Source organism: Hemitrygon akajei, chromosome 3 (assembly GCF_048418815.1).
Source record: "Hemitrygon akajei chromosome 3, sHemAka1.3, whole genome shotgun sequence".
Classification (NCBI taxonomy): domain Eukaryota; kingdom Metazoa; phylum Chordata; class Chondrichthyes; order Myliobatiformes; family Dasyatidae; genus Hemitrygon; species Hemitrygon akajei.
The window spans coordinates 110410729-110482817 of record NC_133126.1 but is presented as its reverse complement, the minus strand read 5'-3'; the positions used below and the strand labels follow the sequence as shown (position 1 = coordinate 110482817).

Genomic DNA, 72089 nt, shown 5'->3' with positions numbered 1-72089 from the left:
AGGTGCTGGGCAGGAAAGCAGATAAGGTGACAGAGAGAAATGAGAATGGGGGAACTGTCAAGGGGGTGGGGTAATTACCAGAAATTCAAGAAATTGATGTTCACACCACCAGGTTGGAGGCTACCCAGACAGAATATAAGGTGTTGCTCCTCCAACCTGAGTGTGGCCTCATCATGGCTGTAGAGGAGGCCATGGATTGATATGTCGGAATGGGAATGGGATATAGAGTTGAAATGGATGGGCACCAGGAGATCCTGCTTTTTCTGGTGGACCCTAGTCCTAACCCTAATACTGGAGGCCACACTGGGAACACCAGACACAGTACAGGACCCCAACAGACTCACAGGTGAAGTGTCAACTCACTTGGAAGGACTGTTTGGGGCCCTGAATGGTAGTGAGGAAGGAGATGTAGCAGCAAGTGTAGCACTTGTTCCCCTTGCAAGGATATGTGCCAGGACAGAAGGACAAATGGACAAGGGAGTCACAAAGGGAGCAACCCCTGTGGAAAGCAAAAAGTGGGGTGGTGGAACCCCACTGAAGATGGCAGTAGTTGCAGAGAATTATGTGCTGGAAGTGGAGGCTAGTGGGTTGTTAAGTGAGGACAAGAGGAACCCTATCCCTGGTGGGGTGGCAGGAAGATGGGGTGAGGACAAACGGGCATGAAATAGAAGAGATGTGGGTGAAGGCAGCATTGATGGTGGAGGACTTTCTGTGTTCTGCAGGGATCGCTCCCTATGTGACTCCCTTGTCACTACATATCAGGGCCCCAAACAGTCCTTCCAGGTGAGGCTTCACCTGTGAGTCTGTAGGGTCATCTACGGTACCCTGTGCTCTCAGTGTGGCTTCCTGTATATCAGTCAGACCCAACATACATTGTCAGACCACTTCGCCGAGTACCTAACTCTGTCCACTGGAAAAAGCAGGATCTCTCAGCAGCCACCCATTTCAATTCTACTTCCCATTCCCATTCTAACATGTCAGTTCATGGCCTTGTCTACTGTCACGATGAGGCCACACTCAGATTGGAGCAACAACAGCTTATATTCTGTCGGGGTAGCTTCCAACTTGATAGCATGAACATCAATTTCTTGAACGTCTGGTAATTGCTCCCTCCACCATTCCCGTGTCCCTCACTCACCTTATCTCCTTACCTGCCCATGACCTCAACTCCTTACCTGTGCATCAGCTCCTTCTGGTGCTCCTCCCCCTCCTCTTTCTTCCATGGTCTTCTGCCCACTCTATCAGATTCCCCCTCCTTCTTTATGTGTTTCACCAATCAACTTCCCAGCTCTTTACTTCAACTGTCCTCACCCAGTCTCACCTATCATCTACCACCTTGTACCTCTTCCTCCCCTCTCCCCCACCTTCTTACTCTGACTTACATCTTTTTCTCCAGTCCTGATGAAGGGTCTCAGCCCAAAACGTCGACTGTTTACCCTTTTCCATACCCATAGATGCTGCCTGACCTGCTGAGTTCCTCCAGCATTTTGTGTGTGTTACTTTGATTACCAGCAGGTGCAGATTTTATCGTGTTTGTGTCTAAGGTAGATAGGGTCATAAAGAAAGCTTTTGGCACATTGGCCTTCATAGATCAAAGTACTGAGTACAGGAGTTAGGATGTTATGTTGAAGTTGTATAAGACATTGGTAAGGCCTAATTTGGAGTATTGTGTGCAGTTTTGGTCACCTCCTACAGGAAAGATGTAAATAAGATTGAAAGAGTACAAAAAATTTCCAAGTTTGTTGCCAAGTCTTGAGGACCTGAGTTATAAGGAAAGATTGAATAGGTTAGAACTTTATTCCCTAAAACATAGAAGACTGAGTGGAGATTTGATAGAGGTATACAAAATTACAAATTGTATAGATGGGGCAAATGCAAGCACTAAGGTTAGATGAGACTACAGCTGGAGGTCATGGGTTAAAGATGAAAAGTGAAATATTTCAGGGGAACATGAGGGGAAACCTCATTAGGCTTTACAATTCAACTGCCAGGACTTAAGAACTTTTTTTTTTTTTTTTTTTTAAAGCTATTATTAATGCTTTTTGAGTTAGTGATTTAGATGCATATCATATTATTACTGAGTTAAGTATTGTATGTAAGGAGTTTTTGCTACAACAAGTGTATGGGACATTGGAAAAAATGTTGAATTTCCCCATGGGGATGAATAAAGTATCTATCTATCTATCTATCTATCTATCATTCAGAGGATGGAACGAGGTGCCAGCAAAAATTGTGGATGTGATTTTGATTTCAACATTTAAGAGAAGTTTGAATAGATACATAGATGGTAGGGGAATGGAAGGCTATGGTCCTTGTGTAGGTTGATGGGAATAGGTTTATCATGGACTAGATGGACCAAAGGGTCTGTTTCTGTACTGTTCTATGACTCTTTGACTGTATGACGTTATAACTCTATATTTAATGGGTCTTGGAGATAAGTTAATATTATCATTCGGAGGCTGTTTGACAAAGCTGTACACATGAAATCCTTCCCTGCGCAAATAATTCCAGAGCAGATTAAAGTGAACACCAAATTCTTGAAAGCATGATGGCAATATGGAGAAGGAATGTGAAACAGACACAGACACAAACACATACCCTATGCACATATTGACACTGGGCCTCTTATATGCTAACAATAGATCTGTCAAATTTAGTCCCTAAAACTATAAGATACAGGAGTAGAGTTAGACTGTTCAGCTCAGCAAGCCTGCTTCAGCATTCATCATGTCCGATTCACTTTCCCACTCAACCCCATTCTCCTGCCTTCTCCATGTGATTCTTAATGCCCTCACTAATCAAGAACCTATCAACCTCTGCTTTAAATATACGCAATAACCTGGCCTTCACGGTCATCAGTGACAATGAATTACACAAATTCACCATTCTCTGACTAAAATTCAAGCAACCTCCTATTGAGCCACTTCCACACCCTGTCCAAAACCTCCACACTCATCGACTCAAAATATGGCTTAACCGGAGTTTTCTGGAGTTGCAGCATCATTTTCAGATGGTTATAACCCTGCTGATGAAGGCAAGTATACCACGTGGCCCCTTTACCATCCTACCTACTCGTACATCACACTCGGCAAGCCCTGGACTTGGAGCCAAAGATCCAGTTGTAGATCAGTGCCCCTAAGGCTCATGACCTCTTCAACTGCAACACCTCGCTGGGATGGGAGCTCCCAACAGGGATGTGAAAGATGCTTTGCAATGCATGTTGGGCTTTACTGTTGAATCTGCTATCAGTGTTCTTTCATCTTCTGGATCTCTCTCTGCCAATTAATGTGCTCTGGTTACTGACCGTCCTGCTGCTCAAAGCACAGACTGTAGGTTACTGTAGTGGCATTGGGTCACACAGCATGGAAACAACCCCTCCAGCCTGACCTGTTGCTGCTGACTGCGTTGCCCAGCGAGTAGTCGCACCTTTCAAATTTTGACCCATAACTCTCTAAACTTCTCCTATCCAACTACTAACCTAGAAATCTTTTAAATGTTGCTAATGTGTCTACCTCAACTACTATTTCAGGCAGATCATTCCACGTATGCACCACTCTGCATGAAGGAGCTACCACTGATATCCCTTTTAAATCTCTCGCCTTTGATCTTAAACTTATGTTTTCTTGTATTTAGCACCTTCTCCTGAGGAAAAAGACTCTGATTTCACTGTGTCTATGTCCTTCATATTCTTCAATACCTCTATCAGATCATCCCTCGATCTCTAATTTTCCAAGGATCCACATCCTCTCCTTGTAACTCATGCCCACAAGTCCAGGTAATGTCCTGGTAAATCTTTTCTATGCATATCCTGGTTTAATAATATCTTTTCTACAGCAGTGACAAAAACTGTGTATAATGCAACTGGTGTAGCCTCACCAATATCATATATAACCACAATGTAACTTCCCAACTCCTGTACTCAGTGGCTGACTGATGAAAGCCAGCCTACCAATCCCCTTCACTACCCTACCTGTCATGCTGCCTTCAGGGAACTATGCATTTGTACTTGTAAATCCCTCGGTCATATAACATTTCCCAAGGACTCACCATTCACTATGCAAATATGACCCTACTCAAAATGCAATACCTCACATTTATTTGGTCTATTTAACTTGCTCTGCAGTTTGGGTCCGTGACTCGTAAACCAACTGTACCCTTCTCCATAGCTGTTTCAAAACTTAACAGAATAACAGTCACTGGTTTATTATTGTCCTGTGTATCAAGGTATAGTGTACACATTTTTGCTTGTGTGCCATCCAGGTCAATCATAGCATACCCCAAGGCAATAGAAGGAAAACACAAAGCCGAATACAGTGTAGCAGCCACAGAGAGAATGCAGTGCAGGTAAACGAGACACGAGGGGCATGCCTAGAAGACTGGGGGATCAGAAGTTCATCTTCAGCAAACAAGAGATCTGTTCAAGAGTGTGATAACAGTACAACAGAAACTGTCCTCGAGCCCGGTGATATGAAGAGGGTCTGGAGGAAGTTTATGAGAATAATATTGGGAATGAAAGGTTTAATGTCTGAGTGCTTAATGGCTCTGGGCTTGTACTCACTGGAGTTTAGAAGAATGAGGGGGGATCTCACTTAAACTTACTGAATATTGATTGAGATAGAGTGGGCATGGAGAGGATAGCTCCAATAGTAGAAGAGTTGAGAATCGGAGGCTACAGTCTCAGAATAGAACATTACAGCACGGTACTGTCATATTTCTGGTTAACTAGGAACAGATTTATGTTTCTTTAATATGCTCAACCTTATTAAAGTTAAAAGCAAAGGCATTATCACAGGAACAGCCTGAAAATAGAATACTGCAGATATTAAATGGCTGAAACAAAATACTGCTGGCATTCAGCAGATCAGTCACCATCAGATAATGCTTCAGGTCAATAATGTTTCATTCCAACTTGCTCTCTCACGGTAAGCCATCTATTGATTTCTCTTTAATAAGAAGCATAACAACATTAATTTCAATGAGAAATCATCTTTTATTTAGGTGAAAGAAAATAACCACAATCTCAGGGAAGAACAATTTCATAGTCTGTTTTGTTTGATGCTCACATACCAGGTGCTCCAGCTCCCTTCCACATCCCAAAAGCATGCAAGTTGGCAGGTTAGTTGGTCACTATAAATTGTCCCAACGAGAGTGACTGAATATTGGGATTAGTTGACAACAATATGGGGAGAAGACAATGGGATTAGTGCAGGACTGGTGTCAGTGGAAAGATGATGGTTGGCAGGAACTTAGAAGACCAAAGTGTATGCTTTCACACCACATGACTCTCTAATGGTCTGGTAGGTAGGTTGACTGTCCGCTGTAGATTATTCCCAGTGTAAATGCATGATGCAGAGTCAAGAGGGTATTCATAAGTATATGGGAGAGAGGTCAGGTTACAAAAAATATTGGGAGAATGGAAATGATTTTTGAAAGCCAGCACAAATGCATTGGGCCGAATGTCCTCCTTTTTATGTTGACAGGGAAGAAGAATAATATGAAAAGTTTAATAAGGCTCAGTAACTGAACTGGCCTGAACAGTATCCCATCATGTTACATTCAAACACAGATGAACGTAATTGCCAATGTACCCAACCCGATGCAAAGGCTGCACCTGATGGGAGGATAAGCACAGTTCTTCCTAATAACCTAGCTGTTGTTCCTACAAGTCCAAAGAAAGACCAGGCCCAACTTGATCTATTTCAATCGCATTTAAATGTTAATCTCCATCAGTTAATCTGCAACAAGCTCAAATGTAAGGTAAGGAAACTGCCAGTGGTAGACTCATAGGTCAGGAGTTACCTGATACGACCAAGGTTGCTACACTTAGCATTTCATGTCGTCTGGTCTGTTTCTAAACTGATGCAGAACTTTACTATAAAATGGCTGTTTGAATTCTTAGCAGGAACTGCTACTGCAATAAACATCAGGAACTAAGTTCTTCAGTTGAAATGAAAATAAGCAGTAGATAATAAATTTTATGTAAAATAACTATAACTACTTTCTAAATCTAACTTCAGTCTATTTTACAAACCATTAAATACAGATACAGTTTACAGTAAATAGTTCTGACTGAAAACAGTCAGTATAGACAGAAGGAGAAGCTAGGCAAGAGGTGAATCTATTTGAGGAGGGGTTGACTGGCAGATGGGAGTCCTTACAAGATACAAAGTAGAGGGAGCTGTCCAGATAACTGTGGGTTTGTAGTAAATGTCAGTAAGTAGCTCATCTCTGGAAATGATGATAGAGAGATTGAGAAAGGGGAGAGAATAGTCCAAATGTAGTTGACGGCAGTGACTCAATTGCATTGTTTGATAGATCTATCATTCGAACCTGTAACTCTCAATGCTACTTTCCAGGCAAACACTCGCTAAAATGCACAGTCAATCACTGGGTTCTTGGTCAAAGAGGTCACTTTTGTGGAGCTTCCTTAGGGACCAGAAAGTGGAAAAGCATCAGGACTTCCAAGGAGCAATCTAGACATTGGAGCTAAGTGTACAATCATTAAAACAGCCCAATGATTGTGCATGTTCCATAACATTGTTAATAGATGGTGGCCACACTCCAAAAGATAAAAAATACCCTGTGTCATCCCTTCATGTGACAGCCCCTCACACTCAGACTGGCACTGTCATCTCCTCATCCTCTCCTGATTTCTTAAGACCATAAGACAAAGGAGCAGAAGTCGGCCATTCCACCCATCGAGTCTGCTCCGCCATTTCATCATGAGCTGATCCAATCTTCCCTTTAGTCCCATTCCCCGGCCTTCTCACCATAACCTTTGATGCCCTGACTACCTATCAATCTCTGCCTTAAATACACGCAATGACTTAGCCTCCACTGCCGCCCGTGGCAACAAATTCCATAGATTCACCACCCTCTGACTAAATTTTTTTTTTCGCATCTCTGGTCTGAATGGGCGCCCTGCAATCCTCAAGTCATGCCCTCTCGTACTAGACTCCCCCACCATGTGAAACAACTTGCCACATCCACTCTGCCCATGCCTTCCAACATTCGAAATGTTTCTATCAGGTCCCCCCTCATTCTTCTAAACTCCAAGGAGTACAGTCCAAGAGCGGTCAAACGTTCCTCATATGTTAACCCTCTCATTCCCGGAATCATTCTAGTGAATCTTCTCTGAACCCTCTCCAATGTCAGCACATCCCTTCTTAAAAAAGTAGCCCAAAACTGCACACAGTAATTTGGTCCACTGCTTCTGTTCGAGCCAATGTAGATAGTCATTGAGAGACAGAGTACCACAGTGGAGACAGTCGTTGAGACATAGAGTACCACAGTGTAGACAGTCATTGAGAGACAGAGTACCACAGTGGAGACAGTCGTTGAGACATAGAGTACCACAGTGGAGACAGTCATTGAGACAGAGTACCACAGTGGAGACAGTCATTGAGGGATAGAGTACCACAGTGTAGATAGTCATTGAGACAGAGTACCACAGTGGAGACAGTCATTGAGAGACAGAGTACCACAGTGGAGACAGTCGTTGAGACATAGAGTACCACAGTGGAGACAGTCATTGAGACATAGAGTACCACAGTGGAGACAGTCATTGAGACAAATTACCACAGTGGAGACAGTCATTGAGAGACAGAGTACCACAGTGGAGACAGTCATTGAGACAGATTACCACAGTGGAGACAGTCGTTGAGACAGAGTACCACAGTGTAGACAGTCGTTGAGACAGAGTACCACAGTGTAGACAGTCATTGAGACATAGAGTACCACAGTGTAGACAGTCATTGAGACAGAGTACCACAGTGGAGACAGTCATTGAGACATAGAGTACCACAGTGGAGATAGTCATTGAGACATAGAGTACCACAGTGTAGACAGTCATTGAGACAGAGTACCACAGTGGAGACAGTCATTGAGGGATAGAGTACCACAGTGGAGACAGTCGTTGAGACATAGAGTACCACAGTGGAGACAGTCATTGAGACATAGAGTACCACAGTGTAGACAGTCATTGAGAGACAGAGTACCACAGTGTAGATAGTCATTGAGACATAGAGTACCACAGTGGAGACAGTCATTGAGACAGATTACCACAGTGGAGACAGTCATTGAGACATAGGGTACCACAGTGGAGACAGTCATTGAGACATATTACCACAGTGGAGACAGTCATTGAGAGACAGAGTACCACAGTGGAGACAGTCGTTGAGACATAGAGTACCACAGTGGAGACAGTCATTGAGACAGAGTACCACAGTGGAGACAGTCATTGAGACATAGAGTACCACAGTGGAGACAGTCATTGAGACAGAGTACCACAGTGGAGACAGTCATTGAGACATAGAGTACCACAGTGGAGACAGTCATTGAGACATAGAGTACCACAGTGTAGACAGTCATTCAGACAGATTTACACAGCACAGACACAGGCCATTCAGTCAGCCTGATTTTCTGTCTAGTCCATCTACACTCACCCAGACTATAACCCTCCAAATCCCTCTCTTTAATGTACCTATCCAAACTTCTCTTAAATGTTGGAATTGAAGCTTTCCTTCAGGTTACCTTTAAATTTGTCACCCTTCATCCTAAACATATGATCTCGAGCTTTAAGACACAAACCCGAGGGGAAAAGCCAGCATGTATTTAACCTATCTATAGCTATCGTAATTTTATATACCTCTATGAGATCTCCTCTCATTCTCCTACACTCCAAGGAATAAACTCCTAACCTATTTAACCTTTCCTGATAACTCAGGTCCTCAAGTCCCAGCTATATCCTTGTAAATTTTCTCTGCATCCTTTCAAGGTTAATTCCTGCAGGTCGGTAACCAAAAATACTACAAATCTGGTCTCACCAATGTCTTATACAATTACAACATAGCATCCAAAGTTCTGTACTCAGTGCTATGATTTATGCAGGCCACTGTGTCAAAAGCTCTCCTTATGATCCTGTCGACATGTGGCATCACTTTTAAGGAATTATCGATCTGTATTCCCCGTTTGTTCTACCACACACCTCAGTGACCTGCCGTTCACTGGTTTACCCTGCCAAAGAGCCACTCCTCACCTTGTCTGCATTAAATTCTATCTGCAATTTTTAGCCTATTTTCTCAGCTGGTCCAGATCATGCTGGAACCTTTGATAGCCTCCCTCGATGTCCACTATACCCTTAATCTTGGGCATAGAGGACAGCATGGCTTGTACACCTGCTGATCCGGTTTACCACATCATCATCTAAATCAGTGGTTCCCAAACCTTTTGAGTGACTGCCACCATGGCTCCCAGACCACATCCCCAGCACCCCCATGTCCCTTTCTGGCCATTACATAAAACAATAAAGAGTTTTGATTGACTATGATTTACTAAGCTCAGTGAAGGGAAATAGGAGCTGCAAATTCAAATCAGCGACAAATAACTGAAAAATCTATTCAAATCTATTTAATGTTACAAATACAATTATTTTTTTAATTACAGTAAAACAAATTACAGTGAAAACAATTTTAGAGTGTCCATTAGTAGTCCAACTATTCACTACTTCATTGCTTTTTTGCCTTTCAATGAGCTGGATGGGCTTGGTGTAGCTTCTCAATGTCAGGATGAATGTCAGAGAAGGATTCTCAGATCCCTACATTCATAATTTTGCACTCTGTTTCACTGCTTTGAAAGAAGTTGAGCCACTGCAGTGAAACCACACGCCATAAATATGAAACTTTAAACCGTAAGACATGGGAGCAAAATTAGTTCATTCGGCCCATTGAGTCTGCTCCATCATTTCATCTTGGCTGATATACTTTCCCTAGCAACCCCATTCTCCTACTTTCTCCTTATAACCTTTGACTCTCTGATTAATCAACAACCTATCAACCTCTACCTTAAATATACCCAATGTCTTGGCCTACACAGCTATCTGTAGAAATAAACTCCACAGATTCATCACACTCTGGCTAAAGAATTTTTTCCTTTATCTCTGTTCTAAATGGATGTTACTCTATTCTGAGGTTGTGCCCTCTGGTCTTAGACTTCCCCATTATAGGAAACATCCTCTCCACTATAGGAAACATCCTCTCCACACCCACTAACTAGGCTTTTCAAAGCTCGAAATGTTTCAGTGTGATTCCCCATCATTCTTTTAAATTCCAGTGAGTACAGGCTCAGAGCTATCAAGTGCTCTTTATATATTAACCCTTTCATCTTTCATTCTAGGGATCATTCCTATGAACCTCCTCTGGACCCTCTCCAATACCTGCACATCCTTTCTTAGATAAGGAGCCCAAAACTGCTCACAATACTCCAAAAGTAGTCTGACAAATGACTTGTGAAGCCTCTGTATTACATCTTTGCTTTAGTATTCTAGTTCCTTAAGAAAACTATCCTGACTTAGACCTATTTTATCATGTGTCTCCAAGTACCCGTAAACTCATCCTTAATTAATAGACTCCTACATCTTTCCAACAATTAAGTCAGGTGAACTGGCCTACACTTTTCCCTTTATTTTGCCTCTCTTCTTTCTTAAAGAATGGAGTGACATGTGCAATTTTTCAGTCCTCCAGAACCATTCCAGAACCTAGTGATTCTTGAACAATCACAATCTCTTCAGCTACCTCTTTCAGAACCCTGGGGTGTAGTCCATCTGGTCCAGGTAACGTACCTACCTTCAGACCTTTCAGCTTCCCAAGCACCTTCTCTTCAGCAATAGTGACTACACTCACTGTGGTCCCATACTTGTGAATTTCTGGCATGCTGGTAGTGTCTTTCACAGCGAAGACTGGTCCCCGGATTTTTTTGACCCCCATCACTACCCTTACAGCATAATTTTCCAGTGTACCAATATCTACTCTCACCTTTCTTTTGCTCTTTATGTATCTGAAAAAATGCTTTGTATCCTCTTTTCTATTATTTACAAGCTTATCTTCATATTTCCCTAAGGCATTTATTTGTTGCCTTTTGTTGAATTTTAAAAGCTTCCCAATCTTATACCTTCCCACTAATTTTTGCTCTATTATATGCCCTCTCTTTTGCTTTTATGCTGTCTTTGACCTTCCTTGTCAGTCACAGTTGCGCCATCCTCCCTTTAGAATACTTCATCTTTGGGATGTATCTATCCTGTGCCTTCTGAATTGCTCAGAGAAAATCTAGCCATTGCTGTTGTGTCCTCATCCCTGCTGGTGTCTCCTTCCAATCAATGTTGGCCAGCTCCTCTCACATGCCTCTATAATTCCCTTCACTCCACTATAATACTGATACATCCAATTTTAGCTTCTCCTAATAAAATGTTTGCTGCCTCCTAAGAGTTCATTTACCTTAAGCTCCCTAGTCAAATCTGGGTCATTACAACATCCAATGCAGAATTGCTGTTCCCCTAGTGGGCTCAACCACAAGCTACTCTGAAGAGCCACCTCGTTGGCATTCTACAAATTCCCTCTCTGGGATGCAGCACTCTTTTGACGTGCCTTTTCGATCTCCCATTGTAATTCGTAGCCCACATCCTGGCTACTGTTTGGATGCCTCCCATCAGGGGTTTTCACCCTCGCAGTTTCTTAACTCTACCCACAAGGATTCTACATTGTCTGATCCCATATCACCTCTTTCTAAGGATTTGATTTCATTTGTTCCAAACATTTCTGAAAGTTTTCACAAAGTGACTGAAAATAAGCCAAGTTCTTCTTTTCTTTACCGGAGTGTATTGTCTTCAAATGTTTAAGGAGCCTGGATAGTTTCATTGCCTCATGTGGAAAAAACTTTTTTCACCCAGCGGATACATTGGCTGCTTGGTGCTGGTATATTTCAGATACACTACACCATTCTGCCTACACTTTTTTCATTTTTTCTGCTTCTGACATTTTATTTATGGATTAACAACCACAGTCAATGCCTATTGTTCAATTCCAATCTCTAGCACTGCGATCAATAAAGAAAACATTATGATGCTATAAAAGCTCAGGCAAAACCTAACCCTCTGCCTGAAGGTACATAAAGTGGGCCAGCGATTTCTCGGTTGGGCCGTGGGCTCAAGCAATGTGTTCAAGATCATTTGAAAGGGCAGATTCTGAACTTTAGCCCATTGAACACCACACCCTAGTTCACAGTCCTTGCATCACTGCGTGATTAGAATATGGGAATCAAACGAGCTAACACTGCACTACAGTAATGGACAGCAATAATGTGTGGCCAGGCCAGGAAATAACACAATTTCTTCAGTCCATTTTTCTCATGATATTAAGTGTTACATTGCTTTTCAACAACTATAACGCACTTCGAGCAGTCTAAGAGGACAGTGGGTAAGCAAGAGGTGAGGCGATTACATGATCATTATAATCAATTGTGGGGCACTGAGGATTAAATGCTTACGATATGTAATTAATTTCTGAAATTAAGCCTGTAATCCCTCAGCTGTCCCCATTGCTACTGAGCACTCCGCACACTAACCCCTTTATCTTTATTGCCCCATTAGAAATTCCCAGAGGGAGTTGATATTGCCTATTTTGGATATGACTAATGTAAATCATTAATATATATGATAAACACAATGATCCCTGCAGCACACTAGGAGTCATATGTCTCCAGTTAAAGAGACAACAATGTATGACAACTCTGTCTTCTCTGCTAAGCCAATGCTGAATCCACTTCAATACTTCATCCTTAGTGACAAGTGACTTAACCTTCTACACCAGCCTCCCATGCAGGACTTTGTTAAAGGCCTTGCTAAAGTCCATGTAGACAAGGTCCACCAACTTTCCCTCGTTAGCCTTCTTCATAACCTCCTTAAAAAACTCTAAGATTGTTAGACACAACATACCACATGCAAAGCCATATTGACTATCCCTATTCAGGCCCTGTCCATCCAAATACTTATACATCCTGTTCCTTGTTCCTAATCTATCTGTAGAAGTCCTTGGGATTCTCTTTCAGCATGTCTGCCAGAGACACATCACGTCTTCTTTTAGCTCTTATGATTTTTTGTCTAATTGCTCTCTTGCATTTCTTATACTCCTCAAGCACCTTGTATGACTTCATCTACCCATACCTAATATGTGTTTCCTCCTTCTTCTGAACCAGGGCCTCAATATCTTTCAAAAAGCAAGATCCCCTCAAACAGTATGTCTTGCCTTTTTTCCTAAAGGAACATGCAGATTTGTACTTTTCATTTTTGCCTTTTGAAGGCTTCACCTAAAGAAACATACAAATTCTATCCCTTCCAGTTCTTTTACAGTATGGGAGTACCAGTCAATATGAGGAAAGGTAAAATCACCAACTATCATAACCTTATTTTACCTGCAACCATCTGCAATCTCTTTTAAAATTTGCTCCTGTAAATCTCACTGCCTATTGGGAGGTCCATAATATAATAACATTAACGTGGACATCCTTTTCTTACTCCTCAGTTCCACCCATATTGTTCCAGTCTGAGCACTGATGTGACATTTCCCTGACCGGTAATGCTACCCCCACCACCTATCATGTATAAAACAACAGAACGCTTGAACAATGAGCTGCCAATGCTGTCTCTCCCATAACTGGATCTAAGTAGTGGCTATGACATCATAATTCCATTCATGTGTTTACAGTACTCCTTATACACAAATAGACACAACTCAGAGAATTCTCCTCACCATGTTCAACCTTTCAATTCTTGTTGTTTTATGTAAGTTTAACAATATCTTTCCTCACAACTACTTCACTATCTACTCTGGCACTTTGGTTGCTATCCCCTCAACTCTAGTATAAACACTTCCCCACCCCCATGCAGTACTAGCAAACATTCCTGCTGGGATATTAGTTACCCTCCAGTTCAGGTGCAAACCATCCCATCTGTATAAGACCTACATAGAAACCCTTCAGCACAATACAGGCCCTTCGGCCCACAATGCTGTGCCGAACATGTATTTAATTTAGAAATTACCTGGGGTTACCCTAGGACATAGAACATAGAATAGTACAGCACATTAAAGGCCCTACGGCCCACAATGTTATGCCGACCCTCAAACCCTGCCTCCCATATAACCCCCCGCATTAAATTCCTCCATATACCTGTCTAGTAATCTCTTAAACTTCACTAGTGTATCTGCCTCCACCACTGACTCAGGCAGTGCATTCCATGCACCAACCACTCTCTGAGTGAAAAACCTTCCTCTAATATTCCCCTTGAACTTCCCTCCCCTTACCTTAAAGCCATGTCCTCTTGTACTGAGCAGTGGTGCCCTGGGGAAAAGGCGCTGGATGTCCACTCTATCTACTCCTCTTAATATCTTGTACTCCTCTATCATGTCTCCTCTCATCCTCCTTCTCTCCAAATCTCTGATCATAATCCATACTCTCTACACCAGGCAGCATCCTGATAAATCTCCTCTGTACCCTTTCCAATGCTTCCATATTCTTCCTGTAGTGAGGCGACCAGAACTGGACACAGTACTCCAAGTATGGCCTAACCAGAGTTTTATAGAGCTGCATCATTACATCGTGTCTCTTAACTCTATCCCTCGACTTATGAAAGCTAACACCCCACAAGCTTTCTTAACTACCCTATCTACCTGTGAGGCAACTTTCAGGGATCTGTGGACATGTAACCCCAGATCCCTCTGCTCCTCCACACTACCAAGTATCCTACCATTTACTTTGTACTCTGCCTTGGAGTTTGTCCTTCCAAAGTGTACCACCTCACACTTCTCTGGGTTGAACTCCATTTGCCACCTCTCAGCCCACTTCTGCATCCTATCAATGTCTCTCTGCAATCTTCGACAATCCTCTACACTATCCACAACACCACCAACCTTTGAGTTGTCTGCAAACTTGCCAACCCACCCTTCTACCCCCACATCCAGGTCGTTAATAAAAAATCACAAAAAGTAGAGGTCCCAGAACAGATCCTTGTGGGACACCACTAGTCACAACCCTCCAATCTGAATGTACTCCCTCCACCACAACCCTCTGCCTTCTGCAGGCAAGCTAATTCTGAATCCACCTGGCCAACCTTCCCTGGATCCCATGCCTTCTGACTTTCTGAATAAGCCTACTGTGTGGAACCTTGTCAAATGCCTTACTAAAATCGATGTAGATCACATCCACTGCACTACCCTCATCTATATGCCTGGTCATCTCCTCAAAGAACTCTATCAGGCTTGTTAGACATGATTTGCCCTTCACAAAGCCATGCTGACTGTCCTTGATCATTCTCTAAATGCCCATAGATCCTATCTCTAAGAATCTTTTCCAACAGCTTTCCCATCACAGACGTAAGGCTCACTGGTCTATAATTACCCAGACTATCCCTACTACCTTTTTTGAACAAGGGGACAACATTCACCTCACTCCAATCCTCCAGTACCATTCCTGTGGACAAAGAGGACATAAAGATCCTAGCCAGAGGCTCAGCAATCTCTTCCCTTGCCTCATGGAGCAGCCTGGGGAATATTCCATCAGGCCTCAGGGACTTATCTGTCCTAATGTATTTTAACAACTCCAACACTTCCTCTCCCTTAATATCAACATGCTCCAGAACATGAACCTCACTCATACTGTCCTCACCGTCATCAAGTTCCCTCTCAGTGGTGAATACCGAAGAGAAGTATTCATTGAGGACCTCGCTCACTTCCACAGCCTCCAGGCACATCTTCCCACTTTTATCTCTAAATGGTCCTACCTTCACTCCTGTCACCCTTTTGTTCTTCACATAATTGAAGAATGCCTTGGGGTTTTCCTTTACCCTACTCGCCAAGGCCTTCTCATAGCCCCTTCTTGTTCTTCTCAGCCCCTTCTTAAGCTCCTTTCGTGCTACCCTATATTCCTCAATAGACCCATCTGATCCTTGCTTCCTAACCCTCATGTATGCTGCCTTCTTCCAACCTGACTAGATTTTCCACCTCACTTGTCACCCATGGTTCCTTCACCCTGCCATTCTTTATCTTCCTCACCGGGACAAATTTATCCCTAACATCCTGCAAAAGATCCTTAAACATCAACCACATGTCCATAGTACATTTCCCTGCAAAAACATCATCCCAATTCACACCCGCAAGTTCTAGCCTTATAGCCTCATAATTTGCCCTTCTCCAATTAAAAATTTTCCTGTCCTCTCTGATTCTATCCTTTTCCATGATAATGCTAAAGGCCAGGGAGCAGTGATCACTGTCCCCCAGATGCTCACCCACTGACAGATCTGTGACCTGACCCGGTTCGTTACCTAATATTAGATCTAGTATGGCATTCCCCCTAGTCAGCCTGTCAACATACTGGGACAGGAATCTGTCCTGGACACACTCAACAAACTCTGCCCCATCTAAATCCTTGGAACTAATCAGGTGCCAATCAATATTAGGGAAGTTAAAGGCACCCATGATAACAACACTGTTATTTTTGCACCTTTCCAAAATCTGCCTCACAATCTGTTCCTCGGTATCTCTGCTGCTACCAGGGGGCCTATAGAATACCCCCAGTAGAGTAACTGCTCCCTTCCTGTTCCTGACTTCCACCCATACTGACTCAAAAGAGGATCCTGCTACAATACCCACCCTTTCTGTAGCTGTAATAGTATCCCTGACCAGTAGTACCACCCCTCCTCCCCTTTCCCCCCCTCTATCCCTTTTAAAGCACTGAAATCCAGGAATATTGAGAATCCATTCCTGCCCTGGTGTCAGCCAAGTCTCTTGAATGGCCACGACATCATAATTCCATGCATGTATCCAAGCTCTCAGTTCATCACCTCAGTTCCTGATGCTTCTTGCATTGAAGTACACACACTTTGGCCCTTTTACCTTACTACCTTTACACCCTTTATTCTACTTCTCTTTCCTCAAAGCCTCTCTATATGTTAGATTTGGCTTTACTCCATGCATTTCTTTCACTGCTTTATTGCTCCGGGTCCCACCCCCCTTGAAAATTAGTTTAAACCCTCCTGAACCATGCTAGCAAACCTACCTTCTCTACAGGGATACGGTGATGGTCCAAGTTCAGAGGGAGAGACACGGACTCCGAATGAACAGTTCATTCAGTTTTAATTAGAACTGTACAGAACAAAGGAAGATAATAAATGCCAGGCCAACAGGGTGCTGACTAAAAACTCTCCAACTGAAAATTCACATCATCAGTGCAGCTCAAAAGTAGTAAACTTGAACTAAGTTAAAATTGCTTATATATAACCTTATATAACAATCACAGCACGGAAACAGGCCATTCCGGCCCTCCTAGTCCATGCCGAACTCTTAATCTCACCTAGTCCCACCTACCCACACTCAGCCCATAACCCTCCACTCCTTTCCTGTCCATATACCTATCCAATTTTACCTTAAATGACACAGCTGAACTGGCCTCTACTACTTCTACAGGAAGCTCATTCCACACAGCTATCACTCTGAGTAAAGAAATACCCCCTCGTGTTTCCCTCAAACTTTTGCCCCCTAACTCTCAAATCATGTCCTCTCATTTGAATCTCCCCTACTCTCAATGGAAACAGCCTATTCACGTCAACTCTATCTATCCCTCTCAAAATTTCAAATACCTTGATCAAATCCCCCCTCAACCTTCTACGCTCCAATGAATAGAGACCTAACTTGTTCAACCTTTCTCTGTAACTTAAGTGCTGAAACCCAGGTAACATCCTAGTAAATCGTCTCTGCACTCTCTCTAATTTATTGATATCTTTCCTATAATTCGGTGACCAGAACTGTACATAATATTCCAAATTTGGCCTTACCAATGCCTTGTACAATTTTAACATTACATCCCATCTTCTGTACTCAATGCTCTGATTTATAAAGGCCAGCGTTCCAAAAGCCTTCTTCACCACCCTATCTACATGAGAATCCACCTTCAGGGAACTATGCACTGTTATTCCTAGATCTCTCTGTTCCACTGCATTCCTCAATGCCCTACCATTTACCCTGTATGTTCTATTTGGATTATTCCTGCCAAAATGTAGAACCTCACACTTCTCAGCATTAAACTCCATCTGCCAACGTTCAGCCCATTCTTCTAACCGGCATAAATCTCCCTGCAAGCTTTGAAAACCCCCCTCATTATCCACAACACCTCCTACCTTAGTATCATCAGCATACTTACTAATCCAATTTACCACCCCAATATCCAGATCATTTATGTATATTACAAACAACATTGGGCCCAAAACAGATCCCTGAGGCACCCCGCTAGTCACTGGCCTCCATCCCGATAAACAATTATCCACCACTACTCTCTGGCATCTCCCATCTAGCCACTGTTGAATCCATTTTATTACTCCAGCATTAATACCTAACGACTGAACCTTCTTAACTAACCTTCCATGTGGAACTTTGTCAAAGGCCTTGCTGAAGTCCATATAGACTACATCCACTGCCTTACCCTCGTCAACATTCCTCGTAACTACTACAAAAAATTCAATAAGGTTTGTCAAACATGACCTTCCACGCACAAATCCATGCTGGCTACTCCTAATCAGATCCTGTCTATCCAGATAATTATAAATACTATCTCTAAGAATACTTTCCATTAATTTACCCACCACTGATGTCAAACTGACAGGTCTATAATTGCCAGGCTTACTTCTAGAACCCTTTTTAAACAATGGAACCACATGAGCAATACGCCAATCCTCCTGCACAATCCCCGTTTCTAATGACATCTGAAAGATCTCCGTCAGAGCTCCTGCTATCTCTACACAAACTTCCCTCAAGATCCTGGGGAATATCCTGTCAGGACCCAGAGATTTATCCACTTTTAAATTTCTTAAAAGCGCCAGTACTTCCACCTCTTTAATTGTCATAGGTTCCATAACTTCCTTACTTGTTTCCCACACCTTACACCATTCAATATCCTTCTCCTTAGTGAATACCGAAGAGAAGAAATCGTTCAAAATCTCTCCCATCTCCCTTGGCTCCACAAATAGCTGACCACCCTGATTCTCTAAGGGACCAATTTTATCCCTCACTATCCTCTTGCTTTTAATATAACTGTAGAAGCCTTTCGGATTTACTTCCACCTTATTTGCCAAACCAAACTCGTAACTTCTTTTAGCTTTTCTAATCTCTTTCTTAAGATTCCTTTTACATTCTTTATATTCCTCGAGCAATTCCTTTACTCCATGCTGCCTATATCTATTGTAGACATCCCTCTTTTTTCGAACCAAGTTTCTAATATCCCTTGAAAACCATGGCGCTTTCAAATCTTTAACCTTTCCTTTCAACCGAACAGGAACATAAAGATTCTGTACCCTCATAATTTCACCCTTAAATGACCTCCATTTCTCTATTACATCCTTCCCATATAACAACTTGACCCAATCCACTCTCTCTAAATCCCTGCGCATCTCCTCAAAGTTAGCCTTTCTCCAATCAAAAATCTCAACTCTAGGTCCAGTCCTGTCCTTCTCCATAATTATATTGAAGCTAATGCCATTGTGATCACTGGACCCGAAGTGCTCCCCAACACATACATCTGTCAACTGACCTATCGCATTCCCTAACAGGAGATCCAACACTGCCCCATCTCTAGTTGGTACTTCTATGTATTGTTGCAAAAAACTATCCTGCACACATTTCACAAACTCTAAACCATCCAGCCCTTTTACAGAATGAGCTTCCCAATCTATGTGTGGAAAATTAAAATCTCCCACAATCACCACCTTGTGTTTACTACAAATATCTGCTATCTCCTTACACATTTGCTCTTCCAACTCACGCTCCCCATTAGGTGGCCTATAATACACTCCTATCAGTGTTACTACACCTTTCCCATTCCTCAATTACACCCAAATAGCCTCCCTAGAGGAGCTCTCTAATCTATCCTTCCAAAGCACCGCCATAAGATTTTCTCGGACAAGCAATGCAACACCTCCTCCTCTGGCCCCTCCTACTCTATCACACCTGAAGCAACTAAATTCAGGAATATTTAGTTGCCAATCACACCCTTCCTGCAACCATGTTTCACTAATAGCTACAACATCATAATTCCACTTTAAGCTCATCCACCTTTCTTACAATGCTCCTAGCATTAAAATAGATACATTTAAGATACTCTCCATCTCCTCTTCTCTTTTCATCCCTAGCAATGCATTAAAATTTATTATCCTTTTCTTTCTTCTCCCCTACATCTTCGGGCTGAGCGCATCCCTTCTCCATCACCTGCCTTTCCTCCCTCACACACTGTCTACTTACTTGCTCTACTGGTGAACTAACCTCCTCTCCCATAGTTTCCTCAAATTGATTTCCGCTCCCCCCATCTTACTAGTTTAAAGTCTGCCCTGTAGCCCTAGCAAACCTCCCCGCTAGGATATTGGTCCCCCCAGGATTCAAGTGTAACCTGTCCTTCTTGAACAGGTCACGCCTGCCCTAGAAGAGGTCCCAATGATCCAGAAACTTGAAGCCCTGCCCCCTGCTCCAATCCCTCAGCCACGCATTCATCCTCCACCTAATTCCATTCCTATTCTCACTGTCGCGTGGCACAGGCAGTAATCCCGAGATTACTACCTTTGCGGTCCTTCTTCTAAACTGCCTTCCTAACTCCCTATACTCCCATTTCAGGACCTCTTCCACCTTTCCTACCTATGTCATTGGTACCTACATGTACCACGACCTCTGGCTCCTCACCCTCCCACTTCAGGATATCTTGGACGCGATCAGAAACATCCCGGACCCTGGCACCAGGGAGGCAAACTACCATCCGGGACTCCCGATCACCTCCACAGAACCGCCTGTCTGAACCCCTGACTATCGAGTCCCCTATTACTATGGTCCTCTTTCTTCTATCCCTACCCTTCTGAGCTACAGGGCCATCCTCTGTGCCAGAGGCCCAGCCACTGTCACTTCCTCCAGGTAGGCTGTCCCCCCCAACAGTACTTAAACATGAGTACTTATTGTCAAGGGGTACAGCCACTGGGGTACTCTCTAGTACCTGCCCCTTCCCCTTCCTGACCATGACCCACCTATCTGCCTCCCGTGGCCCCGGAGTGACCACCTGCCTGTAACTCCTCTCTATCACCGCCTCACTCTCCCTGACCAGGCGAAGGTCATCGAGCTGCAGCTCCAGTTCCCTAACTCGGTCCCTCAGGAGCTGCAGTTCGACACACCTGCCGCAGATGTGGACGTCCGGGAGGCACGGAGACTCCAGGATCTCCCACATCCGACACCGAGAACAACAAGCTGCCCTCACACTCATACTTCCCGAATAACTGAAAATAACAAGGAGAACTAACAGATAAGCCTACTGTGCCCTCTTCCGCCTAAGCCCTCTGAGCCCAAGCCCTACACTCTGCTCCCGGCTCACTCCGCTGCCCGCAAACGAAGCTGCCCGCTGCTTAAGTCTGCGTTCTTTTTATACCTTCCCTCCTTCCCAGGCCTCCTTCATGCGCCTGCGCAGTCCCGCCTCTCAGAACTCCGATCTGAGAAGCAATTTGAAAATGGCCGCCGCCGCACTTTTTCTCAAAGCCTCGCTGTCCTCTTCCAAAAGAGAACTACCTCACTCCTTCTCTCCTTTTTATACCTTCCCTCCTTCCCAGGCCTCCTTCACGTGCCTGCGCAGTCCCGCCTCTCAGAACTCCGATCTGAGAAGCAATTTGAAAATGGCCGCCGCCACACTTTTTCTCAAAGCCTCGCTGTCCTCTTCCAAAAGAGACACTTCTTTAACACTATCTATCTAAAGCACTAGTCTTCTTTCTGGGACATGAACTAAGGTAAGCAGGGAGTGCTGCTTTTGCTCTAGTTTGGTCAAGACTTGACAAGACCGAAGGGAGTTAAATACAGTTACCAAGAAACCCTAATTGGCTGGAAAGTGTGTGATTGCCATCTCCTTTCGGCTGCCCATTGGCAAGGTTGCCCAGACCCTATGGCACAGTCCATGGATGTGACAGGCCCCCCTCTCTAGGTGCAGCTCACAAGTTGAAAGTCCTGAATGAGTGACTTGTCCAGGATGTCGAGCTGCAACTCAGGAATGTTCCTCTGAGCCATACCCCTCCCAATTCATGAGGTAATAGACCCTGCCCTGCACAGAGTGGGATGCCAGGAGGCACTGCACAGAATAGATCATCAGCCCATGCTTCAAGTGGGAAGAGTATTGACTGGAACAAGGGGGGAGGATGTCATGAGCTGGGAAACTGCCCGGCCAGTTGGGAGCTGCAGGTAGTGGGGCTGGAAGAGACAAGGCAGTGCAGGGTTGTCTCCAGCTCATGATTCAACTTGCTCAGTCTGGCCGTTAGATTGGGGATGAAAACCTAATGATAGACTGGCCATGGCTTCCAAAAGAAAAAGCCTTCCAGAACTGTAGTCCTTGATTCGACATTATGTCCTTAGAGAAGCTGTGTAGCCTGAACACATGCTGAATCAAGAGGGTGAAAGCTTCTTGAATTGACAGGAGCTCGGGGACAGCAATGAAGTCAGATGCTTGAGCGAATCAGTGCACAACTGCCAGAATGGTAGCATTCTCATTTAATGGAGGAAGACCACTGAAATCCAGAGATGTGGGACCAGGGATGATGAAACACAGTCAATGTGCACAGAAGACCAGCAGAGTGTTGATCTTGTTCTGGGCAAAAGTGAGACAGGCAGAGACAAAGTTGTGGATACCTTGGGACATAGATGGCCTCCAAAAGCATCTCTTCATTAATTCCAGGGTCCGTTAAATCCCTGGATGACCACTAGATAGGAAGAGTACCCTCACTCCAACACTCTGGGGTGCACAGTGGCAGGGATGACAACCGGTTGGGAGGTCCCCCACCTGGGTCCGGATTAGACTGTCGGGCAGTCTTCACTACTGTTTCTATTCCCCAAGTCACCAGAGCAGATATACACATGCAGTGAAGGATGGGCTCTGGATTGGCATTGTTCTCCAAGATGTCAAACAGATGGAAGAAAGCATCTGCCTTGGTATTCTTGCTTCCAGGATGGCAGGTGAGAGTGAAATTAAACAGGGTGCTGAAGAAAGCCCAATGGGGTTGATGGGAGTTGAATCTCTTGACATCATGAACGTTGGAGAGGTTTTTGTGATCGGTTCATACCAGAGAGGCATGCTCTACTCCTTCCAGTCAATGTTTGGAATGACACTAGGGCCTCCTTGACAGTCCAGAAGTTCTTGGTTCCCAACATCATAGTTGAACTCTGCAGAAGCTAAGAGACAGGATAGAAAAGCACAGCGGTGCTGCTGGTTATCCATTGAAGAACACTGGGAGAGTACAGCTCCAACGTTGATATCAGATGTGTCAATGTTGACGACGGGATAGGTCTGGATGCTGCAGCACTGGAGCAGTGATGAGGTGTCACTTTAGCCTTGAGAATGTTTGGTCTTCTTTAATTGTCCATTGAAATCCTGCAGAGGCTTCTTGGTAAGTGCACTCATGGGAGCTGCGATGGAACTGAAGTTTCATATGAAGCAGCAATAAAGTTTGCAACCCATGAAGGGCCTCATATGTTTGACCATAGATGGTTTGGGCCACTCATTGACTGCCTTTACTTTACATGGGTCTACTTGAACACTGGAAAGGGCGAGGATGTAGCCCAAGAACAACACCTGCTCTTAGTGAAATGCACACTTCTCTAGCATGACATAAAGGCTGTTCTTGAGGCACTGTTTGAGAATCTTCAGGACATGATGGCTGTGTTTCTGGTGAGAGCAGTAGATAAGAATGCTATCCAAATACTCAGAAATGAACAATTTAACATGTCTTAGAGAATACTGCCAGACCAATCGACATCACAAGATACTCACAGTGGCCAGGGGCTGTGTTGAATGCTGCCTTCCACTTGTCTCTTTCAAGTTGCAAGATTGCAATGTACCTTGGAAGATATGGTTGCTCCTGGTGATATTCAAACGCAGAGGTTTGCAGGGGAGGAGGGTAGCAGTTCTTCACTGTGATGTTATTGAGTGGCTGATAGCCAATGCAGGGATGAAGCTTGCTATCCTTCTTACTCACAAAGAAGAAGCCCACCCCTGCTGCAGAGGTTGTTGGGTGGATAAATCCCAAGGCCAATGCTTCCTTGGTGTACTCTTCCATGGCTACAGTTTCAGGATGAGTGAGAGAAAAGAGCTGGTCCCAGGGTGGATTAGAACTGGGTAATACGCCAATGGGGCAATCGTATGGTTGGTGCAGAGGCAGGGAGGTAGCCTTCATACTGAAGATCTCATGAAGTTCTGCATATTCAGCTGGAACACCAGAGATGTCCAAACTAGCAGTTGGCACAGAAGGGGATACGCTGACAGCGGCTTGAGCTGGACGCAGGCATGCCAGTCCCACTCTTGGAATGCCTTTAGGGAGCAACTGATCCATGGATTGTGTTGAGATAGCCAGGGAAGGCCGAGGATCAGCAGCAGATCAGTTGAGTCAACAAGGCAGAAGGAGAGCTGTTCCCTATAGTTGCCTTCTGGCACAAGTTGAAGGGGTTCTGTGGAAAGGTGGATCCAGTCAGTGACCAGAGGCTGACCACCCAGAGCCGTGACATCAACTCTCTCTCAATTGTCGAGTGGGGACTCCCCATCTTTGAGTCTGAACAATATCTATCAGGTCCTAGAGTCAATAAATGCCTGAAGCCCATGGTCCTGGGTCCTCAATGACAGGGAAGTGGGAAGCAGTAATCAATTAGAGAAAATACTTGCAAGGAGAATTGACCATCAGAATTCCCTTTTTTGCTGACCACTATCCCTTTTACTTGGGACATGATGCTCTGAGGTGTTCTAGAGAGCCACAGCAGAGGCAGCAAGCTGTTTTCCTGTGCCCGTCCCATTCCTCCTGGGACTCTCCCCAGTTGTATGGGTCTCCCTGCAGTCTGTGTACTGCGTGACGGGAGGGGGGGGGGGGTGTGAAGACAAGTGGTGATCGAATGAGTGGAAGGCTTGGGCCATTCTCACTCTGTGCTACTCAGCTTCCTGAATGAATGTTAGAGTGGCTGGATTTATCATTCAAGCTGTCCTATTCATCACCCACTGCAATCTCTTACCAACTCCTGTGCATAGCCCACATTGGAAAGCAGTGATGAGGGTTCCACCCTATCTCAACAGCAAGAGTGCAGAGCTTCACTCCCTAGTCCCTCACTGTCCCTTTCCCTTGTTGCAGGTCCAGGAGTTACTGGGGTACAGTTCCTGAATCTGTACCGCAAGGTCTTGAACTTTTACACATTGGCTGTTTGTTCAAAGTTCAATTTATTATCAGAGTGCATACACCTCACCACATACAACCCTGAGATTCTGTTTCTGTGGCATACTTAGCAAATCTATCAAACAGTGACTGTGAACAGGATCATAGAAACATAGAAAACCTACAGCACAATACAGGCCCTTCGGCCCACAAAGCTGTGCAGAACATCTCCACTGCTGTCTGTGGCAATGAATTCCACAGATCCACCACACTCTAATTCTTCCTCAGCTCTGTTCTAAGGGATGCCCTTGTATTCTAAGACTGTGCCCTCTAGTCCTAGGATCCCCAATAATTGGAAACATCCTCCCCATGTCCAATCTATCTCACCGAAATACAGGGTCATCTACCGTTTCCGGTGCTCCCAGTGTGGCCTCTGGTCTATCGGTGAGATCCAGCATTGGTGAGGAGACAGCTTCACTGAGCAGCTACGCTCCATCCACCAGATAAAGTGGGATCTCCCTGTAGCCACCCATTTTAATTCCATTTCCATTCCCATTCTGACATGTCCGTGCGTGGCCTCCTCTCCTGCCACGATGAGGCCACACTCAGGTTGGAGGAGCAACTCCGCCTGGGTAGCCCCCAACTTGATGGCATGAACAGCAATTTCTCGAACCTTTGGTAACTCCCCCCTTTTCTCATTTTTCTCTCTCTCACCTTAGCTGCTCTTCTGCCCATTACCTCCCTCTGGTGCTCCTCCCCCTTCCCTTTCTTCCATAGTCTTCTGTCCTCTCATCCGATTTCCCCTTCTCCAGCTCATCATCTCTTTCACCAATATTTAGATGGGGAGAGAATTAAAAATGCAGAGATGCAGAGGGACTTGGAAGACCTTGTGCAAGATACCCTAAAGGTTAACATGCAAGTTGAGTCGGTGGTGAAGGCGGAGTTCAGGAGAATGAGGAGGGGATCTCATAGAAACATTCCGAATGTTAAAAAGCCTGAACAGGTTAGATATGGCAAAGTCATTTCTCATGGTAGGGGATTCTAGGACAAGAAGGCATGACTTCAGGATTGAAGGACATCCTTTTAGAAATGAGATGCAGAGAAATTACTTTAGTCAGAGGGTGGTAGATCTGTGGAGTTTGTTGCCATGAGTGGCTGCGGAGGCCAAGTCATTGGGTGCATTTAAGACAGAGATAGATAGGTTCTTGATTAGCCAGGTCATCAAAGGGTATGGGGTGAAAGTAGGGGAGTGGGGATGACTGGATGAAGTGGATCAGTCCATCGTTGAATGGCTGAGCAGACTCGATGGGCTAATGGTCTACTTCTGCTCCTATATCTTATGGTCTTATTGTGGCGACCCACTTTCTGCGCAGGCAAACCGGCTCACAAATAGCCAACGCGCGGGGGGAGACTTTGGTAATGCACCTCTGACGTCATTTCCACCCGGAGAGGGCGGGCGCTAGGGATTAAATGTCAGCACCGCGAAGTTTGAATAAACTAGTCTCGAAACGACTTACCGACTGCGTGTCGTCTCTAGCTCTGTATGTAGTACATTGGTGACCCCGACAATCCAAACGGGATTTGGACCAAAGATATCGACTCTTCATCTGTTCACGCAGTTTCGCTAAAACTGCCGACTTTCTGGACGCTGTGACCACGCGTGTGGTTTAGCCAAGCAGAAGCCCAGTTCCAGATTTGGCAGATACCCTTTGATTCCATGCGTTACTATCACGTGGTGAGCGCCTTCGACCAGGAGGCGGCCGCCCAGGTTGCAGATTTCATACAGGCGCCCCCGGAAGAAGGCAGATATGAAGCATTCAGAGTGCTGCTCATTGGGACCTTTGTCCTCTCACGGCGTGAGCGGGGTGCCCGCCTGTTTCACCGGGACGGTTTGGGAGACAGACTGCCGTCAGCATTGATGAACGAGATGCTGGCCCTGGCTGACGGACACAAGCCCTGCCTCATGTTCGAGCAAGCGTTCCTAGAGCAACAGCCCGAGGACATACATTCGCTGCTGGCCGACGCAGATTTCAGCGACCTCTGGAAGGTGGCGGCCTGGGCAGACGTGCTGTGAAAAGCCAAGAGGGAGAGCGTGGCGTCCGTCAGTCAGATTACCAGGCCACGCGCCCAACAGCAGAGCAGACCAGGCCCGGCAGGGGGCGCACACAACACAGAGGCAGGAGTGAGGAGGCTAGTGAACAGTGGTGTTTCTACCACCAGGGGTGGGGCACAAAAGCCCGCCGTTGTCGCCCGCCCTGCAAGGGCCAGGGCCAGGGCCAGCTGCCGCTAATGACTATGGCGGCTGGCCACCAGGACAGCCTCTTGTACGTTTGGGACAAACAGTCGGGACGCCGCTTCTTGGTCGATACCGGAGCGGAAATCAAGAGTCTTGCCCCCGACGGGGTACAACACCTTCAACAGGAAGCCAGGACCCACCCTGAGGGCCGCAAACGGCAGCACGATACGGACCTACGGCACCCGCACAGTGCAGCTGCAGTTCGGTGCCAGCCGGTTCACGTGGGACTTCACACTGGCTGCCGTGGCCCAACCACTCCTGGGGGTGGACTTCTTGCGAGCTCATAGCCTGCTGATCGACTTGCAAGGGAAAAGACTGGTACAAGCCGAGACTTTCCAGATGTTCTCCCTGGGTGAAGCCAAGTTGCCGGCCCCACACCTGGATTCCATCACGCTGTCGGACAACGAATTCACCAGAGTCCTGGCGGATTTCCCATCGGTTCTGGCACCGCAGTTCATGGCAGCCATGCCCAGACACGGGGTTCAGCACCACATCCCGACCCAGGGACCACCCCTCCATGCCCGTGCACGAAGACTCCCCCTGGAAAAGCTCCACCTGGCGAAGGAGGAGTTCAAGAGGATGGAGGAATTGGGGATCGTACGGAGGTCCGACAGCCCACGGGCCTCCCCCTGCACATCGTGCCCAAAGCAGCCGGGGGTTGGAGACCATGCGGTGACTACCGCAGACTGAACGAGGCTACAACTCCAGACCACTACCCCGTGCCGCACATACAGGACTTTGCAGCAAACCTGCACGGGGCAAGAATCTTTTCCAAAGTAGACCTCGTCCGAGGATACCATCAAATCCCAGTACACCCTGAAGACATCCCCAAAACAGCACTCATCACCCCATTCGGCCTGTTCAAGTTCCTCCGAATGCCGTTCGGCCTAAAGAATGCCGCACAGACGTTACAGCGGCTAATGGATGCGGTGGGACGCGACCTGGACTTTGTGTTAATCTATTTGGACGACATCCTTATAGCCAGCAGTAGTCATCAGGAGCATTTGTCCCACCTCCGCCAGCTCTACTCCCGCCTGAGTGATTTCGGCCTCACGATCAACCCGGCCAAATGCCAGTTCGGTCTTGATACCATTGACTTCCTGGGCCACAGGATTATCAACACCTCTGCCCGCCAAGGTAGACACAATCTGCCACTTTGCCCGGCCTAACATGGTCAAAGGCCTGCAGGAGTTCGTTGGTATGGTGAACTTCTACCACTGTTTCCTCCCCTCAGCAGCCCGTATCATGCGCCCTTTGTACACCCTGATGTCGGGTAAAGGCAAGGACATTACTTGGGACAAGGAGGCTGCGGCCGCTTTCGTTAAAGCCAAGGAAGCCTTGGCAGATGCCGCGATGCTGGTGTACCCCAGAATGGACGTTCTGACCGCCCTCACGGTGGACGCATCCGACACAGCAGTCGGTGGGGTGATGGAGCAGCTCATCGAGGGGCGCTGGCAACCCCTGGCGTTCTTCAGCAAGCACCTATGACCACCCGGACTCAAGTACAGTGCTTTCGACCGGGAGCTGTTGGAACTGTATCTGGCAATTCTTAGAAGGCGTTCACCGCGTTCACAGGCCACAAACCATTGACCTTCACGTTCACGAAGGTGTCCGATCCCTGGTCGGCTCGCCAGCAGCGACATCTGTCCTACATCTCGGAGTACATGACGGACATCCAGCATGTCTCGGGAAAGGACAACATCGTGGCAGACGCACTCTCCAGACCAGCTGTCCAGGCCCTGTCCCTGGGGGTGGACTATGCAGCACTGGCAGAGGCGCAGCAAGCAGACGACGAGATGCCCAGCTACAGGACCGCAGTCTCGGGTTTGCAGCTGCAGGACTTTCTCGTAGGCCCAGGTGATAGGACCCTCCTGTGTGACGTGGCTACTGGCCAACCTCGCCCATCGTCCCGGCAGCCTGGAGGCGGCGAGTTTTCGACTCCATACGCGGTTTGGCACACCCATCTATCAGGACAACCGTCCCGCTGGTCTCCAGCAAGTTTGCGTGGCACGGACTTCGCAAGCAGGTCAGTGAATGGGCCAGAACATGCGCGCAGTGCCAAACAGCCAAGGTGCAGCGGCACACTAAAGCCCCGCCGCAGCAGTTTGAACCCACCCACCGGAGGTTCGACCACATTCATATGGATATTGTGGGCCCCCTACCACTGTCCCAAGGAGCGTGGTACCTCCTAACTACGGTAGACCGGTTCACGAGGTGGCCAGAGGCGATCCCGCTCACCGACACATCTGCCGATTCCTGCGCCCGAGCACTGATTGCAACCTGGGTAGCACGTTTCGGGGTACCGGCCCACATTACCTCCGACAGAGGTGCCCAGTTCACCTCCAGCCTGTGGTCGGCTGTGGCCAGCCTGTTGGGAACGCAGCTACACCACACAACTGCCTACCACCCACAGTCGAACAGACTAGTGGAACGCTTCCACCGTCACTTGAAGTCGGCTCTCATGGCCCACCTGAGAGGACCTAAACTGGGTGGACGAGCTTCCCTGGGTCCTGCTTGGAATTCACACAGCGCCCAAAGAGGATCTGCACGCCTCGTCGGCCGAGTTGGTGTACGGCACACCCCTGGCCGTCACAGGAGAGTTCATACCAGCCCCAAGGGGGCAAGAGGAAGAACCTGCAGCAGTCCTGGACAGACTACGCGAAAGGCTCGGCAACCTGGCCCCCGTGCCGACTTCACAGCACGGACGGACCCCGACCCATGTACCCAAAGACCTGCAGAACTGTAAGTTTGTGTTTGTACGAAGGGGTGGACACCGCTACAGCGGCCGTACGAGGGGCCGTTCAAGGTGATCAACAACAATGGGTCCACGTACGTTCTGGACATTGGGGGGAAAAGAGGAGGTTTTCACGGTGGACCAACTCAAACCAGCCCATGTGGACTTGGCACAGCCAGTTGAGGTTCAGGCACCACGGCGCAGAGGCAGACCTCCCAAACAGAGGCTGATCCAGACTGTGGACATTGGGGGGTGTATCGCCGGTTCTGGGGGGGGGGGGGGGGGCGGTTATGTGGCGACCCACTTTCTGCGCAGGTGAACTGGCTCATAAATAGCTAGCGCGCGGGGGGAGACTTTGGTAATGCACCTCTGACGTCATTTCCGCCTGGAGAGGGTGGGCGCTAGGGATTAAATGCCAGCGCCGCGAAGTTTGAATAAACTAGTCTCGAAACGACTTACATGTCGTCTCTAGCTCTGTATGTAATATATCGCTACATTATGGTCAATCAGTCACCACCCCCCCACCCAATTTCACTTATCACCTGCCACCTTCTACTTCCTCCTCCCCTCCCCCCACATTCTTACTCTGTCTTCTCCCCTTCTTTTCCAGTCCTGAGGAAGGGTTTTGACCCAAAAAGTTAATAGTTTACTTTTCCATAGATTCTGCCTGGCCTGCTGCGTTCCTCCATCATTTTCTGTGTGTTGCTTGGACTTCCAGCATCTGTAGATATTCTCATGTTTATGATGTGTGTTTGCCAGACAACACATTTTCCGATGAAATGGATTATAAAATATTGTTTAAGTGCACAAACTGCTGGCTACAAGCTACCACTGCCCAAAATGCTCCCAAACCTTTTCAAGTGACATGTTTCCTAAACAGTCCTGTGATAAATTGTTATTTTTCTCATCCTATAGACCATTATCTTTATCATCAAAGTCCACGAGATGCACACCCACTCCAAATTATATGTAGATATGAAAAGCAGGCCACACTTATGCTGAGTGTCACAGTCTGGTCTTGACTCCTCATTTTCTGTTAATTCCCTTTTCCCCGTGTCCTTGATTAGGGCACCTGATTCTCATCTGAACCGGCAGCATAAAAACTCCAGCTTACATCTACTGGACCGTCACCTCAACCAGTGTGGCAATGCACGTTCTGGGCCACCGAGAATGGTGGATTCTAACTGGCTTCGGTGCCCGAGGTTGCTTCGGGAATTCTGTCTCTTCATGTCCAGCTGAGGATTGCCAGTTGTTTGCCGTTACTCCATGTCAAGATACCAACTGTCTGCTGTCGTTTACTTTTGTCATCTCATGTCCAGCTGAGTATTGCTGGCCATTTGCCGTTACTCCGAGTCAAGATACTAATTGTCGGTTGTTGTTTGATTTTGTCGTTTTGTGTTCAGCTGAGTATTGCCGGCCGTTGTCCCCTTCAGGTGCCACTTTGTGTCAAGTTAAGAATTGCCTGCTGTTTGTCTGTGCTATTCTGTGTCGGGATAAGGATTACCAGCCATTTATCTTTCCAGTTAATGCTCCATGGCAAGAGGAGTGTTGCCTGCCGCCTGTCTACAGTTAGAAGACCAGCTCCGCCAATGCCCGGGGTCAAGAAGAGTTTGGCCTGCTGACTGCTCCTCTGTCCACCTGTGTGCCTGTGTTTACGCAGTCTCTCGACCACTGAGTATTCTATATTCTAAGTTCCGTTCCTGTGCTGGTTGCCTGTGTTAATTTCCCCCCGTGGTAATAGGAGCAGGGCATTCCGCCCTCTAATCTTTCCCGGCCACACTCATCCCCTGGTCCACATCCCTGATCTGCCTAAGCCCCGTCACTAAACGCCAGAGTCTTGGTGTAGTGACCCGGGTTTGATCCCCGATCCAGCTTTGCTCACTCCTTGGCTCCCCTCGGCCTAATCCTTGTTCTCCGGCCTTCCTTCCAACTATTAATAAACACACTTCTGTTAATATTACCTATGTGTAGGTGTCCTGCACTTCCAATGTCCTTGTAACAGAGAGCCAAAGAGAGCTGAAATAAAACCCTAAGATAGGCAGAACATTAAAAGCACCATATGTATTTTCTACTGAATCAAATCTCCATGACTGCAGCTACTGTATAAATACAGGCCTGGAAGAAGATTATTTTCAAACTACAGGACACTGGGGAAGCTTGATTAATCAGCAGAGCAGCAGCTGCCCTCTTGCTGTTTCCTCTTCAGCCTGAATGATTTAAGAGGGATGTGCTCTGATCTCTAGAAAAAGGATCCTGCCCTAATACCAAGATGCCAACACTTAGTCATTTAAACAACACTTTTTGCCACTATTTTTATCTGAAGGATAATCATTCATGCCTTGTGTGTCTCAAGATCACAGTCTTCTGCAGAATCTCTTGTGTTTATGTCATTGACGCTTTTTGTTTCAATCAGTTCCTGGTCCAATTATAAATTGTGCTTCACTGATACTATCATCAGGTTTAGAGAGTGGCTGCTTATGAAGGAGGTTTTGTTGTAAATCCTTTTGTGTCTGGAGCAGGACTTGTAACTCTTCCTTCAATCCAAACAAGAAGCTGAGGTGTAATATCAAGCCTTGTGACCTGTCTCTCCAGGGGAGTATTGTATAACTCTAATCCAAGTTTGATCCTGTTAGAGATTATTCTAGGGTTATATTATATGTACAACAGATATTAATTAAAATAACCAGTCTTCAAGAAATACCTGCTCACAATTCAACCCCACTGATACTCTAAGGCCATCAAAATGAATTATTGCATGTGAGACATTCTGACCATGCAGGGGAAAACAACAGATAAATGCTCATGTTATCTGGTACTTGTTAAAATCTTCATAATGAGATCAGAGCAGAGACATTAATTGGCAATCTCCTTGTTGGTTCAGTTTGTACCTGCCACAGAAATGGCCTGGTAGCTATTCCCTATAGACTTGAACACCGAGGTCAGTGGTGGAACACAGAACTCACTCTTTGGAGTACGGGACTCTGTAAATAAAACTTCCTCAGGCTGTCACTTGACTATTGCTCTCCCAATTTACTCACTAGTCCCAAGATGTTTTTAGAGAAGGAACTCTACAAGGTCAACACGAGGAAATCTGCAGATGCTGGAAATTCAAGCAACACACACAAAATGCTGGTGGAACGCAGCAGGCCAGGCAGCATCAATAGGGAGAAGCACTGTTGACATTTCGGGCCGAGACCCTTCATCCACCGAAACATCGACAGTGCTTCTCCCTATAGATGCTGCCTGGCCTCTTTACAAAGTCAGTTGGGCTGGGTGCAATCTCACTGTCAAGTAACACCATCAGAGGCTCAATTTATTGACTTTTAGCAACATTGGCATAATAACATGAAAGAAGCAATCTTCAGGTCTTCAGCGAGGACTGTGCAATTCTGTTGACCATATCTCTTCCAACTCATTTGATTCCTCTTCACTCAGCTTTTATAACAGATTTGAAACACACCAAGGACTGTGAATAAATTCAGTTGACAAACTGAGGGTAGTCAGATACTTTTCAAGTACATGTGTTTGTGATAATGTCATTGAGATCTAACTTGATCTTCCTGGCAGCTGTTGCTTTTGCCCTTTGGGAGCACAGCTTAATGTCTCAGACTGTGAGGCATAGGCAGCTGGTGCTTGAGCAAGTAATTTGGGTTGTGTGGTTTCTGCCAGATGGGCTGGGTTAGAATTGGCACCATAATAAGTGTAACATTAAGAAACAGACATATCAAATGGAATTCTGGGAACTTCATACTTATCAAGAGATTATATTAATGCCCAGATTATGAGAAACATTTCACAGTGAAGGATTAGCATTTCATTCCAATTATAGATTAGGTTTAGTGTATCTATCAACTCAAGAACGGAGGGATTTTGGATATCATATTTGTCTGGTCATTGCAAATAATATGCGTTGCACTTTCAACCTATCTATCTTTAGGAAACATCCTCTTTGACTCTTCCATTGATGCCCTTTGGTGCAAGTGTCTGCATATGTACAAAAATATGTACCTCTTCCTTCAGCCTAGCTGAATAACAGTGCAATTTTGCAGCTCTGTCAATAACATTGCTTATCTGGCGGCTCAATGAACCTTTATGCTTTTTTTTTTGCTTTAGAAATCTGTTCTTCAAACCTCCTGGTATTCATTTCTATTGAGTTCAATGTGACTTCAGTCCATAAACATCTTTCCAGAGTAATCTGAGTAATGATTAATTGAGAATAAAGAACATTTGAAAGCTGAGGCCCAAAATAAACATTTAATGTGCAGAAAATTTGTAACAAAATCAGAAGAAGCCAAATAATTGCCCATATAAACACCAAAAATCCTGATAGCAGGCATTATCATGTCAAGATGCTTGCCTTTTGCCTGCATGTAATTAAACACCAGAGCACCTTGACTGGACTGTGCGGAGAATGTGTGCTGCGTTTGGAAAGGGTCATTAACCCAAGTCATTTAACCAGGTGCATGTTGCATACAAAGCTACAGCTCACATTGTCCCACCAATTCGACAGCTATAACTTTGCAGTTGTTAATCTTAGCAGATATCCACAGTATGACTGTGAGATGGAGCAGTATCAATTGGTAATGATTGAAGGCCAGTTTAAAGTAAATCATCTTATTCCCTGTAACTTCATCTGGGGGTTATTTCCTAAGTCTGAAGGTAGAGGGGAGAAAGGCCTCCCTGTGAAGGGGCTCAAGAAGCAGAGTCACCTTAGATGATTAAGGAGATTTGCCATGTCACAAAATACTCCAACAAACTGCAACAGATGCACTATAGGCAGTATTCTTACAGGTTCCATCGTGACTTGGTACAGGTATTGAAGAAGCTGCAGAGTGTAGTGTTTGCAGCCTGGTCCATCACGGCACAGCCTTACCCACCATCTAAAGCACCTAAATGAGGTACTGCCTCAAAAAGGTAGCATTAGTTGTTAAGGAACCTCCCCATGCCCCCCCCCCCCCCCACCCTCCAGCCCATGCCTTTTTCTCACTGTTAATGTCAGGCAGGAGGGACAGAAGCCTGAAGTCTAACCCCACCAGGTTCAGGAATAGCTACTCTATTTTTTTTCACAACCATCAGGTTCCTGAACTGATCCACATAATCATAATCTTACCTCAGCAAAGAAGCATTATGGACCAGATTTTGTACTACCATGGACATCTCTTATTTTCTTTTTACACTAATGTCTTGTTAAGCATAACCTTTTTCTCCACAGTTGTGTAAAATTGGTGAACAATTTATATAGAATTCATGTCCTATGTGTTGTTTAAACCTGTTGGCCAAAAAGAACGACAATCTGTGAGAAGGAATGGAGGCGGCCATTTCGAGAGACTGTCCTTGCAACCACCATTTTGTGAACTCTTTGATGAACTGATTCCTGCTCTGCGATAACTTAATCAGAGCAGTTGAATGTGGACACAAGGAGCTTCTGCTAATGATCTGTTAAACCCGAGACCATTCTCAGGTAAGCTGTTTACCGTGTAAAACAGCAAGCTTGAAGAAACAGCCTGTGATCTTGTTAGGCTCAGTGAATGGGTGACCAATCTGACTGGTTTGAGCCGGTCAAAGTCACTTAAGCCACAAAGTTGAAGGTGAAGACCATAAAACAATACTGCTCATTGCTTCTGGGCTACATCCATTGGAAGCTTGATGCAGATCAGTCAGATGACCTTGAGCCAACAAAACTCACACATCAGAGATTGGGCTGATAAGGGAAGATGAAAGATTTTGATGAAAATGAAAGATTTTGGGAGCACAGGCAGTAACAAACTCTCCGGAGAGCTACTGTCGCAGATGTGGTGGACCCCATGTTGGACACGTGGAGATTAGATCAGGACCCAGGAACACCTGGCCAGCATAGACACCTTTCCTTGACATTACCTTTTCTATTCTTTGACTATTCATGGAAGATCAGGAAAACTTAGTTGATGTGCAAGAAAGGTATTCAATTGTGAAAATTCATGTGTTTTAGTTGAGACAATAAAGATACTTGTCAGTAATGTTACGTACCCCGTAACTGGGTCACTTACCAGCAAAGATAGAGAGGTCTGTTGAAGTCTGATGGTACTATTTTTAACAGTATTTATTGATATTATTTTTGTGTATTTCTATCAATGCAAACACACAGATAATATACGTCATCAATACTAAATCTAAAAGCGCGGGTATAATAATAATCAATAAGAAATAAGCTGTATCATTGTCTAGGGGATAATGAATTGTCCGATGGAAATATATAGTTCGTTCAGTTCATACAGGCTGCCGCCGTTGGGGACCCTGTGTGGCAATTGTTGGAGAGAGAGAGAGACGGGTTAAAACTTGCCCATTCTGTTTATGATGTCAATCCTTCGAGAGCCGTTGAGAGTTGAGTTCCCCGTTGTTAGCTAAAAACCGTTTTTCCGTGGCAAAGGTCACCGATTCCGGGCAAATGGAAGCGGACGCACGTGGCCTTCCACCAGCTTTCGCTATCACGGGATCGCTAGCGTTTCTTCTGGTGCGTCTGAGGGGCTGTTCCAACAGACCCTCTTTTATCCTGACTCGCAGGGTCGCAGATGTCAATCAGGCTGGGGGTGATGCAATCCCTCCCTCAACCAGCCCACTTTGCCTGAGGGGCGTTCACGTAGCATAGTCTCCAATCCACAAATTCGCCTTCTGGAGACAATGGCCATGTCCCGTAGCTCTACATCGCCGGGGGAATGAGACATCCCGCACGTCTCTCTCTCTCATTTCCTGGGCCCCCTGACCCAACCCAACAGTGATCTTGCGATTCTCACAAAGGAGGGGGCTGCAGGCATAACACCCCCTTTCTTCAACGTGTTTTTACCAGCGGTTAAAACGAAGTAGTACAGAGTCTTACAGGATTGTGAAATCTAACACAATACAAAAGCTTTTCCTTTTCACTACCGAGGAATACAGTTATACAGTCAATTCAGCATCTAAACAGTTAATGATTACAGTGTCACTTCCTTTAATATCTTAACATCTTGTACCTTACTAAAGTCTTGTAGCATCAGACTTCAATTTAATAACCACCTATTTTTATTTCCTCCCCTCAGCGACAAAACTAAGGAGTGGTGATCTTAGCTTACGTGCATCTACAAAAGTTTATGTAAATGCTAATCTTTTGGTCGTTTTCAAACTTAACAGGCAGGCTTCCATGGGGTTGTCTTTATTATTCACATGCTTTGTCGAAATCCCATACAACCGGCTTTGCTATTTAAAAATGGCGTCCCCCTTAACCGTCGCCTTTTTTCCGGTTAGTTCCCACGTGGGGAGCCTGGGTACTTTGGTGAAATAAACTTTTGCCCGCTTTTTCCATAGGAATTATTTTATCAACACTGTGTCCCAAACTTAGACCATCTTCTGAATTTCCACCCAATTCTTTAATTATACACAGGAGGCTAGCCCTCTCGTCAGGACCCTTCAGGCTATGTGTTTTCAGGTCGAACTCTTTGTTCAAGCAGCATTTCAAATTCTGCCTTTTCACACCACACTCTGAAATAACAATAGTACGGGGGGCCCCGTCATCTCCCGGCTTAATCTGTAAGCGATCTGCAGGGTTTAAAATTTCTTCATTCAATTTGGGAACTACAGATTTCCCGTTTCCTTCAATAATAATATTTATCTCCCCATTTTTGAGCTCCGCATTAACTTTTAACACACCTTCGAGCACAAACACCTGGGAACTCTCACTTCCCACTATTACCAAGGTTAACCCTTTCTTCACTGAACCAAGTCTATCTGACCCACAAGGACGGCCGTCTCGTTCAACTGAATCCAATACCTCAGACTTTTTCTGAGCTCCGTTACTAGGTTCAGTGCCACATGCATCCCCATCTTGGACACACTCAAATGGGACATTGGCCTCTTCCAGGCTTTCAATACCCGTACCCTTTTCAAATTCTAAATTCCCCTGATCCTCCCAGTTACTCTCTGGGCAACTCCCTTCCAGAGTAAACTCAACCCCGCGGGCTGAAACAACCTCATCTGCCAACCCAGCAGACTTCTTCAAGGCAAGGGCACCCTTTTCATCTAGGACTGCCCTCATTTCATTATCGGAAACACCTTTAGAATTTTCAACTTCTTCAAACAGTTCTGCCAAATCAGACAGATCATCCCTGTCCAACTCTGGACCTCTTAACCGCTCTAACAGTTCCTCATCTTTATTTTCTGCCTCTAGAACCTTTCTCCTCGCTAAGGGAAGATCTACCTCCTCTCCCTTACCCTCTCTCACTTTACTACTCTTCGTTTTACCACCCTCTAAACCCTCGTGGTACAGGGTCGGTAAAAACGTCTCGGCCATATCAAAACTGGCCAGATTTAAACTGCTCTCATTCTCAGCTGCCTCTCTCGACATGCTGCGAGTGACCGCGCATGCGGGATAGATCTTGGAATCTAGGGGCGGGGCCTCAACCCTCACAGGCTTGTTTGTCAGCTTCACGGCTTCACCCATTTTTCCACCCGCTAAGTCGTTACCAAGAAGGACGTCCACGCCTTCCCCTGGCAATTCCGACAGTACCCCCAATTCCACTGGTCCAGATACCAGCTCACAATTCAGAATGACCCTATGCAAGGGCACCACTTCGGTCCCTTTTCCTATTCCTCTCAGGGCTACCTCTCCCGTCTGAGGACCAAAATCTAGCACCTTACTGCTAATCAATGACAGCTCAGCCCCCGTGTCTCTCCAGATCCGTACTGGAACTGGCGTGCCTCCCTCCCTCACAGACACGGTTCCTTCTGAACAAAACGTCTCACGCCCCTCCTGTAACTCCATCTACCGGGGGCTCTCTCGTCGATTTTCTGATCAACGCAATACAGCCTACAGGTATAGCTGCTTTCCCTTTTCCTGGCTCTTTCCTCGGAGCGGGGCACTTAGACGCAATATGACCCACCTTTCCACAACTAAAACAGGTCAAGCCAGGAAATCTCCTGGCTTCTGGCCTCTCCTCCTCAATTTTACAGCTAGCTCCCGGCTGAGTTTCTCCCTTAGCCGGCAGGCTTTCTCTACCGTTCCCACGGTCTCTCGGGTAACTTTTATTCGAGGAAAACTTTGACTTGTGGGTTAGGGCATATTCATCTGCGAACCTAGCAAATTCTGAGATGGACTTATTCGGCTTCTCATTCAAATACATCCGGATATCCTCCGAAACACAACCCTTAAATTCCTCAATCAGAATTAACTCCCTGAGATGCCAATAATCCTCGTCCACTATTTCTGTGGTGCACCAACGGTCCAAGAGCACACTCTTCTCATAGGCAAATAGTCTGATTCCACCCTTTCTTTAAATTTCTGAACTTTTGTCTATACACTTCAGGTACTAGCTCATAACTCCAGAGAATGGCCGCCTTTACTTTGTCATAACTCTCCTCCTCTTCCTCCTCCATGGACAACGCCATATATGCCCGCTGTGCCTTCCCTTTTAACACACTTTGTAACAACGCCACCCACTGTTCTCTGGGCCACTTCTGATTCACTGCCACCTTTTCAAAAAGCAAGAAATAACTATCAACATCCGTCTCCTCGAACGGAGGTACTAACCTCAACTCCTGACTAACATTAAACCGCTCCTCTCGGTCTGACCCCTGAACTCGTTGCTCTTGCCTTAACTTCTCCATCTCCAAGTCATGTTTCCTCTGTTTCTCTGCCTCCCTCTCCTTCTCGGCCCTTTCCTTCTCTTTCTCAGCTGCTTCCACTGTTTTAACTGAAGTTCATGCTCTCTTTGCTTCTCAGCTCTGTCCTGCTCTAACTCTTTTAGCTGGAGCGCATGCTCCCTTTCTCTCTCGGCCCTTTCCTGCTCCCGTTTCACCTCAAACTCCTTTAGCTGGAGCTCATGCTCCCTTTGTTTGTCGGCTCTTTCATTCTCCTTCTCAGCTGCTTCCAGCTGCTTTAACTTAATTGCATGTTCCAACCTTAATTTCTCCAACTCTAACTGAGCCGTCCCACTAGCTGGTACCTTTTCAGGGATATTTTCCAATACCTCAGCTGTAAACACATTCTTCCCAATATAATACTGAGTTATTGCCCTTCGCACCTCCCGCTTTTTCATTGACAACCTCACCTCTGCGAGGTTTAACCCTTTCGCCAAATTTACCAAGTCTGATTTGGTGGCCGCCTCCAGCGCCTCCAGAGTCGGGTTTTCTATAAATTCCCCCACGTCCATCTTTGCTGGTTTCCCGTCTGGCTACCCGCGCAACCAGATCCAAGTTTGGACTTACAAGCCCGATTCACTGGCCCTCCAATTTGGTATCAAATCTCGAGACGAGAACCCCAAGTGTTACGTACCCCGTAACTGGGTCACTTACCAGCAAAGATAGAGAGGTCCGTTGAAGTCTGATGGTACTATTTTTAACAGTATTTATTGATAGAAATACACAAAAATAATATCAATGCAAACATACAGATAATATACGTCGTCAATACTAAATCTAAAAGCGCGGGTATAATAATAATCAATAAGAAATAAGCTGTATCGTTGTCTAGGGGATAATGAATTGTCCGATGGAAATATATAGTTTGTTCAGTTCATACAGGCTGCCGCCGTTGGGGACCCTGTGTGGCAATTGTTGGAGAGAGAGACGGGTTAAAACTTGCCCATTCTGTTTATGATGTCAATCCTTCGAGAGCCGTTGAGAGTTGAGTTCCCCGTTGTTAGCTAAAAACCGTTTTTCCGGACAAATAGAAGCGGACGCACGTGGCCTTGCACCGGCTTTCGCTATCACGGGATCGCTAGCGTTTCTTCTGGTGCGTCTGAGGGGCTGTTCCCACAGACCCTCTTTTATCCTGACTCGCAGGGTCGCAGATGTCAATCAGGTTGGGGGTGATGCAATCCCTCCCTCAACCAGCCCACTTTGCCTGAGGACGTTCACGTAGCATAGTCTCCAATCCACAAATTCACCTTCCGGAGACAATGGCCATGTTCCGTAGCTTTACATCGCCGGGGGAACGAGACATTCCGCACGTCTCTCTCTCTCATTTCCTGGGCCCCCTGACCCAACCCAACAGTGATCTTGCGATTCTCACAAAGAAGGGGGCTGCAGGCATAACAGTAAATACCAATATCTCTGTGCCTAACTGCTCACTATTGTGAAGAAGTAGTCCTTGATACAAACCTGTGTGCCTGTGATGCTGCTACAAGTTTTTCATTGTACCCGTATCTCACCGTACTTCCGCATGTGACAATAAATTTGACTTGACTCAGGAATAAGTAAGAGAAGGTCAAACATGAGGTCAACGGCAGGAATAAAACCACAAATATAGGTTAGCAATACGGAGAGGATAATGACGTTAATGTCGCTTTAATATAGCCAAGAATTTCATTTCTGAATCAGCAGCTTCACAACGTGCTTTGTGTTGTACATTCTCCAAGTAACAATCTCTATCACTATTCAAGTGTCCGTGACAGCATCACACAGTTAGCACGACTCCAAGAATCGCACCCCACACCCACAACTCCAGCTGGTGCAACATGACAGGTATTTCATCCAGACACCTTAGCACCCAGCTCATTCTCTTTTGGTGTCCATCAGCACCAAACCCATGAGAGATAAGATTGTATCTGATTGCTTTTGGTTCTGAAGGGGAGTGCATTTATTTTGACCTACATTGAAACCAGGCCTGGAGCCACGGAATCACAGAATTGTACAGAACAACAGGCTCTTTCATTCCACTTCAACCATCCTGACCATAATGCCTACCAAAACATGTTAATCTCATTTGCTTGCTTCCATGCCTTTCCTAAACAAGGACCTATCCAAATGCCTTTTAAACATTGCAATTGTATCTGTCTCTACTGCTCCTCTGGCTGGTCAGTCCAGTTAACCACCACCATCCATGTGATAATCTTATTCCCCAGATCTATTTAAAAAATCTCCCCTCTCACCTTAAACATTTCTTTCTCAGCTTCCCTGTCATGGGAAAAATATTCCATCATTCCTATTTAAGTCCCTCATAATGTTATACAGTATTCCCCTATAAGGTTATCCGTCAGCCTCCTATGTTTCAGTTCGAATAACCCAGCCTATCCAAAGCCCATAAGACATAGGAGCACTATTAAATCACTCAGCACGTCAAGTATGCTCCACCATTCCATCATGGCAGATTCAATATCCTTCTCAACCTCATTGCCCTGCCTTCTCCTTGTAACTTTTGGACACCTTGACTAACCAAGAACCAGTCAACTTCCAATTTAAATATACTCAATGACATGGCCTCTTCAGCCATCCGTGGCAATGAATTTCCCAGATTCATCACATTCTGGTGAAAGAAATTCCTCCTAATCTCTGTTCTAACTGGACATCCTTCTATTCTGAGGCTGTGCCTTGGACTCATCCACTATAAAAATACATTCTCTCCATATCCACTGTCTAGGTCTTTGAATACTCAATAGCATTCAATGAATCTCCTCTCATTCTTTTAAACTCCACTGAGTATCAGAGCCATGAAATGTTCCTCATACTTTAACTCTTTCATTCCTGGAATCATTCTCGTGAACCTCCTCTGGACCCTCTCCAATGCCTGCACATCTTTTCTTAGATAAGGGGCTCTCTCATGACTACTCCAAGTGTGGTCTGACCAATGCCTTTAAAGCCTCAGCAACACATCCTTGCTCTTATATTCAAATCTTTTCCCAAAATGAATGCTAGCATTGCATTTGCCTTCGATACCACCAACTCAACCTAAAAGTTACCCTTTCTGGAGTCCTGCACAAAGACTCCCAAGTCACTTTGCACCTCTGACTTTTGAATTTTCTCCCCGTTTAGAAAATAATCCATGCCTTTATTCCTTCTACCATAGTGCATGGCCATACCCTTCCCTACACTGAATTCCTTCTGCCTCTTCTTCACCCATTTTCCAAATCTGTCCAAGTCCTTCTGCAGACTCTCTCTTCCTCAAGACTGCCTGCCCCTCCACCTACCTTTCTATTGTCTGCGAGCTTAGGCACAAAGGCATCGATTCCGTCAGAAGCTGTTGACATGCAAGGTGAAAAGAAGCAGTCCCAGTAACGCCAGCTCTCTATTCAAGCAACATGCTGGTAAACCTGCTCTGTGCTCTCACTATTGCTGTCACCTCCTACTCACTGATTTATGCAACCTGAATCCAGAGGGAGTTTCTTTTGGTATCTAAAAGTCTGCTACGTGTAGCTGCCGATGATGATAATATCCTCAGCCCCAATCTGCCTCTTTTATTTTCCTTCGTACTAAAGCATACAATGTTTTGTAAGAGCAAACACGAGGAAATCTGCAAATGCTGGAAATTCAAACAACAACACACACAAAATGCTGGTGGAACACAGCAGGCCAGGCAGCATCTATAGGGAGAAGCGCTGTCGACATTTCGGGCCGAGACCCTTCGTCAGGACACAATGTTTTGTAAGCCTGCTCGGAGAGAATAGTCAATAAGGAGATAGCAGAAAACCCTTTCCTAAGATTAAAAGTGAGGTCAGAAGCATCAGGGATTCAAAATAAATGCCACAAGTGGCCTGATCTGAAGGTGGTCCCCTAGTAATGGCTCAGATGAAATGACTAAGCAAAGTTATGAACTGGGTGGTGAGGGTGGGAGGCGAGAGCAATACCTTGAGGATGGAAAATTAGGATGGTTGTTAAACCAGGAGCCACCTGCTGCAATCAATTTCCCACTAAATAGGTTTCAGCACTAAACCATCCATTGATGAGACATACAAGATGGGCTTCTGGGGCAGCCATGAAATGGGGGAGATTCAAAGGAAAGTGCCAGTTACTACAGCTTTCACATTCAGTGTCTATACCTACAGGGTGAAATATTTATCAATAAACTAATTTTCAAAGGCCTTGAAGCCAAAGTTCCATATGCACAAGAAGAAATTAATGTTAAAATGAACTCCCAGTGGAAATCCCCTAATATTTTACTCCACCATTTTACTTAAATCAAAGGCGCAGAGTTTCATTTCAGTCTCAGCAACACTTATAACAAGTGGAGAGTGGACACAATCTAAACGACCACAAATATATATCAAATCAAACTAATATGTCAGGGTGCTGGCAGCTGGAGGGAGGTGATGTTATCCTGTTCCCCAGAGTTGGGAGTACAGGAAAACTCTGATAATCTTCTGTCTATCAGGAAAAAAACTGATCGTTCAGGATCTGGCTCTCTTCCACTCACCCAGGCTCGCTGTGTGCGGGACGATGCTGGAACACCTTGTGGGGCGAGAATTGCTTCTGTCCTCTCCGCCTCAGCCAGCGATGATGGCGACCTCAGGCGAACATGCTGCCGAAGACGCTCCGGCGTCAGCGCCTTTACGAAGGCGAGGAGACAAGCTCTTCCCGGGCCGCGGGAGGAACTCGGGGTGGCCACGCCGAGCACAGTGGCGGGGATCAGCTGCCAATGCCCCCAGACTTTCCCCCAAACGGCGCCGTCTGCTGCCCAGTCCTTCCCTCATTGCTTCCGCCCACGGCCTCGGCTGGAAACGCCGCTCAGCGCCTCTCCGAGGGCCCGGTGGTCACGCTGCTCCGCCGGCGTTAGGTCGAGGAGGGCCCGCAGGGCATCTCCCTCCGGTGCCGGGGCAAGGTGCACCGCCGTCTCGGTGGGACTCCACCCGTTGTGCCAGCGGCCAGTTTGACTTGCGCCAGGTACGGCTCCAGGCGGCCGGTACCGTCGTATCTGGGGAGCTTCAGGGTGGAACCTGCGGGGCAAATCGTCGAGGCTCTTCGGCCTTCCTGTTGCTCTGGCGGCATCTGCCCTGGTGCCCGTCCTCCCATGGCTGCGGCGTCTCAGGTTCCCGGTGGTGAGTGATCCGCTCCGCTCTGTCCCCCGGGTTGGGGAGCCTTTGGGACGGTCGCTCGGTCGGGGCTCCCCGGGAAGGCTCGATGCTCGGTTCCCAGGTCCCGTCTTCCCGAGCCCCGCCCGTGGGTGCGGGGGAGGCATACTGCTCGGTCCCTCGTCTTATTCCCCGGGTCTTAAGGCACTTTATCGCCGTCGTAGCTCTTCCATCTCGTCGTCGATCTCGTATCCCAGTCTTGACACCAATGTGGCGGAGCATTTGGCCCATAATGACCGACGATTAAGCTTGTTAACTCAACAACCGTTTTTTTGTGATAAACACAAAACAGACCGGGCACCCCGACCCAGAGAATGAACACAAACAGTCTCACAGCGACGGGGGAGGTGACCATCACACACCCTGGTTACAGTCAGGGTGACCCACAGATACACAAGCAAATAACTGTATAACCCAAGCTAAAATGTAACAATAAATGAACTGGAATTTCCCAGTATAATCCCACAAAAGCATTTTAACACAAAGAACAATAAACAGTGCTGGTCATTAGAAATGCAGGGGCTGGTTGCCCCCCCCCCCCAAAGAGTCACAATATTATATTGACCTTACATATATTATCTATATATTGACATATATGGATAAGGTCATCTACTAGCAAATGCACAAGTACACTGGCACATTGGTCTATGAAATATACCTTCAATACTTCAACCTCAGCCAAACAACATTCCTACCTAGCAATTACTATTACTCCAATAGTCTCTCTCTATTACATCTCTCTCTCTCTCTCTCACACACACACTCACACTCACACACACACACACACACACTCACACTCACACACACACACTCACACTCACACTCACACACACACACTCACACTCACACACTCACACTCACACACACACACACATCCTTTTCAACTCACTCAAACCTTAGTTCCTGAGCACACTTTTAATTCACTAGATTCATGAGAAATTTTATTCTAAAACTGGGTAACATCTGAAAAAAAAATAGAATTCTGTGTCTGATGGAGCATTCATAGGAATAACTTCCAGTGGCCTGCCAACCTGGCATTTCAACACTGCCAATGTATTGAAGAGGTCAGATTTTTGGCAATTTATCCATGGACTGTAACACCCTCATGAACACACTTCCCCCACAGGCCACGTTGGCAGATGGCGATTGACTACCCTCAGTGTTTAGACAGGGTCCTTACCGTGTCCAGGGTGTTCAGACCTCCAAGTGTCAATATCCTGATTTAACATCAATGAAAACCACTTGAGATTATTACACGAATGCATGCGATAGTTTCAGTGAACGTACTGCTTACCGATCAATTCAAAGAGAGAGAGAGAGCTTCGCACAGGTCGGGGAGAAGTGCGCAGATGCAGTAGCTCGTCATCGTGCAAGGGCGCTGAGAAAGCTCCCAAATAATAGAGAGACACTGTCTAGCGGAGCGGGCATCAGAGTAGTGCAAGTCAGAGTAGTAGGGTTTTGGTTCATGGGGGCTTTGGCGAGGATGGGCCTAGGCGAGGTAAGTTACTTTCCCCCCCTAACAAGAATAGTGGTTGTGACTGTGAGGCCAGATTACTGTTCTAGGTATCAGATGAGGGATGTCCGGGAGACTTCCAGCCTCCCTGATGGCCTCATCTGCACCAGGTGCATCGAGCTGCAGCTCTTTAGAGACCAAGTTAGGGAACTGGAGCCACAGCTGGATGACCTTCAGCTTGTCTGGGATAGTGAGGATGTGATAGACAGGAGCTACAGGCAGGTAGTCACCCCGGAGCCACAGGAGACAAAGTGAGTGACCATTAGGAGAGGGAAGGGAGGGTGTCAGGTAGTGGAGAGCACCCTGTGGCTGTCCCCCTTATCAGTAAGTACTCCTGAGTGTTTCTGAGTGCTGTTGGAGAGGGGGGTATGACCTACTGGGGGAAGCAACGGTGGCCGTACCTCTGGCACAGAGTCTGGCCCTGTGGCTCAGAAGGGTAGGGAAAGGAAGAGGATGGCAGTAGTGATAGGGGACTCTATAGTTAGGGGATCAGACAGGCGATTCTGTGGATGCAGGAAAGAAACACGGATGTTAGTTTGCCTCCCAGATGCCTGGGTCCAAGATGCTTCTGATCGTGTCCACAATATCCTGAAGTGGGAATTTGAACAACCAGAGGTCGTGGTACATACTGGTACCAACGACAAAGGTAGAAAAAGGGTGGAGGTCCTGAAAGCAGACTACAGGAAGTTAGTAATAAAGCTGAGAAGCAGGACCTCAAAGGTAGTAATCTCAGGATTGCTGCCTGTGCCACACAACAGTCAGCATAGGAATAGAGTGAGATGGAGGTTAAATGCATGGCTGAAGGATTAGAGCAGGGGGCAGGGATTCAGGGTTTTGGATCATTAGGACCTCTTCTGGGGCAGGTGAGACCTGTACAAAAAGGACGGGTTGCACTTGAATCTGAGAAGGACCAATATCCTGGTGGGGAGGTTTGCTAATGCTGTTGGGGAGGGTTTAAACTAGATTTGTAAGTGAAGAGGCAAAAAATGGGGAGGTTGGAGCACAAGTAGAGACAGCTTGTGGGAGTTGGTGAGGAAGGATCGGCAGATGTTAGAGCAAAGATGCACTCAGCCTGATTGTTCGAGATGAATCTATTGATGCACCATCAATAACTCACTCTGAGACGTAAGAAACGAGATATTGGCTTTTATTGACTGGAAGAATGAACAACACTACATCCTGGAGAATGAGGTCGGGCTCAGGCCTCAATCACCTTTATACAGGGGTCTGTGGGAGGAGCCGCAGGAGCAGTCAGCAGGGGGTGTGTCCAGACAGGTATATGTAGTTCACCACATTCACCCCCCCCCCTTTGTTTTAAAAAGAGTCCCCAGGTGGCGAAGTTTCTTACAAGTATATTTACAGGTTAAGTCTATCAGGTGGTCGAATCTGTCGCTGCGATCTACGTAGCTCCGGCTGTGATTGCACAGGTGCCGGAGGTGGTGATTGCACAGCTGCCGGTGGTGGTGATTGCACGTGTGCCGGAGGTGGTGATTGCACAGGTGCCGGTGGTGGTGATTGCACAGGTGCCGGAGGTGGTGATGGCACAGGTGCCGGAGGTGGTGATTGCACAGGTGCCGGAGGTGGTGATTGCACAGGTGCCGGAGGTGGTGATTGCACGTGTGCCGGAGGTGGTGATTGCACAGGTGCCGGTGGTGGTGATTGCACAGGTGCCGGTGGTGGTGATTGCACAGGTGCCGGAGATGGTGATTGCACAGGTGCCGGTGGTGGTGATTGCACGTGTGCCGGAGGTGGTGATTGCACAGGTGCCGGAGGTGGTGATTGCACAGGTGCTGGTGGTGGTGATTGCACGTGTGCCGGAGGTGGTGATTGCACAGGTGCCGGAGGTGGTGATTGCACAGGTGCCGGTGGTGGTGATTGCACAGGTGCCGGTGGTGGTGATTGCACGTGTGCCGGAGGTGGTGATTGCACAGGTGCCGGAGGTGGTGATTGCACAGGTGCCGGTGGTGGTGATTGCACGTGTGCCGGAGGTGGTGATTGCACAGGTGCCGGAGGTGGTGATTGCACAGGTGCCAGTGGTGGTGATTGCACGTGTGCCGGAGGTGGTGATTGCACAGGTGCCGGTGGTGGTGATTGCACAGGTGCCGGAGGTGGTGATTGCACAGGTGCCGGTGGTGGTGATTGCACGTGTGCCGGAGGTGGTGATTGCACAGGTGCCGGAGGTGGTGATTGCACAGGTGCCAGTGGTGGTGATTGCACGTGTGCCGGAGGTGGTGATTGCACAGGTGCCGGTGGTGGTGATTGCACAGGTGCCGGTGGTGGTGATTGCACAGGAGACGGAGGTTATGCTGGTTCTGGCCTAACTGGAGGTGTCAGGGATCTCTCACGTGTGTACGAGGTGCCCGGAATAGACGCGTATGAGACGCCCGGTACATGAGCGTCGTGAGCAGTCTGGGTGGGACACGGTGTGCGCGGTGTCACCTCGGGTACAGGGTTCATAGTTACCGTGGAGTGTTCGGGGTAGTGGTCTGCTGCTCCTGTGGGCGCCAGGTCGCGGACGGAGACCGTGTCCTCCCACCCATCAGGTAAGACCACGTAGGCATACTGGGGGTTAGCATGCAAAAGGTGAACCCTCTCGACCAGCGGGGAGTATTTATTACTCCTCACATGTTTACGTAGCAGCACTGGCCCCGGGGACGTCAGCCAAACTGGTAGGGTGGTCCCAGTGACAGACTTCCTGGGAAAAGAGAATAGGCGTTCGTGAGGGGTGGCATTGGTGGACGTACATAACAGGGAGCGGATAGAGTGGAGTGCCTCAGGGAAGACCTCCTGCCATCGAGAGACCGGCAACCCTTTTGACTTAAGGGCTAAAAGTGTGGCCTTCCACACTGTGGCATTCTCCCTCTCCACCTGTCCATTCCCCCGGGGATTGTAACTCGTGGTCCGACTAGTAGCAATGCCCCTAGCTAGCAGGTACCGGCACAGCTCGTCACGCATAAAGGAGGACCCTCTATCACTGTGGATATAGCAGGGATATCCAAACAGAGTGAAGGGCTGGCGCAGGGCTTTTATGATGGACGTGGTAGTAGTGTCGGGGCAGGGAATGGCAAAGGGGAATCGCGAGTACTCATCAATAATATTGAGAAAATAGACATTGCGGTCGGTGGAGGGAAGGGGGCCCTTAAAGTCAACACTCAGTCGCTCAAAAGGGCGGGTGGCCTTGACAAGTTGCGCCGTGTCAGGACGGTAGAAGTGCGGTTTGCACTCAGCGCAGATTTGGCAGTCCGTGGTCATCGTCCTGATGTCCTCCAGGGAGTACGGCAGGTTCCGGGCTTTTACGAAATGGTAAAATCGGGTGACCCCGGGTGGCAAAGATCTGCATGGAGGTTGTATAGCCGGTCGAGCTGCGCGCTGGCACACGCTCCCCGGGATAGGGCATCAGAGGGTTCATTGAATCTGCCAGGCCGGTACAGGATATCATAATTGTAGGTGGAGAGTTCTATTCTCCACCGCAAAATTTTATCATTTTTGATTTTGCCCCGCTGTTGGTTGCTGAACATGAACGCAACTGAGCGCTGGTCGGTCAGCAAGGTGAACCTTTTGCCGGCGAGATAGTGCCTTCAGTGCCTAATAGCTTCCACTATGGCCTGGGCTTCTTTCTCCACCGCAGAGTGTCGAATTTCAGAGCCTTGAAGGGTACGAGAAAAGAATGCTACTGGCCTGCCTTCCTGATTGAGGGTTGCGGCAAGCGCGAAATCGGAGTCGTCACTCTCTACTTGGAAGGGAATGGTCTCGTCCACCGCATGCATCGTTGCTTTAATAATGTCCCCTTTAATGCAGGCCTCAGCAGAGAGGGGAGAAGTGGTAGACTTGACCGGGGGCGGGCCTTGTCTGCGTAATAGGAAAAAAACCCAGGCACCGTCTGAGGGCTTTGAGAGTGGTGGGAAGAGGGAGTTCTAACATACGGTCGGGGTCAGGGCCAATGACCCCGTTTTCCACGAGATACCCAAGGATAGCGAGTCGGGTGGTTCTAAACACACACTTGTCCCTGTTATAAGGTTCAAAGCTTCGGCCACTTGGAAAAATCATTGGAGGTTGGCGTCGTGATCCGACCAGTCGCGACCACAGATGGTGATGTTATCCAGATAGGGAAATGTGGCCTTCAGGTTGTACTGGTCCACCATCCGGTCCATTTCCCTCTGGAACACTGAGACACCATTGGTGACACCGAAGGGGACGCACAGGAAGTGATAGAGCCTGCCGCCCGCCTCGAAGGCGGTGTAGGGGCGGTCCTCTGGGCGGATGGGGAGCTGGTGATAAGCGGATTTCAGATCTATGGTCGAGTACACCTTGTACTGAGCTATCTGGTTGACTATATCCGCGATGCGGGGTAGGGGGTACGCGTCAAGCTGCGTGAACCTATTGATGGTCTGACTATAGTCCACAACCATCCTATTTTTCTGCCCAGTCCGAACAACAACCACCTGGGACCGCCAACTGCTTGTGCTTGGCTCGATGATCCCCTCCCCGAGCAGCCGCTGCACCTCTGACTGAATAAAGGCCCTGTCCCCTGCGCTGTACCTCCTGCTTTTAGTTGCCACCAGTTTACAGTCGGGGGTCAGGTTGGCGAACACGATGGGGGAGGGATCTTGAGGGTGGAGAGGCTGCAAGTAGTGTCAGTAGCACAGCTATCGGCATGGTGTTGGGCGGCATGTTTTTGCAGTCACAAGTCCGCACGAGTGCCTGTAGAGCTCGGAGAAATTCGGCGGACGATTCCGCAGGGCGCTGTCTGCGCATGGCCAAGCGATGTCTGGCGTAGACGGCGTTCACCGGCCGCAGGTACTGTCTTTTGAGGGCGTCAAGTGCCCCTTCATAGGTCGAGAGGTCCCTGATGAATGAATAAACTTTTGGGGCGACTCTTGAGAGGAGAATTCTGTGCCTAACAGCGGGGTCAGTTGCACGAACCTCCTCCAAGTATGATTGGAAGCATGCAAGCCAGAGTTCAAAGGCAAGAGCTGCTTCAGGGTCTTGGGGGTCCAAATCCAATCTTTCCGGATGTAAAACGGTTTCCATGTTTTAACTTCCAGTCAATAAAATTGATGCACCATCAATAACTCACTCTGAGACGTAAGTGAGATATCGGCTTTTATTGACTGGAAGAATGAACAATACTACATCCTGGAGAATGAGGCCGGGCTCAGGCCTCAATCGCCTTTATACAGGGGTCTGTGGAAGGAGCCACAGGAGCAGTCCAGACAGGTATATGTAGTTCACCACATCTATTTTAATGCACACAGTATCATAAACAAAGCAGATGAACAGGGCATGGATCAATATGTGGAACTGTGACGTTGTGGCCATTACAGAGACTTCGATTGTCTCAGGAGCGGAAATGGCTGCAGAGTGTGCCAGGCTTTAGATGTTTCAAAAAGAAAAGAGAGGGAGGCAAAAGAGGTGGGGGTGTGGGATATCAAGGAGCAGATGGGGGGGGGCAGATTCTGGAATGGTGCAATAATAATTGGGTTGTTGTGATGGGAGATTTTTACTTTCCTAATATTGATTGGCATCTCCTTAGAGCAAGGGGTTTGGATGGGGTGGAGTTTGTTAGGTGTGTTCAGGAAGGTTTCCTGGCGCAATATGTAGATAAGCCTGTTAGAGAGGCTGAACTTGATCAGATATTGGGAAATAAACCTGGTCAGGTGTCAGATCATCTGAGGGAGAGCATTTTGGAGGTAGTGACCACAACTCTTTCTCTTTCACCATAGTGCTAGAGAGGGATAGAAGGAGAAAATTTAGGAAAACATTTAATTGGGGTGGGGGAAATATTTTGCTATTAGGCAGGAACTTGGGAGCAGATGTTCTCAGGGAAATGCACAGCAGAAATGTAGCAAATGTTCAGGGAACATTTGCATGGAGTTCTGCATAGGTATTGTAACACGCTGTAAGGTTTCACTGCTAATGTAATGGCCTCTCTGTAATGTTCCACTGCTGAGGTAATGGTTTCTCTGTAGCAGCAATGTTTGGGTTATGACTAGAGATAACGGGGCATGCTAGCCAATGAGCGGGATGTTGTTCTTTCTTGTGTGTCTGGGAGCTGGGAATTCACGGTATTTTGCCGGGGAGAGATGAGGACAGAAGACGCAAATGGAGAGAGTTGGTAGACCGCCGGACTCAGTGATGATTGGAAGGGGTCGATGGTGGATGAACGGACTTATCAGTGAACTCCAACATTGTGGATTAGACTGTTTCATGAGAGTGGGCCCTTTTTCCTTCTTGTTTTCTTTATTAACCGTATAGTCAAAGTAAGAATTATTAACCTCAATCATTTAATTGCATTTTGTGTACTGTTTATTATTTCGTGGTACTGATTTGTAACAGGGGACACATCGCGCAGCATCTACCCAAACGAGATTTCTTAAGTTTGGCCAGGCCAAGGGTTATCACCTCCTATATTAAGCCACTAGCTGATGTGAGAGTTACAATTGTGGGGGCTACGTTCGGGATTGATTCCGTTGGATACTGTGTGATTACCCTGAGCAATGAACCAGTGGGGTAGATATTCGTATTCCAGGTGAATTGTTAATTCGCCTGTTAAGTATCGTTGAAGTTGTGATAGTGGGCGGAGGTTTGATAAAATGGCTGGCGCAGCTCTCGCTTTAATGTAGACCAGTGCAGAAGTAGCGGTAGCTGGGGGGGAGAGATTTCAAAGACAGAGTTCTATTGTTTCTGAGGAGTGAGGGGAAAGAGTGGTCAGATTTGGAATGCCTAATTAGTCCATGTTCCCCGGTGAAGAGTGAGAATTCTGAGTTAGTATCTGCCCTTACTTCTCTGGCAAATAAATGGAAAAATCAGATTCAAAGTCCCAGCTAATGCAGGCTCCGCCTATTCTCTGGAATAACCCCCTCCCCTGAAGGGTAGGAGGTGTTTGAGACTTGGGCAGAGCAGACTCAGTGGTTAGATGAGTGGCAGTGCTCTGATGATGACAAGTGACAGAGATTGGTTGAAAGTTTGACTGGGCGGGCCGCTGACATTCTGAGAGCCGTCAGGTTGAAATATCCGGTAGCGACAGCTGTCAATTATCTGCAAGCACTGGACAATGCTTTTGGCCCGACAGGAAGCCCACTGGAGCTCATGGTGGGGTTTCAGAACATCCGGCAGGAGAAGGGGGAGAAGTTTTCTGCTTTTATTTTTTGGCTAGAGGGGCAGCTAAATTGGTTGCAGCACAGAGGGGTCATTCAGGCGGCTGAGGTGGATCAGTTAAGAGCGGACCAGATAGCCAAGGGTGCCCTGTCCCAGGATCTAATTGCTTGGGCTCCTGGACAGTCTCGTAAGACTCTTTTGTTGAGCTGATCAGAGGGGTACGGGAAGAGGAGAACGCGGAGAGAGGAGGCGTGAGAGGACACCGTCAGCAGGGTACAGTCCTTGGTAGTCCCTGCAGTGAAGTGACCACAGATAGTCTACCCTGGGGAGTGGTAGAGGCGATTATGGCAGAGTTGAGAACAGAGGTATATCAGCTGTTATCAGCGGGTGTGACCCCCCAATATGATGGAGCTGATGGGAGGGCGGAATCCCCAAAGGGACGATCAATGCGGAGGGATGCTGGCAGTAGGTGTCACGCCAGAAGGAGAGTGAGCCCCCCTGGGTACCTCAGTAGGGAGAGTCATTGGGAAAGCTTAGAGGAGATCCAGTGAGGGGACGGCCTGGTGTCTCTGGGGAACACGTTCCCAGCAATATATCAAGGAACCCCCGGAAGCAAAAGACCCAATTCCTGAAGACTTAGTGCAACCATGCTCCAGTGTGTCACTATGGATAGAGGGTATTTATACTAAAGCCATACTCAACACCAGGTCGCAGGTCACATTGTTAAACCGTTCGTTTTACAACCGGTATCTGAAGCATTTACCACTGACACCATTCAGGGCACTGGAGATCTGGAGGCTTAGTGCTGGGAATTATGTGTACAATGGTTATTTGTCAGTGAAGTTGGAGATCTCAGAGGCCGATGTGGGAGTGTCTGAGGTCTTTGATACATTGGTGCTGGTTTGTCCAGACCCTGTTGAGAAGGTCGGCGTTTCAATTCTGGTGGGGACCAACACCCCTCTTGTGAGGAGGCTCATGGGGGCCTGCAAGGAGAAGGCTGGGGAGAGCTTTCTGGGAACATTGTCCGTGCACCCAGGGTGTAATGCCGCTTTTGAGGAGGTGCATGGTTGCATAGGGCCAGATACCAAATTTAAAAGAGGGACTGTCTGGTTCACCCAGTCGAAGCCAATGGTAGTACAGCTCGGGGAAGTAGCAAGAGTGATGGGAGCACCCAAGTTTCCCAGAGTGCCTGAGAGCCTTAGTGGATGCTCTGGAAGACCACGAGGGGGAGTCAGAATTTCCTGCTGGGGCACTGGTGAGGTCCAAATTGCAGAAGCCCTCGGTTGACAGGAACGCAGGATGGCAGTGATTGTCAGGAACACTGTGAAGAGGGAGGTCACCTTCAAGCGGGGGATGCCCCTGGAGCATTTGGTCCTGGTGACGGTAATGTCTAGTGTCCCTGTGAGATAAGCTGGGGAACTATTGGAAAAAGGAGAGATGTTGACCACTGAGTCATTCAACTTTGGGGACTCCCGGGTTCCTGCGGGCTGGAAGAGGAGGCTGGTAGAGAAGATGTTGAAGCTGGAATGTGTCTTTTCCACTGGCAAGTTTGATGTGAGTTGTTCCAAGAGCACGTGTCACACTATCAGGATACCCCATTCAGAGAAAGGTTGCGGCAACTGGCCCCTGCAGAGGTGGAGGACATTTGGCAGCATTTGTGTAAGTTGAAGGAAGCTGGGATCATCACTGAGTCCTGAAGCCCCTATGAGTCCCCAGTAGTGGTGGCCTGAAAGAAGAATGAGAAGGTATGGATGTGTGTGGACTATAGGACTCTGAACAGGTGCACCATCCCTGACCAGTATACTGTCCCGAGGGTTGAAGACGCGCTGGCCTGCCTGAGTGTTGCAAAGTGGTTCAGTGTGCTGGACTTGAGAAGTGGATATTACCAGATCCCCATGAGTGAGGCCGACAAAGAGAAAATGGCAATTATATGTCCCCTGGGATTTTTCCAGTTCAAAAGGATGCCCCAGGGAACCTCGGGAGCTCTTGCAACCTTCCAGTGGGTCATGTAGAAGACAGTAGGGGATATGAACTTGCTTGAGGTATTGGTATATCTGGATGACCTCATAGTGTTTGGATCCACCTTGGAAGAACATGAAGCGAGGCTGCTGAAGGTGCTGGGCCTCCTGAAAACTGAAGGGTTAAAACTTTCCCTGGACAAGTGCCAGTTTTGCCAAGCATCTGTCAGCTATGTTGGGCACATAGTCTCACGGGATGGAGTAGCTAAAAATCCAGCTAAGATTGAGGCAATTACCACTTGTGCTTGTTCCTCGGGTTCTGTGGTTACTATCGGAGGTTCCTGAAGGGCTGCCCAAAAAGTGAGTCAGCTGTTGAATTAGCTTCTGTGCGGTTACACTCCCTGGAGAAGAAAGGGAGGGGGAGAAAAGGACAGGAGGGTGGAGAGTATCTTAGCCCGTTGAACCCTTTGGACCGAGGTGGGATGCAAAATGTGAAGAGGCCTTTCAGTCACTGAAGTAGCTGCTGAACCAGTTGCTGGTGCTGGCTTTTGCGGACCTCCAATTGCCATATGTACTGCACACAGATGCCAGCCGAGAGGGCTTAGGGGGCGTCCTGTATTAGGATCAGGGCACCAGGCTGAGGCCCATTGCATTTGTCAGCTGGACTCCCAACAATCATCAAGGTCTTTTTCCATAGTGAATACTGAAGTAAAGTATTTATTAAGTACCTCTGCTATCTCCCCCGGTTCCATACACACTTTTCCACTGTCACACTTGATTGGTTCCATTCTCTCATATATTAACCTCTTGCTCTTCACATACTTGTAGAATGCCTTGGGGTTTTCCTTAATACTGCTTGCCAAGGCCTTCTCATGGCCCCTTCTGGCTCTCCTAACTTTATTCTTAAACTCCTTCTTGCTAGCCTTATAATCTTCTAGATCTCTACCTTTAACTAGTTTTTTTGAACCTTTCATAAGCTCTTCTTTTCTTCTCGACTAGAATTACAACAGCTTCTGTATACCACGGTTCCTGTACCCTACCATCCTTTCCATCTCATTGGAATGTACCTATGCAGAACTCCACACAAATACCCCCTAAACATTTGCCACATATCTTCCGTACGTTTCCTGAGAACATCTGTTCCCAATCTTATGCTTCAAAGTTCCTGCCTTATAGTCTTATATTTCCCCTTACTCCAATTAAACACTTTCCTAACTTATCTGTTCCTATCCCTCTCCAACACTATGGTAAAGGATATAGAATTTTGATCACTATCTCTAAAATGCTCTCCCACTGTGAGACCTGACACCTGACCAGGTACATTTCCCAATACCAGATCAAGTACAGCCTCTCCTCTTGTAGGCTTGTCTACATACTGAGTCAAGAAACCTTCCTGAACACACCTAACAAACTCCACCCCATCTAAACCCCTTGCTCTAGGGATACGCCAATCAATATTAGGGAAATTAAAATCTCCCACCACAACAACCCAGTTATTACACCTTTTCAGTATCTGTCTCCCTATCTGTTCCTCGATCTCCTTGTTACTATTGGGTGGTCTATAAAAAACACTCAGTAGAGTTATTGACCCCTTCCTGTTCCTAACTTACACCCACAGAGACTCAGTAGACAATCCCTCCATGACTTTCTCCTTTTCTGCAGCCATGACACTATCTCTGATCAACAGTGCCACGCCCCCACCTCTTTTGCCTCCTTCCCTGTCCTTTCCGAGACATCTAAAGCCTGGCACTCGAAGCCTGGCATTCCTGCCCCTGAGCCATCTAAGTCTCTGTAATGGCCACAACATCATAGCTCCTGGTTGTCAAATTATGGGAAAGGTGTGAGCGCAACAGAGATTGGTATCATTGATGAGTGTGGAGCATAGGGCAGTGGTATCCTTGAGGTGTGCCCATGTCAGCAAGGAGGAGATGTTATTACCAATCCTTACTAACAGTAGTCTCCTAATGAGGAAATCAAGGATCCACATGCAGAGGGAGGTACAGAGGCCCGTGTTTAGAACTTTGGTGTTTAATGTGGAGGAGATAATGGTATTAAATTCCAAATTGTAATCAATAAACAGCAGTCTGATTTATATTGCACTGTTGTCAAGGTGCTCCAAGAGCAGAGTGGAGAGCCAGTGAGATTGCCTCTACTGTAGACCAGTTGTGATGGTAGGCAGATTGCAGCAGGTCCAGGTCTTTGCTCAGGCAGGAGTTAGTTCTAGTCTCGAAGTACTTTATTACAGTAGATGAGAGTGCTACTGGACAATAGTCATTGAGGTAGCTCTTCTTGGGCACCGAATGATTGCTGACCTTTTGAAGCAATTGGGCACCTCAGACCACAGCAGTGAGAAGTTGAAGATGCTCTTGAATGCTGCAGCTGGTTTGTTTGCATAGGTTTACAGTTACATCCAGGACAGCTTGCCCTTGTTCACCCTCTCTAAGGATGATCTGACACTGATCTCCAAGACAGATCATGGGGTTGCCAGATGCTGCGAGGATCTGCTCACATGTAACGTTATTCTCCCTTTCGAAGCATGCTTAAGAGGCGTTGAACTCTTTGGGGAGTCAAACATCTTTGTCATTTATGCTATTAGGTTTTATCTTTCAGGAATTAATGGCACACAAACCCTGCCACAGCTGTGCATCAAATTGCATTTCTAATTGGCTTTTCACTGTTACAATGGCCTTCATTAGGTTCTACCTGGATTCTGAGCAGGATTCTGGATTGCTCAGATCTAGCCCTCAGCAGAATGCGTACCTCTTGGCTCATCCTGGGCTTCTTGTTGAGGTAAACTCATTATGTCCTCCAAGGCACACACTCATTCACAAAGGCCTTCCTGAAGTTGGTAACGGCTGTACCATATTGGCTCAGGCCCAAAGACAAATCTCGGAGTAAAGTAAAATCCACCAATTCAAAACAGTCAAGTAAGAGCTCACTCACCTTTCTGTCATGGTCCAGATTGGATTCCCTTTAAATTTACCTTATTTGTGTTACGATCTGTACTGTTGACTCCTTGTTCCCCTTTAATTCCCTGTTTTCCCATGTCCCTCGGGCTTGGTGATTAAAGGCAATTTACTCTCGACTGAACCGGCAGTTTATAAGTCTCCAGCTTCAGCCGTTCGGGGCGAGAGCGTTATGGAGCGTTAATGAAGTCACCAAAGCTAGTGTGAGCCAAAGTCATCTAGCCGGAACTAACTAAGTTTCTTGCCAGAGCAAGCCAAGTCTCCTCCCGAAGCAAGTGCCGGCAAGCCACCTTCCCTGGCCAGAGCAGGTCCGGCAAGGGTAACCCGCCAGGGTGAGTCAGGAGCTCACCGCTGCTTGGAGCAAACTTGTGCCCAGTTATAGTATCATCTATCGTTGTGTGGTCTCTGTATCTGTATCCTGTGTTTAAAAGGGGTCCCGGCCCTGTACCCTAGAAGGGTCCTGACCCTGTGTCAAGAAGAGTCCCGACTCTGTCCTATGTCTAAGGAGGATTCCCGGCTCAGTGTTTTATGTCCTGTGACTGAGTCTGTCCCATGAATAAAAAGAGTCCCGGCTCTATGCCCTGTGTCTAAGGAGGAGTCCCGGCTCAATGTTCTATATCCTGTGTTTGAGTATCAAGTCCAAGCTCCGAGGTTCTAGTATCAAGTCCTGGCTCTGGTGTTCAAGTATCAAGTCCAGGCTCCAAGGTCCGTGTTCTGAGTCCCGGCTCCGAGGTCCATGTTCCGAGTCCTAGCTCCAATCCTCAAGCTCCGATTCCTGAGCTCCAAGTCCTAGCCCAGATCCTGAGTCCCAGCCTAGTCCAGGGCCTGAACCTTGTCCATTATGCCTATTCCCGTTTCCACTTTGCTCTCCTTGACTTCTCTCTGTTCCATCCTTGCATCACAGCTCTCCTTGTGACTAGTAATAAACTCTATTTAGTTAACCCCACAAAACTGTGTTTTGTGTCCTGCATTTGGGTCCTCCCCCAGCACCCTTGCCCCCACATTGCGACACCTTCACAGTCCTCACTACTTGTGCTGAGGTTCTTAGTCTTTACCTGTACACTGGCTGTAGAAGTCTAGTCAAGCGTGGGCATAGGATGGCACAGTAAGCATTCTTGATGTTGGTGTAGCAGTGATTGAGTGTGTTGACTCCTCTGGTTCCACGAAGACATGTTGATGGTAGTTTGTCAGAGAAGCTGTCCAAGTTGCAGTCCCCCATGATGATTAGATGGAGATCAGGGTGTGACCTTGTGACTATTGTTCACAATGCACTGCTCCTCAGGAGCCAGTGTGACATTTGTTAGGAATGGGATGTGCACTGCAAATAGTGGAGAACTCCTTTGGTAGATAGAATGGATGACAGTAACCTCCAGAAAGAACAGGACTGAGACAGAACCTCCATGGCTGTGCACCATGAATGGTTAGCAATCTTGCACTCAACATCAAAAAGACTAAAGAATTGATTGTAGACTTCAAAAAGTGAGCGAACACAGGCCCATCCTCACAGAGGGATCAGAGGTGAAAAGGGTGAACAATTTCATGTTCTTGGGTGCTAACATCTCAGAGGATCTATCCTGGGCCTGACATATCAGTGTCGTTACAAAGAAGACATGAGAGCAGCTATATTTCATTAGGAGTTTGAGGACATTTGGTGTGTCACCAAAGACAGTCGCAAATTTCTACAGGTGTACTGTAGACAACATTTTAATTAGTTTCATCTCAGTCTGATATGGAGGGGGGCACTATACAGGATTGAAATAAGCTGCAGAAAGGTGTAATCTCAGTCAGCTCCCTCATGGGCACTAGCCTCTCAGCGTCCAGGATATCTGCACGGAGTGATGGCTCAGAAAGGTGGCATCCATCATGAAGGATCCCCATCACCCGTGACATGCCCTCTTCACATTGTTACCATCAGGGAACAGGTACAGGAGCAGAAGGCACACACTCAATGATTCAGGAACAGGTTCTTCCCTCTGCCATCAGATTTCTGAATGGACAATCAACTCATGTACATACCTCACTACACCTTGTTGTACTTTGTATTTAATTTAACTCACAATTTTAATTACCATGTCTAGCAATGTATGGCTGCAGCATAACAACAAATTTCATGACAGATGCCAGTGATATTAAACCTGATTCTGATTCTGAGGTAAACACCACTGCCCCTGCCTTTACCAGGGTGTGGTCTGTGCAATGTAAGGTGAAACCCTTGGGTTGAGTTCCTAAGTCCAGAGTGGTGGGGCCCTTCTGCTGTCCCCCTGGTCCTGTGATTTTACTCTTATTTTTTCAGTTTTATTTTCCAGCGACGGTACTGTGATCAGTAGCCACTAAACAGTGCACCCTGATGCCTTTCCAATAGCCCACTAAATCCAAACTAATCATCAACAACACTAATCCTACATTAATCCCATTTTATTTTCCATCCCATATTCTCATTGACTCCTGTCAGATTCTACCACTTACCCACAATTAGGAGCAATTTACCGTAGGCCATTAAACTACCAACCCACAAGTCTTTGGCATATGGAAGGAAGCTGGAGCATCAGCAGATAATTACAGAAAGAACAAGAAAACTCCAAGCAGACGCAGTGGGGGCCAGAACTGAACCCAGGCCAGTGACTCTACTGGCTGTGCCACTGTCCCATCAATAGCTATTGAAATATGCCAATTTCTCATGCGACAGAAATGGAGCCACCCAAATGCAGTAGACTAGTGTCCTCTTGGCTCTGGGGTAGCAGATTGTATCTTGGATATCTGCTTATTTTCTGATCCTTAGGGTACTTCCAGGAGTTAGGAATGATGAGTAGTTTTAATTCCAAGATTTCAGTTTGTTTTAGAGTACAATAAACATACAAATTCTAGGCAAACTAAATAGAGAGCTGAGAAACTGTGCTAAGGAGGTGTATGGATGCAAAGACATAGGAATAAAGAACCCAGGAAGCCAAGATGGCTCCTCTGAAAAACCTGTTACTTTTGTAATAGGAAATTACATCACATGGATAACGTACTAATACTTAGCCAATGAAAAATGAGAAAGGTGATAAACCGTTAGTTTAGCTGCTTTACCGATTTCTGCCAGTGAGTGTGAAAAATACATCAGTTTGTAAAAAAAAATACAAATCTTATAAAAAGTATTATTTTTTTAAATGGCGATTTCCAATTGCTCAGAATTTCAGGAATCTGTTTGTCATTCAGATAGCCAAGATAGGAAGCAAAAGATTCCATGATCCCCGTTCCCTCCACATTAACCTACCAACCCCCACCTCTCGCTCCATGCTCTTGCTGTTGGCTATCATACAGACTATTTCCACTAATGCCAAGGTACCTCCACAGTGAAGCCTCACAGCCATCCTCTGATGTGATCTTTTCCATCTTTTCCACTTTTAACCAGCCAGCAGGAAGTACTAGGATAGCCAACAGCAACTGAGAGCCAGACTCGTACAGAGAGGGAAGGGACAACCAGTCAGGGTGCTATTGATTGTGGCAGATTTTTGCAGTATTTGTTTTGTTTTGGGTTTTTGTTTGTTGTTGCCAAATGGACACTGTGGTGGCCAACGTTACATAGAAGGTTAAGCTGTGGGACAGTTAATGAATCAGGACCTAGATATCAATGAATAGGAAGGTGTAAGTCATTGAACCATAAAGTTATACAGCATAGAAAGAGAGTCTGTGGCCCAATTTTTCCATGCCAACTGAGTTTCCTGTTCCCATTTGCCTGTGCTTGGCTCATATCCCTCTCAACCTTTCTTCTTCATGAAGCTGATCTTTTAAACTTTGTAATTTTACCTGCCTGTACTATTTAAAAAACTGCTGAGCTGTTAGAAGTATCTTCTGCTGCAGCCGTGAAAGGCATGGAGCACAAAAGTTCTTGGTCATGCCCAGCTTTAAGATTTGGGCAAAATTGTCCCAGCCCAATCTGCAGAGGGCTGAAATCAGAACAGGTGGCATGTTCAGTGAGAAATCCCTTTCTGTGAAGACTCACTCATTGCTTCTTGCTGAGATGCAGGTGGAAACTCTCTCCCACCTTGAATGGATAGTCTCTCACTGACAGCTTTTCCTTCCTCTGTTTTCCTACATCCAACTGAGTTAGCTCTGCTCAGTTCAGCCTCTGCTTACTTTCCAGGTTACTGCTCACCCTTCAATCAATGCTGACTAACACACCATGTACAACACGCTGGAGGAACTCAGCAGGTCCAGCAGCATCCGTGGAAACGAGCAGTCAACGTTTTGGGCTGAGACCCTTCATCAGGACTGAAGAGGGAGGGGGCAGGGGCCCTATAAAGAAGGTGGAGGGAGGTTGGGAAGGAGAAGGCTGGTAGGTGCCTGGTGAAAAACCAATCAGAGGAAAGATCAAGGGGTGGGGGAGGGGAAGCAGGGAGGGGATACGCAGGAAAGTTGAAGAAGGAATGTAAGGTGAAAGCACTGTGTAGTAGAAGAAGGCAGAATCATAAGAGAGGTGATAGGCAGCTGGAGGGAGAGGCAGAGTGAAACTGGGATGGGTGAAGGGAGAGGGAGGGAATTACCGGAAGTTGGAGAATTCAATGTTCATGCCAAGGGGCTGGAGACTACCCAGACGGTATATGAGGTGTTGCTCCTCCAACCTGAGTTTGGCCTCATCATGGCAGTAGAGGAGGCCATGTATGGCTATATCCGAATGGGAATGTGAAGCAGAGTTGAAGTGGGTGGCAACTGGGAGATCCTGTCTGTTGTGGTGGACGGAGCAGAGGTGCTCGACAAAGTGGTCCCCCAATCTGCGTCAGGTCTCGCCAATATAGATGAGGCCGCACCAGGAGCACCGGATGCAATAGATTACCCCAACAGACTCACAAGTGAAGTGTTGCCTCACCTGGAAGGACTGTTTGGGGCCCTGAATTGTGGTAAGAGGTGGTGTAGGGACAGGTGTAGCAATTACACTTGCAGGGATAAGTGCCAGGTGGGAGATTTGTGGGGAGGGACGTGTGGACCAGGGACTCGTGGAGGGAATGATCCCTGCAGAAATCGGAGAGGGGTAGAGAGGGAAAGATGTGCTTAGTAGTGGGGTCCTGTTGAAGGTGACAGAAGTTGCGGAGGATAATGTGCTGGATCTGGAGACTGGTGGGGTGGTAGGTGAGGACAAAGGGAACTCGGTCCCTGATGGGATGAGGGCTGAAGTGCGGGAAATGGAGGAGATGCGGGTGAGGGCATCATTAATGACAGCAGAAGGGAAACCACGATCCTTAAAGAAACAGGACATTTGAGATGTCCTGGAATGGAAAGCTTCATCCTGGGAGCAGATGCGGCAGAGACGAAGGAACTGGGAATAGGGAATAGCATTTTTACATTTGGCAGGGTGGGAAGAGGTATAATCAAGGTAGTTATGGGAGTCAGTGGGTTTATAGAAGATGTCAGTGTACAATCTGTCTCCAGAGATGGAGACTGAGAGATCAAGAAAGGGGAGAGAAGTGTCCGAGATGGACCATGTGAATTTGAGGGCTGGGTGAAAGTTAGAGGCAAAGTCGATGAAATTAACGAGCTCAGCATCAGTGCAGGAAACAGCACCAATGTAGTCGTCAATGTAGCAAAGGAAAAGTTGGGGAGCAGTACCAGTATAGATTTGGAGCATAGACTGTTCCACATAACCCACGAAGAGGCAGGCATAGCTGGGGCCCATGCGAGTGCCCATAGCTACACCCTTGGTCTGAAGAAAGTGGGAAGAGCCAAAAGAGAAGTTATTAAGTGTGAGTACCAGTTCCGCCAACCGGAGGAGTGTGGTGGTGTTGGGGAACTGGTGAGGTCTTTTGCCAAGAAACTAGCGGAGGGCTTTGAGGCCTTCTTGATGGGGAATGGAAATGTATAAGGATTGGACATCCATAGTGAAAATGAAGTGGTCAGGGCCAGGGAACTGGAAGTTATTGAAGAGGTGGAGGGCATGGGATGTAGCGCGCTACCTGGGAGCAAATGTTTTTTGCAGAAGCCTTGAAAGCTAAGCAACTGGAGTCCCACAGCTTTAGGTAACCTCAGACAGCATAAACAGGATTAGGATTTCTAATATAACCAGTGGAGATCTATAGGATCCACTTAAATGCACTCATCTTTCCCGTCACTGGCTGCTTTCATCTGTGCAAGAGTAGGGCAGAGCATTATCTGGAATTAGAGCTCCATATTGGAAGTACTAGACTCAGATAAGTATGACACTCTTCACCCTCACCTCCCCTACCCTCCCCCTGTCCTCCACCTTTGTTCCCTTTCACACACAGGTCCCGCCCCCTACACCCATCTTCATCCTCTTCCCCTTCACACACAGGTCCTACCTCCCCCCACACACACTCCTTCCACCCTATTCTAGTTCCATCTGCCATTAACTTCTCTGTAATGGTTCATATTCTCATCTCCTTGACATCAGAATCCAGTCCTCCTGAGTGATTTGTGTCCCTGCTCAGCTCTCTCCTGTCTTCCCTCTCCCCCTTCCCCCCACACACCACTGCCCCATCCATTTTTATTTTTTCCCTTCTGTCTTTGCCTCTATCTATCACCCATCTGCCACTGTCTCCCAATGTCACCCCTGTTCACCTCCCCTACCGGGCATCACCTGCCTCAATCCACCAATCACTTCAGCTGTCTCCTTCCTCCTTCTGCTCTCTATACTGGCCACTCTCAGTCCCGATACTGATATAGGGGTTTACCTGAAATGTTGCTTTCCTCCGATAGATCCTGTTCATTCCACTGAGTATCTCCTGCAGGTTCTTCGTTGGTCCTCATTCGGCATTGCACATCGATTGGTACCATGATACTCCTCCGGCTGATGGCTGTTAGTGACAAAGTGGTGGCAGGTCTGTCTTATCTGATGAATGTGCAGAAAGTGATGGATTGCCTGACTGAGACAGACTACAAGTCACATTTTGGTCCTTCGTGGTGTTTATGTGAGCTCCCTGAGTGTGATTCTCCAGCAGAGTCAGTGCAGCCTCTGCACAATCACTCACAGGATGCAATCATCACCTGTCCAATAAATTCCACACATGTACACGACTCGTTCTTTATGTTTCTTTGTAACACATATCAAATCATTGAAGCCGAGACAGAAAGACTGACTTGCAATAACTGATCAGCTGTGTTGAAATAGGAAAGGCCTTTTCTGCTAACTGGGCTTAGGTAATTTCTGGAAGGTTTCTCTCTCCACACACTACCTGACCTGCTAAATATTTCCAGCACTCTCTGTTTTTAATTTTCTTCGGTTAGCCATATGCTGAAGGATGCGATCTTGAACTGTTGATCTCCCAATCAATCTTGTGGCCCTTGCACAGTATTTGTCTACCGGCACTTTCTCATGTTCTGCATTTGCAATCTGCACATAATTTGTACGGAATGATCTGTCGGGATGATGTGCATAAAAGCAGCTTTTTGCTGTATCTCACTCTCAGTACGTGTGCAAATAATAAAGCAATACCAGTAACTCTGTCTTATCAACATCACTCTTGACTCTGGAGCGGCAATCTTGCCTCTGCAGAAAATGAGCTCAGACCCAAACCCCACTGTAGATAACACAGAGCAAAATCCAGTTTGATCCCTTGGTGCAATACTGAAAAATTGCTGTTCCATTGCAAATGCCTTATTTTTTCTTTAGGAATCATTACACAAGAGCAGCTTTCCTCTAAGTTGTATGTAAAAGAGTCATTAATGTGGAGAGCATTCTGACAGGCTGCATTACTGTCTGGTCGGGTGTGGGGGGCTACTGCACAGGATTGAAAGAAGCTGCAGAGATTTGTAAATTTAGTTGGCTCCATCTTAGGTACTAGCCTACAAAGTACCCAGGACATCTTCAAGGAGGGGTGTCTCAGAAAGGCAGTGTCCATTATTAAGGACCTCCAGCACCCAGGGTATGCCCTTTTCTCACTGTTACCATCAGGAAGGAGGTACAGAAGCCTGAAGGTACACGCTCAGCGATTCAGGAACAGCTTCTTCCCCTAAATGGACATTGAACCCATGAAACCTACCTCAGTAGTTAATATATATCATTTCTGTTTTTTTGCCCGATTTTTAATCTATTCAATATACATATATTGTATTTGATTGATTGATTTATTCATTTATTTATTTTTATTTTTTTCCTTCTTTTTCTATATTATGTATTACATTGAACTGCTGCTGCTAAGTTAACAAATTTCACAACACATGTCGGTGATAATAAACCTGATTCTGGTTCTGATTCTAATGAGAAGCATAACCTTTCTCCTGCTATCCTGGCCAATAGTCATCTTACAATTGACCATTTCAGTCACTGAAATCATTGTGAGAGGTTGTTAAGTGTACATAGCTGAAGAAATTTTACTGAATAGAACAGTGGCCGCATCTCAAAAGTACTACGCTGCTTGTGAAAGCCATTAGGATGCAGCTCAATACATGCATCAACAAGTTATATTTTATTATATGACTGTTCCCTCAAATTTTGCAATTGTTTTGGTCTGATTACCATGTACATTTAGCAATTTCTCCTCAGCAAGCCTGAACATGTTCCTCCCCAAGAAGTTTGGGAAAAAACTGAGTGACTGAAGAGGATATTTTCTTCTGGGAGTGTTGCTTTCAGCAGTTTTTTTCTGTGTTTCAGTGAGTTTCAATAAACTGAACAACATTGACAATCTGGACTGAATGGATCTCTTGTCAGTGAACGTTGCTTAATGGCCAGGAGACCAGTTCCATCCTCACATAGCCATCTGCTGTCTGCTTGCTTTGAGAGCATCCAGAAATACTTGCCCTCTCACCCACTCCAGGGAAAAGTGCATCTCGATCTGAGAACAGGTAATCAGGCTGCTTCTGCTGTGGGGAATGAAGAGAGAGCAGTACCTCGACAGCCAACCATTCAGTTTAGCTTCTTTTTGAAGGAGATTTAATCTTGAATTATTCCAAGAAAAATATTGCATGTAGACCGGTAAAAGGATATGGTTTGAACTGTTTGTGTCCAGCTGATGACTGACATGATGGAATTTAAAGGTGCCTACTTCACTGTTTAAAATGTTGTGGAGTTATAGGGAGCCACAGAGTCGTGGAGATAAGCAGCATAGAAGGATCAAATCTGCATCGAACATCATTCACCAATGTTACATCAACCCCATTTTATTCTCTTCACTTTCTCGTCGGATCCCTGTAGATTCTACCATTCACATACACACTGGTGTCACTTTACAGCTGCCAAGTAATCTACCAACTTGCATGCCTTCGAGACATGGAAAGAAATCCACACAGTCACAGGGAGAATGTGGAAACTCTGCGATTCATGAGGTTAGTGTAGGAACCAGTTCTACCTTGTGAGGGCTGCAGCTCTATCAGCTGCACCATTGTGCTGCCCTAATCTTTAAACCTTAACAACGGATTGGGAGATGCGATGGTAACTTAGAGGTAAGTGTGAGGCTATTACAGCTCAGAGCGTTGGAGTTCTGAGCTCAATCCCGGCATCCTCTGAAAAGAGTTTGTATGCCCTCCCCGTGGAATGCATGGGCTTTCTCCAGTTTCCTTCCAAAGACATACTGGCTGGTCAGCTAATTGGTCACTGTAAATTGTCCCGTGATTAGGCTAGGGTTAAATCAGGGGATTGATGGGTGCCATGGCTCAAAGTTCTGTTCTACACTGTATTGCTAAATAAATAACTAAGCAATGCATTACCTTTTGCTGATAAAGACTAATGACGTGTTCTTATCTGAAATTGGTGTGCATGCAAAAGTAGAATGCAAGAAATGCCATGCTTTATCTGAAATGACACCTGGCCAGAAGAGACTGTACACATCAGGAAGCAACCTCTTTGCAGATTTTTCTGGTACACTATCACTGTCCTCAGCCTCTTTATTGAAACATTTCTGTGGAATAGCTTAAATTAAGTCCAAAACAGGCTGTGCTCCTATAATCAGCTTTGAATTTGCTCTGTAATTCGCCTTGTCTGCAGATAACAGTGTCATCAGTCAAATAAAGTGTTCGGACTATGTGCCCATCAAAGTTGAACAGCTGGATTAATTGGGATTTATTGTTGTAAACCAGGGATATCTTTCAACAAATGTTCTCATTAGATTTCTGTACTGCAACGGCTTCCTCAGGAGACTGTTGGCTGGGCAGTTGATGAAAAGGGAAATTGGTCCTAAATTGAAGTTAAGATCTCCTTTTGCCATTTAATTTCACCACAAATTGCAATGTTTCATTTTTTTTTATTTCACCTTTCTGCACCATTGCGTTTCTCTGCACAATTAAATACTATTTATTTCTAATGTTTCTCAGTTAAAAGGGCGTTGACTTGAGACATTAACTCTCTTTCCCTCTCCACAGATGGTGGCTGACGAACTGAGTATTTCCAGAGCTTGCTGCTGTTATCACATCAATGGGTGAAAACAACTTCCCTCTATGATCTATCTTACGCTCGGCACAGAGAATAGTCAGTGAAGATCATCACCTACTTATCTTTGCCTTAAAGAAAGAAGTGGAATCCAAACAACAGTACCCTACTTTAACAGAGAAATTGAACAAGGATTAAAAGTACAAAAATAAGATGTTGAAATGTGATTGTAAATGGTTCTGAGAGTCTATATCATGTCAGAGACTTAAGGAATTAAGATGTTTCAAAGGTAAATAAATTAAAGCTAGAAACTATGCTGAATGTAATCTGAATTAAGAGTGGAAATAGTGAATAAGGAATAATTGCATTGTTGAAATAGGGGCAAGAGGAACACTACACATTACGTAGACCCAAAACAACAGATATTTCTTCAAGAGTAGCCTCTAGTAGCGTTCCGTGTTGTTAAGCTGTTTTGTGTCGTGCCTACCTCCAGATGAAACAGATTTTAGAATTGTAATCAGTGTTTATATGAATGATTGTATGTAATATTACAAATTACTAAGCATTAAACATGATATGTTAATGCTCCATCAAATAAAGATGCGGAGTAATCACATTGACCACAGCTAGTTGGAACCTTTCTTCATGAGACAAATTGGCTTAAATCAGAAGTGACAAGGATGAGCTGATACATTCTGTATCATGATCTCCAACAGGGCATCCCAATTAATGTGTGTCAACTATACTTAATGAGTTGTACCAAATTACTGGCTAGGTAATGAGTGGATGTATTTACAGTTTGCTCTTACTCTGAAACAATGTCTTGCAAATTTGGAGGTGACTGCAGTTAGTCACACTGAAGTATATTCATTTGATCTTTCTTCTATAATTTATTATTTAAAATGTCCCTGGCAACTGAAGGGTCCTGAAAAGATGCAACACACACATACATCTCTGTGTCTCCACTGGATTTATGGCAGACGCCACTTTGTAACTTTCTTCAGTTCTGTTCAATCTTCAGCATTTCCAGTATTACCTCAGCCTCACTATCTTCCTCTTTATTCCCTCAGTTTGAGCTGTGGTCCACACGAGGCTTTCAGAATTCCTCACTAAACTGTCTTTTATTCTTGAAATGGAATATCTTCAAGTCTGTGCTTTCCCATTTCCCTATTTCAGAGCTTTCTGGTGATGTCATTGTGGATTCTAAACATGCACTGTATATATCATGATGTTTGCTTAGCTTCAGATGGCTTCCCTCACCCCCAGCCTCCCAGCTTGTTTCAGTTGAGTGAGGCTATGATCTATGGGAGGATTTCTGTGCATCAGTGTTTTTGGTAAGAGTCCATCCAGGTGTAGGGTATGACAACTTTCCACATGAGAAGACAACATGTAAGAATGCATCTTAGTGAGGCCTGATCCATTCTGTAAGTCTTCCATCCTTAATCCATATTTCACCTCCATCTTTTCTCTTTGAAGGTGGGTCATAAGGAGATATTTCTCATATATTCATATGACGTAGCCACATGCTATTTGGCCCATCAAGTTTATGCTGGCTCTCTGGGAATTCCCATCATTCGCATTCCTCCACTTGTCAGCATTTTTCCTGCCAGTCACACTCACAATTTACAGTAGCTGCTAAACCTGTAGCTAGCAACCCACACCCTGAGTGCCCAGAGGACAACCATCTGTTCACAAGGGGAGGGTGTAAATGTGGTGAACTACATATACCTGTCTGGACTGCTCCTGTGGCTCCTCCCACAGACCCCTGTATAAAGGCGACTGAGGCCTGATGCCCGGCCTCATTCTCCAGGATGTAGTGTTGTTCATTCTTCCAGTCAATAAAAGCCGATACCTCGCTTCTTACATCTCAGAGTGAGTTATTGATGGTGCATCAATTTTATTGACTGGAAGTTAAAACATGGAAACCGTTTTACGTCCGGAACGGTTGGATTTGGACCCCCAAGACCCTGAAGCAGCTCTTGCCTTTGAACTCTGGCTTGCATGCTTCCAATCATACTTGGAGGAGGTTCGTGCAACTGACTCCGCTGTTAGGCACAGAATTCTCCTCTCGAGAGTCGCCCCAAAAGTTTATTCATTCATCAGGGACCTCTCGACCTACGAAGGGGCGCTTGACGCCCTCAAAAGACAGTACCTGTGGCCGGTGAACGCCGTCTACGCCAGACATCACTTGGCCACACGCAGACAGCGCCCTACGGAGTCGACCGCCGAATTTCTCCGAGCTCTACAGGCACTCGTGCGGACTTGTGACTGCAAAACACTCACGGCGGAACAGCATGCAGAACTCTTGGTCCGAGACGCCTTTGTGACCGGAATCAGGTCAGTGTATGTGCACCAGCGGCTGCTGGAAAAGGCTGATCTTACCTTACGCTCAGCGATCGAGACGGCTGATATGCTGGAGGCTGCTCTGCACAACGCTGACGCTGTCCAGCCGCGGAATTCCCCGTCGGGTCCGTGGATGCCTCCGACCCCGCCGCCACCGGTTCCCGCGAGTGAATTCGCCAACGCCGCTGCCAGTCGCGGTTCCACAAACTCCCCGAACTCGTCAAACCGAAAGCTGTGTTATTTTCGTGGGCTTCAGAAACTTTCTCGAAACCGTTGCCCAGCTCGAGAAGCGACCTGCTCCAGCTGCGGAAAGCCGGGCCATTTTGCCAGAGCCTGTAGTCTAAACCGCGTGCGGGGTCGAGCAGCGCTGCATTTGAGACGTGGGGGCTGTCATCTTGCATGCCCGGATGTGAGCGGCCATCTTTGCCAGCGTCACCATGCCCCGCCCCCGACTCACCGGAGTTTACCGGGCACCAAGACGGCATTTCAACTCTGGCCACCGTAACCCTCGACCAAAGCGCTCCGCACCAGCTCGCAAGGTCAATGATGGACATCCTGGTGGAGGGGCACAGGACTAGCTGCCTGTTTGACACAGGCAGCACTGAGAGTTTTATTGACCCGGACACGGTGCAACGCTGTGGACTCGTGACACGGCCGGTAAGTCACAGGATCACCTTGGCTTCTGGGTCACATTCCACAGACATCCGGGGGGGTTGTGCAGCGACATTGGTGGTGCAGGGCACAGAATATCGGGACTTTGCGCTACTGGTCATGCCTCGACTGTGCGCACCCGTGCTATTGGGGCTGGACTTCCAGAGCCACCTGAAAAGTGTGACTATGGCATATGACGGGCCCCTCCCACCACTCACTGTCAGGAATCCTCAGTTTGGTGAGACTTCGCCATATACCCCGCTACTGACCACACACACACACCGAACCACACATCCCGCCCAGCACCATGCCGATAGCTGTGCTACTTACACTACTTGCAGCCTCTCCACCCTCAAGATCCCTCCCCCACCGCTGTTCGCCAACCTGACCCCTGACTGTAAACCGGTGGCGACTAAAAGCAGGAGGTACAGC

At 46.7% G+C, this 72089-nt stretch overlaps 1 long non-coding RNA gene across 1 annotated transcript; it reads left to right on the top strand.

Moving 5' to 3' along the window:
* The first annotated feature begins 44694 nt into the window (after nt 1-44694).
* Nucleotides 44695-69273, top strand: LOC140723577 (uncharacterized). Its single transcript, XR_012097930.1, has 3 exons — nt 44695-44801; nt 66954-67144; nt 68657-69273. It is a non-coding gene; the product is annotated as an uncharacterized lncRNA (long non-coding RNA).
* Nucleotides 69274-72089: the final 2816 nt, after the last annotated feature.